This window comes from Semicossyphus pulcher, unplaced genomic scaffold (genome assembly GCF_022749685.1).
Source record: "Semicossyphus pulcher isolate SPU_LCO1_2020_fin unplaced genomic scaffold, fSemPul1.0.p SCAF_25, whole genome shotgun sequence".
NCBI lineage: Eukaryota > Metazoa > Chordata > Actinopteri > Labriformes > Labridae > Semicossyphus > Semicossyphus pulcher.
This window is the reverse complement of record NW_027211699.1, coordinates 1985251-2057339: the sequence shown is the minus strand read 5'-3', so window position 1 is coordinate 2057339 and position 72089 is coordinate 1985251. Positions and strand designations below refer to the sequence as shown.

Sequence of the window (72089 nt, the reverse complement as noted above, 5' to 3'; positions counted from 1 at the left end):
ACTGACTGTACGCTTCAGTCAAGAGACCAAAATCAGGGCCAAGAGGACAGTTGGTATTCACAAGGTGGTCAGAAACACAATTCAAAATGAATGACAGTGTTGCTCCTTAACCTTCAGAACTTCAACAAAAAACTGTTTTTGCAGGTTTTAAGATATTCACTGTTCGTTATATGTTAGAAAAGATTCAAGGCCTCACACCTGAACAGCTGGAGCAAGATGATGATTTCTGCTGAACATATGATAAATGAATTGATTTTTGTGTACTGTGTTAAGATGTATTTTGATCATTTAAATCAGTATCCTCTGTGTCTTATCCTCGGCATGATTGTGCATGTAGCCGCACTACTCAGACGTCCTCATGCAGAACTAAAGCAGAGAGTGTGGCTGAAATGTTTGAACTGTACTTTACCCGGCTGCAAAGTGTTTTGATTGCTGCTGTCCCGACCTGCTCGGCCCCTGACCGGCTCCTCACCTCCGTCCCCGGGGGGCATAATGACACTAATACCTGTAAGCGGCGCTCTGCCTTGATGCCAGCCCGGGAGGAGGCGGCGGGGGCTTGCGGCCTTTTAAACCAATTTCAAGCCCGTCAATTAAGCTGGTGATTTGTGTTGGACAGAAATCACTCTGCCACTTCAACAGCCCCCCTCCTCCTCTGCACACTGTTCCTCCTCTATCCCACAAACCTCGGGGGACTCAAAGAGCCATTGATTGGTTGAGCTGTTCGCCCCTCAGACGGATCAATAATCACTGTGTTCTCCCGGCGCTGTGCTGGAGGGGTGAGGCTGGGTAGACGCTCATTTGCCAGTTCCCATGGGAACGGCTCCGAGTCCCACCGGATATGGCGCTTTGAAGACCTCCTTGATTTTTTTTCTCAAAGTTTCTGTCTTAGAAGTTTTACTAAATCAACCTTTGAGGACAGTTAATATCGAGTCAAACGATAAACGCTTTAATTGGCAGCGAAATTGGAACAAAGGATTGTTGCCCGTGTTAGAGGCTATCTTGGTTATTATTGGTTCTCTTCCTTTAGACAGATGATAGCTGTGTGTATGTGTGTGTGTGTGTGTGTGTGTGTGTGTGTGTGTGTGTGTGTGTTTGAGTGTGTGTGTGCGCTACGGTAAAATAATGAATTTCTCTTGATTAAAAATTCTCTCCGAGAGAGAGTGCTGAAACCCTATTGATTTCCATTAAAAGTAATCAAACTTTTCATGGTGCTAGATGGGTGTGGGAATTTTCTTTCTTTTCATTGTGAAGAACTATTTGACTTGTGCTTTTTAAAATGACCACCAATCTACACAGAAGAGCTCGAATCTTCACATTCATCAATCAACGCCCTCCCGTGCCTCGCTCCAATATCACCTGTTAATAGCCTGAACCCTGAACTCGGGAAGTATTGGCAGCGTATCGCCGAAGCCATGAAAAGCTGGGAAAGTTTAGGGCTGTGTCTTCTGATTCATCAATCTCTAAACCAATAGCTCGGAGATGTCTCGAGCATGAATCTCGCCTCACTACCAGCCCTGAATCGTTTCAACCATCAATCTCCCCTCTATTAGACTTGCACTGTCTGCTCCATGGCCATGTCTTCGCTCTGGAGTTATGGGTTGAGGCGAGATGGGGGGAGGACTGGAGACGGATGATAGAGACATGCGGGGGAGGAGCAGAGCGAGCGGAGGTTAGAGCCGGCAGAGATATGCTTGGTATTTAGGCAGAGATGCATGAGGGATGGCTGCGTCTGTCACTCCCGTGCCCTCCTCGCTCCGCCCGGTGGTCCCTGCCGCTCTGTCCGCTCATGCCGGCGGATCATAAAGAGTCCTGCGCCGCCCTATGTTCAGGCCATAAAACCGAATTAAAATATTAAATCTGTCAGGCCCTGTCCTCGTAAATAAAGCCATATATTACTCCTCCATCTATTAAAGTGAAAAAGGGTCGAGGCATTTTACGAGGGGGAGAGGAGCGGGCCTATTTCAGGTCCGATCACAAAAAGCCACCTCATCACTGCCCCCACCTGTAGAAGGAGCTAATTATTCACTCCGCAGAGTGATGGAGGGTCAGGAGGGATCGATGGAGAGAGCGAGGATGGGCTGCAGATAGTTCAGGGACTATCTGACAGTTTTTTATCTCTATCAGAGGAAATGTAGAAAAAATGTTTGTGAAATCTGAAAGAAATACTTGGACGGCAGCAGCACATTTTATTCAAAAGCAATTCTTTTTACGTGAAGAAATATTCACTTTGCTGCTATCTGTCCTGACAGGTACAGCTGATGTCCAGTTAATGGAAGGTTTCACATTTTGTCAGGTCCTTCCAAAGAATCACTTTATCCTCTGCTGTACAGAAAGTGATGCAATAAAACTCAAACTTTTTCTGATTCAACCCCCTGTCAGAGGCCGAAAAACACCTTAAACCCCCCTTAAACAGCGAAAAGATTAAATTTTTATCAATCATATTTAATACCACAAAAACTACTAATAAAACGATTTTGAAATGTACAAAAGATCTGGTTAGCAACATACCCTTGCTAGCATAAAATTATTATCATGGCAACTTCAGGTCCTCTTATATCCTCCCCTTGATCATCCGAGCCCCCCTGCAGCAGCTCCATGTCCCCCCCACAGGGTAGACAACCCCCCGGTTTGAGAACCACTGGTTTTGAATAATAACATGAATAGTGATGCTGAAAAAAATCGTTAACTCAAACTGTCACATGTGCCTACTGTTAACAATAGCAATATGAACGTTTAAGAAACACAAGTAAATACTTGTCTAAATCCTTGTAAATGTGTTTCCTCTGCTTCCCTTTTTCTCTGTCTCCTAGATGGCACCAAAAAATGTATTTTAATACATTTAGTTTTTTTACAATATTAATTTTTCTAAGTGTGATAAAATGCTGCAAGTCTTGAAAAACAAAATAGCTTGGTGTTTTTTTCAGTTTTGGTGTCTTAGTCAAGAAGTCCATTTGCATTTGTTGAGAATCTTGAAATAAGGTCTGCTATTAATAGATAGAATTCAAGCTTAAGAGATTTTGTGTTTTGTTCTATGATGTAAAATGAGTCAGTAAAATCACCACTTGGGAATTTTGCATATCCTAAAACTGTTTGCTTTTTAATTTGATTATAACTTTTAGCTTTACTTTGACTTTAGCTGTTAGCTTTAACGTCATTTATAGCTATTAGCTTTAACTTTAATTATAGCTGATAGCTTTTAGCTACATAATTTATAGCTACACTGAACAAAAATATAAACGCAACACTTTTGTTTTTGCTCCCATTTTTCATGTCACCCACTGAGCATGTTTGGGATGCTCTGGATCGGCGTATACGACAGCATGTTCCAGTTCCTGCCAAAATCCAGCAGCTTGGCAGCCATTGAAGAGGAGTGAATCAACATTCCACAGACCACAATCAACAACCTGATCAACTCTATGCGAAGGAGATGTGTTGCACTGCGTGAGGCAAATGGTGGTCACACCAGATACTGTCTGGTTTTCTGACCCCCCCAGACCCCCCCAGACCCCCCCAATACAGTAAAACTGCACATTTTAGAGTGGCCTTTTATTGTGGCCAGCCTAAGGCACACCTGTGCAATAATCATGCTGTCTAATCAGCATCTTGATATGCCACACCTGTGAGGTGGATGGATTATCTTGGCAAAGGAGAAGTGCTCACTAAAACAGATTTAGACAAATTTGTGAACAATATTTGAGAGAAACAGGCCTTTTGTGTACATAAAAAACATCTCATATCTTTGAGTTCAGCTCTTGAAAAATGGGAGCAAAAACAAAAATGTTGCATTTATATTTTTTTTCAGTGTATTAGTGTTAACTTTAATCATAGCTGTCAGCTTAAACTTCATTTATAGCCATTAGCTTTAACTTTAATCATAGCTGTTAGCTTTTACGTCAGTATTAGGTGTTAGCTTTTTACTTTTGCTGATTGCATTAAAGCTGCAAGATCATAAAAGTGGTGGTAGTGTCTCAGTTCCGAACCAACGGAAAATTCCCATTGTGTTTTGGTCCAGGAATTCAGGGCAACGCTAACGTCCGTGTTGGCCTACAATAATATGTCATCCCTACAACACTATGGAGAAGACAACAGCAGACCCATAGCTATTCTCTTGATATGCCTCTGCTTTGTTAAATTGTAAATATACAACAGATAGTAGCATGTTAGCTAACAGACAGGTAGGGCTCAGATGGCACTTTATTTACATGAAGCTGGGTCATATACGTACCTGTATCTCTCACTGTCTCGTTATAATTATACAAATTCGCCCTGGTATTAGCTGATATGTAACTCCAGAATGTACTCGTGTTGTAGCTCAGAGCCCTCCTCCTGTATTTCTTCTTCTGTGGTAATTTATATAAATTCCTTCTGCCTTTTGCACGATTCCCCTGAGGGAGAGGTGGGTGCCATTTCTTTCGGGCTAATTTATTATCCCAATCCATCCCCTAATTCATCATATTCTGTAGCGTATTCTCTTATTTCCCACAACGTTATTATGTCTGTCAAAACCTGCTTATATATTGATTTAACTGAACTGGCAGTGAAAAATAGTTGTTTTATGAGTGATTGCTGGTCTCTTAACATCCCCTCTGCAGGTTTCTACTGTGCTCCTGCACAGCTTCAGTGGAGCTAAGCCTCACTGAGTTCTATCCACAGCTGACATGCCTCCCCTGGCGGTCCAGTCCAGTGGTCCCTGAGATCAGAGCCATTAGCATTAGCAAGCGGAAGGGATGTTGGGATGGACGTCCACCTGCTACTGGGCAGCTGCTTCTGCCCGCTCAGCTAATTGGCTGGCAGGTGGCCGGGAGGACACCAGTGAATCTCAGCCAGGAAGAAGAACAGTGAGGACATCAAGTCTGCCGGTATCCTGGACCGAAGATGAAAAGGCTTCTGCGGCATGAAAACAAGTCATGCACACACATTCACACACACATATACGTCCCTCATATACTCCCTAATACAAACAAGCTGTAACACACATACACACACTCTTTAACTTGTAAGGCTTGCAGCATTTGCTCGCAACACACAAATAAACACATGCACGTACACACACTCCTACTCTTTTTTTATTCTGTCTAACACACACGCATGCACTCGCACAGACACACACATTGACGCACAGTCTTTGAGCTTTGTAGAATAACCTTGGCAGCAGCATGGTGCCTGCTTCGCCAGTCTGGTAGATAGATGGTCCTCGACGCAGGCTGGCACAGGCTTTTCATTATGTTCACTAGCAATCCATAGGAACTGAGCTCTGGATTCCTTCCCTTTTACTTCCTTCTCATTTGTTTCATGCTTCCAGCTTGCTCTCCTGCACCACTCCTGCTGCTTTTCTGCATTGTCAGTGACCATCCTTTTCCCTTTATCTATTGTCTTTTAGTTGCAGTTTTGTTTTCGCCTCTCCTCTCCCTTCCTCTCCTCTCCCGGCTTAATTAGGATGTGGGGGAGCTGGTTGTCGGTTGAGTAAGCTCAGTATCAGATGATTAATTGCTGGAGGGGGGTACAGCAGCCCAGGGGCAGTATGGCCAGGGGAACACAAGGTTACAGGATGGTATAACCCTCTCTACTTTTCTTTCTGTCTCCTTGCGCTCCTCTTCTTCCCCCCTCTCTCTCCATCTCTGTCTCATTTACCGTCTCATTCTCTCCTTGTTGATCTGTTGTACAGCAAATTCCCCGCGTCTCCTTGTCTGACCTACGCATGTTGCCGGTGAGCGCCGGCCAGGGCCGCCTCGGAGTCGGAACATCGGCAGACATATGTGTGCTGTTAATTAAGATAAAAGGCCGAAGGCAGATGTATGGCAACTCCAAGCAGCTGTTCAGTCATCATTAGCTGCATGTATTCATTAACAAGCCGGATTTTATGCGTTTCTGCTGGTCAGAATGTTCCGTCTCACACTGTGATTTGCAGTAATTCTCCTCTTCAGTCTGTGTTTTGCTGGTCAGTGGTGCGCTGACCTTGGCTGCCAGCAGGTTGAGAGTGTCAGACTGTGGCTATGATTAGTTTGCAGATAGCGGACCTTGTCGTTCGGTCGGCCAGAGGGCAGAAAATCTATTACGTGATTGGTTGGTTGGAACAGAGCTGTGTAGCGGCAGCATCAAGCTGGAGCTAAGTCTAGACTCTAAATTTAGATTAATGAAAGACTCGCTGGCTAAGTTTGTAATTAATAGCAGCGACCTGCAGGGGCTGCTCGTAGAACTGAAACCTGAACAGAGCTAGACACCTCCCTGACCCACACACACCTCACACACTCAGTCACCCACAATGGAGACCTCATCTATTTTCTCCTAGTCTCTTTTTATTTATGGCTTGTTTTGACTTCACTGCTTCTCGCCAAATGTTGTCGGGCAGGCAGCGTGCGTTCGCTTTATTGTGCGGAGTCACAAAAACTCTTTCAGACCGTTCCTGCGAAGGGACAGCGGCCCACCTTGAACAAAGCGCACTCTGAGAGAAAACGCTGTATCAGCTCTTTGCGCGGAACTCATCTTCGACCATTTTGTTTGTACCTGAAAGCGCTTTTTCCGTCGCCATTCTCCGGCTGCGGCTGCATTCACGGCTGCATGACCCTTTTTTCTCATTCTCTTCCACCCATTTCTCTGTATTTTCACTTCCCCCCCCCTCCCCTCCCTCCGCCTGATGTCGACTTTCTCTCCCTCCATCATATCGAGCTGTCCGTCAGTGTGGGGCCGGGCGTCTCTCGGTCTTTGATGGATGGGGAACACGTAGGAGGAGCAGCCGTCCTTAATAGACACGGCGGATTGAAACGCTGGGGAAGTAAATGTTAAGGGCCTCATAAAACATCCACTTCCCCGCCCTCGTCCTATGCTGCCTTCCCCCACATCACCCACACACCTTCCTCCTTCAATCACCCTCCCCTACCTTCCTAAATCTCCACCCACACACCACAGATGACTTATCAGTCGCCTGCAAGAGTCTCTCTTTGTAACTGTGTCTTTCTCAAGACTCAGATGTCTTTATGCGGAGATATTTCAGCATTTGTATTTCACATCATGGATGCGATTCTCTGCATCCCTCCCTCGGAGTGGCAATGGTGATGGATGGAGTCACAGGACGACCTTTCACCCCAATCAGACGTCCGTGAGAGCCGTAGATCTGATAGTATGACACCTTCCAGCAGTGACATGTCACAGTGTGTATATACAGTGACCATGGCAGCCCTTTGCCCCTGACCCGGGGTAACCGCCAGCTCCTGCCAGGTTGTCGAGATGTAGGAGGGGGATTAAGAAGACATTGGTAAAGTTGATTTATTTCCTCACGCCCCAGGCAGAGACAAGGGAACCATGTTAAAGAGCCTCCATCAATAAGCCGGCGCTCCGGCTACCATGTTTGCGAGAGGCGGTAAGGTCAGCTTTTAAAGTTATGGCTGCAGGGTGATAGCTGTTACACTGAATAACTCAATTCCCCCCCAAGGTGGAAGGGTCAAGAGGAGTCAAGGACAGTATGGAGGCGGGGGCGGGTGGAAAGTGAATTTAGCAGGAGAAAGGAGGCTTGCTGTTTCATCTGGAGCATTGACCCTGGTCATAATTCCAATTGCCTGACTTGTTTGATGCAGAAAGAAATCCCTCAGTGTGAAAGGAATTGCCTTACCCCAGCAGCTCCGTTGTATGTGTGTGTGTGTGTGTGTGTGTGTGTGTGTGGGTGGAGGAGGGGCTCTGACCATGATTTAGATCTTCAAAAACAGACCCTGAATTGAAAATCTCACTGTAGAAAATACTCGAGGCAGTATTAAATGTCTGAAAAGACAAGCTGAAGCCAATACGAGGGCTGTGCAGATTCAGCCATTAATCATCATAATGCAGGAGGCATCCAGCAATGAATTGGAATCCCCTGGCCCATGCAACCTCAATAATCCCATTATTTAAACGCCAAAATAGGAGTTATAGTAGCATGCTAAAATCTTTAAGGTGAAGGTCGACACATTACAGCATAGTAAGGAAAAAGTCATCACCTCCCCTGTGTGCTGTAATTCCCAAATGGCCGTATTTCACAGCTAGTGTCACGACTTGTTTAGCGAGCTCTCCAGGTTGAGGTCATGTTTTGGACCCAGGGCGGACCAGCCAATGATGTCATGTTTAGTCAAAGTACGTAATAAAATCATGAGACGCAGAGGATTACAGGATGAATGTGCTGATTTAAGTCAAATACGTAACCCTGTCTTAGAGTGAGATTTGATCTGTTAGGCAGCAGAGCTGACGTTATGCTACAGGTAATGAGCAGGAAAATATGTGATGAATAGAGATATCCATCATTTAAATGAGCAGGGTGTCAGCACATTATAGAGAACACTCTGTGAGAGTAGAACAGTGAAACTCTTCAACCCAAGCTTTAAGTACTTGAGGTAATATGTGTTCAGGTGGAGACTAAGCATTCATCTTGAGGTAGTGATTTGTAGTCTGTAACCTTTGGCTGCAGTAGGCTACTTTGGTCATCGTCATCCCTGTACTTTCTAGCTTAAGCTTAGCTAAATTAGCTTAGCTAAAGCCAAATTCTTTTTGTGTCTTTGAGTCTTCTGAAGTACTACTACCACTGGGAGGTACCTTTACATACCTTTACATACGAGTGTGTACATTGTGTGCTCCTATTTTCTAGTGCAGTGCCACCAGTAGTACGTGTGTCAGTTTTCCATAGGTGCCCTCCTATCAAACAAACAGTACAACATTTACAGCTACTTCGATTATGTATCAAGTCACGTTACCGTGGTTTTTGACTATTTCTTAACTTAACCACATTAAAGACTTTAGTCAGCCTCAAGCTAAAGTTAGCAGCAGTCCGTCTTGCAGCCAACAAAGCCCCAATGAAGAGTGTCAGAGAGACACGGATGTTTAACATAAACAAAAAACAAGCTAACGCGGAGAAACAAGCTAACGGCAGCTTTGCTCACAGTCCCTCCTGCTGCTGTGAAGAGCATCAGAGAAACACAGATTTTTAACATTAACCAAAAAACAAGCTAACAAAGAGAAACAAGCGAATGGCAGCTTGGCTTACAGCTCCTACTGAAGGATACAGCTAGGATGAGTGTCACAGAGATATTGATTTTTAATGTGAAACTGCTTTATTCAATGTCACCCAGTGTTTGTAACTGTTACTGCGACTGTTTTGGAGAGAAGAGGATAATTTGGCCCCCAGTAAAAACATTGAATGCTGATCAAGGGTCATTTTAAGACGGTTAGTGGCCCATAGTTCACAGCCTATCATTATGTTGCTCCTGCATTGCACTGTGCACAACTAAGCAGCTAAAAAATAAAAGTGTAGAGATTTGACTCAGAAAATATGAGTCAACTAACGGGGTCTCACCAACTGATGTTTTGAACCTCCGACTTTTAGGAAGCAGCTGTATTACTGATTAAATTAATCATCAACAGTAACTGAAAAGCTGCATTGTACAGAATATTGTATATAAAAGAAGAGGACATAACTGCTGTGATGTCATCCACCCTAAAAATGTTAAGCCTTGAGCATTCTGACGGCCGCCATCTTGGATTTTTTCGTGAAATCCAATCCAAGTGACCACATGTGGACAGAGAGGGAGTATAGGTGAGGTAATGATTTATGAATCCAAACATACTCTGTTTTTTGTGTATTTTACTTTTTATTATGTAATTTGTAACTGATTTTAAAATGAACATCAAGCTGTATTGAAGCTTTTAAATCAACATTTGAGACCATAAACTCATTTAGTTAATGTTTACTGAGGGAATAAATAAAGTGATTTGTACGGTCATTTTCTCATAGACTCCTTAACAACCAAACTGCTTTTAACAACCATTGTAGTCGCCCCCTTCAGGCCATTATAGAGAATGCAGGTTTAAGTTACCATATCTTTTATACATTCTGTAGCTCGTTCGACCAACATGACTTTATATACTGTAAATGCTACTGTGTTCATATAGTGTGAGTATGCTAATTTAGTTTGCGTTCACAGTATCAGCTTCAGATGAGAATATGTAAATGTGGTGTTTATAGTGTGTTGCCTCATGCTAAGCGGCCAAATGATCTTTTAATGCAGATCTAAGTACAGTTTTACGTACATGAAACAGGATTGAAATACTTCTCTCACCTCTATTTTCAGATGACTCACAATGAAGGTGCTGCAAAGGTGCTATTTAGTTCTTGGCCCGCTTTAAGACATTCCAACGCTATATGTGAAATAATTAATCAACACCCGGCTGTGATCCTCTTTTAATTTGCTAAAATGTCAGACTGCGACTATAACTGCATGACCGTCCATTATCATTGAGAGGTCATATTAAAGTCCAGTCTTCCAATTACCTTCCTGCTATGAGCCCGCTCTCCATCGCAGCTTTCTCTTTTTAAAGATGCTGTAAACGGGGAAAGCAGAGCCATCGATCTCACTTCATTCAGGGCAATAAAAAAAGGAGCAGCGAGGAGTTTATTCAGACATTTTACAGAGGGAACATGTCCAGGCTTGTCCGTTTCATAAGGAGGAACTCTGAGAGCTTTTGTTGCCACGTCTTTGGAGGAAAACTCCTGAGGTCAACTCAGTGTTTGTCCATCAAATGCATTAAGAGTTCTTTGAGGGGAGCTTTACTTCCACGGCATTTATGCACATAGCATTTGCAGCGAGTGCAAAAATTCAGTAATAGTAATAGGAGCGAAAGTGCAAAATAAATCATCTCACTATTTGTTCATCCCCAAATAAGGGGGGAAATATGGCGAGGAAGAGGAGGCAAATGAAGACTGATGGAGGTGTTGTGTGCTCTCTGCAGCTGAGTCTGCACATCGACGGGTTTGTGATGAACTCATGCAGCACCGTTGATAACGAACACTCTCCCATGACAAGCCTGGGGTGGGAAAAGATCGCTCTGTTGGGGGGTGGTGTTTCTCTGTGAACAGCCCCAAACAGAGATAATGAGAGGAAACATGGCCGCCAACGATGTCTTTGCCTTATCAAGAAGCAGCCCTGCAGTACTCAGGACTGGACTGTCAGCAGAAACAAACCTGTGTGTGTGTGTGTGTGTGTGTGTGTGTGTGTGTGTGTGTGTTTATGTGTGTGCTGGGGCTACTTGGTTGGTAACTTAGGGGCAATAGAGGGAGCTCGAGGGACATGGATTGCTGCCAGGAGGCAGGCACTGAGGATGTGTTGGGAAAGATAGAAGCAACACCAGGGCCAAAAAATCCATCAGGCTGCACTTTTTGAAGGACAGTTTGCCAATGAGAGCCTCATCCCATCAGCCCCTGAGCTGATCCTCAGTCCGGCCTCAGCGGGAGGCGGCTCCTCCTCCGGAGATCACCCCGCTTCTGGTTGAAGGTTATAAAAAAAAAAAATTGACATGAGGCGAGAACAAGCCGGTGAGAGACAGTGATGGAGAGGTGGAAACGCTAACCTTTACCAGCTCTTGTTTCATGTCTCCCCCTCTCTCTTCTTTCTCACGTTTATCACCTGATAGAGCGCGTAGCTGAACACCTTTTCTCTCCTCTGAAGAGTTTGGCATAAACACTTCTCAGTTACATGAAAAGAGGAGAAACTGTAACATTTCACACCTCCCTCGCTCCCTCCTGGTTCACTCAAACACACACACACACGCAAACACGCGCAGATGCCGACACACTCCTCGCGCACATCCACACCTGATCGTCTTCTAAGGGAGTGAATAATTACTTTGCCAAAGGGCACAACTGTGATCCCTGGCTGGTATTTAAAGCCTCGTCACTGAATTTAAATTACCCCTCCCCTCCATCGCTTCCTTTAGTTAAGTGGAAATGTCCTCCTTTCGGGCTAATACAGAGATCACAGCCCTAATGTCTCCATCATGGCCTCCAGCTAATGCTGCCACGTTGCATGACACTGACGCCCAGCTTGATTTCCCGCATTGGCGTGTGACACGATCCAAACTTAATTCATTGTGTTACAAGTTGCACCAAAGCGTAAAAACCCTGAGCTGTTCCCACTTTCAAAGTCTTGTTTTCTCCGTGAAAGAGTGATTTATTTATTTAGAAGGAACATATTTTTCATGTGGAGGTAGGGGAGAGCCGGCTTTAAGGAGGAGTGTGTGAAATTCTGCCCTTCTAATTAGTTTTTCCAGTTATTCTTTTCCTCTTCCCACCATGTTGTAGCCCTGGGCCATCTGTGCTTTCTTTTGCAACAAGCTCTCACAGCCTCCACGTCCCCCCCCGCTGTTTCCTCAACCCCTTCACTGCACCATAATTTCCCTCCGTCGAGCATGTGTGCCCTGCGCTGTGTCCAGCCTGTGCAGAGACACGGTGACTGGCAGATAGAGGCTGTGCTGCCTCATCATGAAAGAAGCTGCGGGGGCTGAGCGGCTGATCCCGTATTTGTCTCTCATGATGCTGCGTGGCGGAGACTCGGCCCACCTGCGTGTCCACTCTACTGGGCAGAGAGACTATTAGGATGCTGGTGCATGAAACCACTTAAGTGTGTGTTTCTGCGTGTGTGTGGGCAGCAGGCGCATGTGTACATTTGCTTTTGCAGAATTGCGACCACAGTAAGAGCGTGACCGTGACAGACCCGACGCACAATCCAGAATATCAAAGAACCTGGAGTGTATTTGAATTCAGCGTGTGCAGCGAGGGGAGGTTTGGTAATAAATTGCATCTGGATGGAGTCGGTATCCAGGTAACAAAAGCTCTAATCCCTCTCTATAAGATCTGCATGTCTGTGTCCAACATGATGGAGAGTCAGATTGCAGACACATTGGGTTCTCCTTTTACAAACTGTAGAAGTTTTTATAGTAAAACATGTTTTTGACTGTCAGATTTTCATCCCTCTCAGGGTGAAAAACCCTCTAAAAACTACATTTGCACCATAATGAGACACCGAAATCTCTGAAACCCCAGACTAATGAAATTTTCAGATGGGTTAGCAGCCCGACCCCGCACACCTACTCAAAGAAAAAAAGATATCCGACGACACGTAAGTCGTTTAAATGAAGAAATAATCTACCAAAATAGATTACAACAGGAAGATAATCCTCATCGCAGGCTTTACAGATTGTGTTTGTCGCCGGAGAGAAACCTGCCTCATATTAGTTACAGATGACTGATGAAATCTGATTTTGTCTTCCTTCCTTAGTCTTTCGTTCTGTATCTCATCAAACCCGAATACGGCTCTAATCCTCAGTTGATGATTTCAAAGTGTGAAGAAATGAGAGCGCCGAGGTTGAAGCCTTCGACTTTGTCAACACTGTTAGCGAGGGGATGATGTTGCAGGCTGCAATATCCACCGCCAGAGCAGTACTACACTTGTACAAGAAAATGACACGTAATTATTGCTCTACAGGATAAAACCGCAAACTTTTCATTTAAAACAAAGTGTTAACAAAGAGTCTGTCTTTGCTCACTCTCCTTGTCTCTTGTTGTCGACTCTTCCCAGACACACGTTTTCATACCTCAAGGTTATTTTTCTGAGTGTCTATTTATCATTTTAAGCTTCACACGCCTTCTCCCGCCTCCTCGTGCCATGACTAGTTATTTTCTCAATTGACTATCGTCCAGCTTCCCATTACTCATACCGAAATGCCCTTTCCTCTCCGCGAAGTTCACACTCTCAAATTGTTTTCTTTTCCTGGACAACAAAAAAATACTTCATGTAAGTCCGTTATCGGTGATTGCACGCAGTTTTCAAACCTCCGTGCACGTGCTTGTGCGCCCACGTGCGCGTTTGACCCACTCTGCCACTCTCACAGATTTCACATTAACCTCAATCCGGCTCTTTTCCAAATTAGATTCCTATTCTTCTGTCTCCTTGTTGACTTATTTGCTTCCCTTTCATCATCTCCGGCAAGGTTATCCCCAGGCAGGAAGCACTTTTATGGGAACAAGGGGCATGAAGGAGGGGCTGGCTTCGCCTCCAGCCATGCCGTAATCGATCTTATTTAAAGGCATGTTGTGAGCTGAATGTTTGAACCCATCCCCTCGTTAACAGTTGTCTGGGATTTAATTAAGAAGTAGAATGAATTTAATGTCAGTTACATCCTTAAATGAACGGGGAGCGCGGAGACGAACAACAAAGAAAGCGAAGAGAGGGAGAGTTGGGGGAAGGAAAGAGAGAGGAGGCTAATTAGGGAATCGAGTTGTGTTCAAGCATCATTTCCAGTTGAAACATTTCCTTCCCCTCTCGCTTTCAACCCCATTTTCCTCCCTGCTTCTTTTTTTTCTCTTTCTCCTCCTTCTGTTTCTCTCTCTGCATGTATATCTGCCAGAGCCCTCGGCAAAAAAAGTGTCACATCTTTTCTTTGCCGTTGGCACTCGCAGTATGGGTATGCAAATAAGAGGGAAAAAGAGGCTTCAGCATTGTTGACACACTCCTTCCTACACAAAAAGCACAACCAGACATAAGACTGGAGTCGGTCGCTCTACTACTGAGGTGGTTTAAGTACTTCTTTGTGTACTTTATTGATTTTTAGAATGAAAACCACAGTAAATGCCATCATATCATCCATACAGTATATCATCCACATGACATAGAGAAAGGAAAACCATGAGGAACAGAAAGATAAAACAGACGACCTCCACTGCATGACCCACATTAAATACAACTTTATTCAGATCTGAGGACTCTTAGCTTTATATATATATGTATATTTATCTTTTTGACAGTCCAAGTTTGTTACTATTCTGTACTGAGGGGACCAGTGTTGTCTTGCAGTCTCTAAGGCCAAGTATCCACATGTCTGTTGGCACTGGATGGGTCCACAGTAAGGCTGCTGCTGCAACAACACCGTCCACAAGCAGCAACGTCTCTTAAACGTAGTCCAGCAGCCTTTCTTTGAGTCGCCCCGGAGAGGCGGAGAGGGTGGAGTCTCGGCGAGAGTATTGCTGTAAATCTGAGAGGATCAGTAAGGAGCAGGGTGAGGGACTTGTTCCAGACACGTAGCCCACCATGTGTCCTTGTTGTTTCTACATGAGTTCAGTGCTTGCCGCTCTCCGGACGCCCTGCTCGAGGGGGGAGAGGGGGTTTTGAGGTTACTGGGGCGTATCTGTGCCGGGCACTCCGTTGGCATGCTCTCGAGGAGATCTCATGTCCTCACAATCCCGGGGCTTATGTAAGATGCTTTGAACATGAGAGAGGAAAGTACCTAAACCAGCGCATCTTAAGACTGTGTGTGCACACGCATTTGTTTGATGGGATCTAGATAAAGAGAGAAATAGATAGATAGAGGAGGAGAGAGGGGAGTTTTCACTCCTTGGCATTAAGCTCACAGAGATTAGCCAGCTCAGATCAGCGCTGTGAGCAGGAGGGCGGGTGGGGCAGCGATGAGGAACTACCCGCAGTGGGGTTCAATGCCAGGGTAAGGGAGGTAGAGGAGGGCCAGTCAGCCGGGTCACACACGGGGAGAGGACAGCGGAGTGAAGACAAGCATATGGCTGAGTAACAGGTGGGCGTCTGGAGAGGAAAGGGGGCACAGGGAGGGTGGGGAAATGGATGAACCATAGAATGAAATGAGAAGTGGATACATCCTTTTACCTGCATGCTTTCTAATGGCCAGCAGGGGGAGACTCTACTGGCTGCAAAATGAGGTCGGATTGGATGAAACCGGATGGATAAATGAGCCAGCTTTTCGGTTAGATTTTTTTCCAATGAGTTTATTGTCTCATCGGCTACTTTCAAGTCTTCTTCTCAACAGAATGATGTTCATTTTGTAAATGACTGTCCCATTAAGAGTAAAATCAACCATGGCTTGTCCACCAGGAAAGAGATGTATTCACTGTGTGGTCCAAGAATGGTCACTTCTGGTTCCAAAAAACCAAGATGGCGTCGGGCAAAATGCAAAACTTGAGGCTTCAAAAGGGGCAATCACAGGCCACACCCACTTTCTTTATACTGTCAGTGGAATGGACAGACTAAGAGTCATCATATCATGCTGGATGATGTGCTTTTTACACCTGCAACCAGAAGTAAAAGATTGTCAGACAAGTGTCAGGCGTTTGCCAATCCAGCATCTATTTTGCATGCTCCACTGGGACTCTTTATGTTTGCTTTCAAATGCGTACTGCATAATCACTTAGTGTGATGTGACAGAAATCAGACAAGCTTTCTTAGAGTTTGCACCCTGATTGATGGCTGCCCCCTCCCCTGATTGTGAGACACTCACAGTAAGAGAGATACTTTTCAACAATGTAAGGAAGAATCACTCTATAAAACAATCACATGCCAGAGAACACAGACTGAGGTGTGACTCAGCCATATGAGCAGCCGGTATCGCTGCTGCGGCTGGTGCATCTGTCTGTCTCCTGCAGAATTGCTCGTGCACTGCTGGAGTTGATTTGGTGGCATACCGTGAGGAGCTACCCCCCTCTTTAAGAGTAAATTAAAAACTCAGAGTGATGATGTGCACATTTACCAGCCTTTGTTGCTATCTTTAGCCCGAGCAGTGAGCTCTCCCTCCTACTCCTGCTCTCACACAGAGCGGCGGAGACGTTGCATTTATGTCTGGCCTTCTGCTTCCCCCCACAGGAGGACGCTTTCATTCACCGTCCACCTGGGACAGCGCTGCTAGATCTCAGCTTTATCCCTCATATCACATCAAATTAGCATCAAGCTGTTTATCTGATCTGTTTAATGACTCTTCACACCTGTCTTGCGACTGTTCTTCGTTAATGAACTGAAAAGTCATTGTGTCCTTATAAGCAACATAGCGTTTCTCTCTGCACAAAGCCTACCTAATTCATAGCTCCATTGTGCGCTGCTTCTCACTGATATTGTTTGTGAGAGCAACATGAGATGGGCCAGCCAGTGGCCATTTATCTTAATGAGAGCAGTTAACTCTGGGCTGAGCTTTGGCCGCCGGCTCCACGCTTAAGAAACACACAACAATCCCTGTGAACGTCCTCTTATCCTCCCGCTGTCTTGATTTTTAGGAATACAATTCGCCCTCTCGTTGAAACCTTAATTAGTTCTAAAGAAGATTAAATTATATGTAATTATTATGATAATATTTTCATTTATTCAAGATAACGGGCCGCCGTTAGTGAACACGGTATTTGTCGGGAGAGAGCAATCTCCCTCACACAGTCAAAGTTATCAAGGCGTGAAATCAGGAATCCTGACGGCAACAAAATGTAATCTTTTTCATACAGAGGGGACAATAGAAGGAGCTGCATACTCTACATCTCCTTCTCCACTTTAATTAAAACAGCTCACTGAATCTCCCCCTCTCTCTCCCCCCCACCTCTCGCTCCCTCTCTCTCTCTCTCTCTTAAGTATGGAGGGCCAATTCTATCTCGATGCAGAATCTCGTTATTTCCCTCGCACTGAACTTGTCTTAAGCCCCGGCCCAGAATCTTCGTTGAGCGATTGCTTTTTCTCGCAAATTTTATTATTTTTTCTTCCCCCCTTTTCCCCCTTTTTTCATTGACATGGAGGTGACATACGCGTGAGGTATGGTGTGATTACATTTGGCAGGCTGCAAAATCCAACACTAGACACTGACACTGCAATGGAAGGATGCTTGCATGTGAGGATGTTGAAATGTGGCGAGAGAATGAAAAGGAAGAAGAAGAAGAAGAACTTTCTGGAATGGATTTAAAAGACGTCCTAAAAAGAGATGTCCCTAAATGATCGTTTGGCTGGTTACACTTTACATTCATCTGCTCTTTTTAGGAGTAAAAAACGGCGTTCCTTCGGGTACTTTTTAAACCGTTATCGTCTTTGCCTTCACAGCGTATGATGTTGAATACTGTATGATGTTTGTAATAAAGTCTGAATGTGTGTACAGCTCTCCAGTGAGTCCTATCAGAGCATTTAAATGCTGGAAATCCTGCCTTGTGACTTTGCAAAAGAGCAACACTGTAAAGGGTGATTAAAAGGACTTTCAGACACAAACAAATGACTGAGTGGAAGAGAGAAATAGCCGGCGAGAAAGTTGGCATTTAACAGGATTGAGGTAAGAATGTGCGTGTTGGCGCTTTTTGAATTTCACTACCAGTCCCAGTTAATGAATGCTGCAGTTACGCATTCCAAATGCCTCATTATCTGCATACTGTAGTTTTATTTTGCATATATGTTTTTACATCTTACAGAAGTCAGGCTACAGAGAGGTTTTTTTTAAGGTGTCTTGCCGCCACCGTGGCATTAAGGACAATTCACAGCCCTGGTTTCCTCCTCATATGTTGCAGTCACTCCCCTTTTTCTTCTCCCCTCCCACCTCTCCTCCCTCTCCACAAGCCCTCTACCCCGAGGGCAGATACGGCATCTCGTTGTGGTAGTTGTAGTCCGGGCAAACCTTCTGGACCAGGCGGTAGTCCGTACTGTAGAAGGAAATGTAGATACAGATGACCTTGAAAGGCTTGGAGCAGATCCAGGACACGTGGCTCTGGATCTGCTCCTGAAAGCAGGTCTTGGACGGGTCGTAGTTGCACAGCGAGGTGCGCTTGCTGCGATCCACCTTCTCATAGTCCACGCGGCAGTTGAAGATCTTTGAGTCCTTGGGGTAGACCACGCTCTGGCGCTCCAGATCGAACTCCACCGCCTTGACAGGTGGCACCAGGCTGACTGAGATGTTGCCCTGGCCTGTGGAATTGTGGCGGAAGTAGACGCTGAACGTACCGTTTCCATGGTCCACGATCTTCCCGGTGATCAGCAGGTTAAGCCTCACCGTCTTGATGTTGGAGTAGAAGTCTCCCCAGCCGAACATCTTCTTGAACTTGCCGGTCTTGACGATTGGCCGCCGTTTGACCCTGGAGCTGGAGGCGTCGGGTTTGAGCAGGTCGCTGCCCAACATCTCCCAGAACTCCTGTTTGGAAAACTCCTGCTTGGAGAAAGGGACTGGGGAGCGGTAGGGCAGCTCCAGGGAGGTGGCGTTGGCGGCTCTGCTCTTACTGTGAAGCATCCAGCGGCTCAGGGGTGAGAGGGGAGTCTGCCCGCTCAAGAGGCCCACCGTCTTGGAGGAGGAGTCGTCTGAAGAGCTCTTGGGGCTGGAGGAGTCTTCTTCTTGACCCAGGGCCACCTGCAGAGGAGGGGGAGGTGGGGAATCGAAGAAGAAAATAGAGAAAGAACGCAGGCAGATATTAGCAAGGTAGAAAGAAACGTGGACAGAAAAGAAATTAAAGGTCTAATCAATACTTAATTTACCATCCATACCTCTACTGGTAGGAACCATGACATTCTATCAATGTTATATATATAAATAAACGGCTGAAATTTTGCTGGTATTGCTATTATTACATTCTTTTGTTTACCTCTGCTGTGGGAGAAAACACTCCTTTATGTCTTCACACAGCCGATGTAATTCCCTAAGCTCACCAGTAATGGGCTCATATGCCTCCTTCGAGCTACTGCTGAAGCCAGAGGGATCAAAGAACAGATTCAAACAGAGAGTCCACGCCTAAACTGACTTCACATAAAGCGTGGTGTCTGCTGGGCAGTTTAATCAATATTTCTTAGGGTGGACAATTTTCTACAAAGGCTATAATCCTGTAAAACAATACAGCTATGTCATTAAGAAATGCTTTGTAGAGATGTCTCTCTGACAAGAGAGGTCAGAGGTTACATTTACACTTATAAAGAGTCTGGATGCCCTAAAAAGAGCATAATTCTTGCTATAAAACACCCATTTCTACTTTTTCCCTTTCAAAGAGTCTCATTTTTCCCCTGGAACAAAGTCAGAAAAGGTCACTTGAAGATCCTCTAACTGGAGAGGAATTTGTTCACATATAAAACCTTAGATGAGGAAACTTGAAGTAGAAAGTAGACGAAGCAATGTTCCCTGTTCAGAAGAGCAGGGTTTTGCTTCTGAGGCACTGCGGTAAGAGTACACGGGGAAGCAGTGGCTTTATGTGTGTGAATGAGAAGGCAAAGTAATGGGTAATTACTCATCGGTAATGATCTATTAACAGGTAGCTTCTGTCTAATGTGCCATGGACAGATCCAGCGATGTTACATCCTTTGGATTTTGACAGTCCAGAACACACACAGACACAGAGACAGCGTTTGTGAATTTAGAGTTGTTGTAAACGTGAACAATAAGTGATGCAAAGGCGGGATAACTATGTGTATGTGTGTGTATGTGCGCTCTACCCAGGGAGATTTACAACAATGCATTATGCATGCATTCCTGTCTGTGCTCTGATCCGTCTACTGTCTTGACTGCCAGGGCTTCCTTATACAGGCTTAGTCGGGATTATTAAGTCGGACTCATTTTTATTCCTTTTTATGCAGGTTTTTCAAGCTCGCTCAGATTTGTTCACTCGCTTGGCAGTCAGTCAGCGATATTGATTTTCTGTCCCTCTGAAAACGTGTATTTCCTTTCATAACAACGTGGATCGCATTTCAACTGCCTTGCGAAGGGTTTCCCGCTGAGGTGGTTGTGGTTTGGTGTTTGGACTCACATGACAGAGGTCAATTTCTTTCCTTAATCTGGACCTTTTACCATCTTCCCCTTGATGGTTCTGATTGCTTCTTTGAGAATCCCAAACTCATTTATATATCTTTGTCTTTCTGAGGGGGAAGCTGAGGCCCCGCAGGATGGCTTTAATGACAAATACAACATTCCCCATGGCTCCTACTGAAGGACTGGTTTATGTTTGATTTCTCCTCTTCATTGCGCTGGCGTCTGCTGGGCACAGAGGGCGGCACTCTGCTAGCTTAAGAACCCCTGCCGTGTCCTACAAAAGGCCCTTCGGGGTTCTTGAAAAGTATTTCACTCTTGTTTCCTATTTAACTGACCCTTCTTTTTAGGGTCCTGATCACTTCGCCAGCGATGCTACTTGTCTAAAGGGACTCACATACGGCACCATAATTCATATCTTAGTTAAAACATATTGCAGCTTTGTTGCAGCTTGGGCAAGGCATCCCTCTCTCTATTGCAGGGGCTTTTGTAGAGAGCCTGTGAGGCCAGGCTGCAGGAGGAGAAAGGAAATGAGTGTGTGAGATATTGTTAAACAGAGGATTTAAGTGTCTAGCGCTGCTGGAGGTGTCATACTCAGTGTGCAGCATCATTGTCAAAGACTAATGTTAAAATGAGAGAAAATTAAGAAATAACAGAGCCAGAGCTGTGATGGCTTCTGCAGTGAGAGAACACATACTGTGTGGTTATTCATGCAACCATGATGCCTTTAAATACAAGTGTGGTTTAATTTGTGCAGGTAAATGTTCTCTAGTCACTTTTTGCACACCATCTGGATATTTTTAAACACTGGGAGATTTGCACAACGATGCATTACTAAGGTCATAGAGGTCACGCATTACGCAGCAGAATGCAACATATTTTTCCTCATTAAATATTACAACCATCTCTACTTTTTCCGCTCCATTCTGAAAAACTGCAAACTGCTACAACTCTCTCGCCACTCTGCGTTTAACTAGGAGAGTATATGAGGTGTAAGATTGAACTATCAGCGAGCTTCCAGCTTTGACTTTTGCAATGTAAGCAAGTTGAAATACTGTAGAAGAAGTTCACTGTTGTCTTCATAATGCCAGAAGATTAATGCATTGCTTTGCTTAAGTGGGGATATTTCCACATTTTATCATGCATACCAAGATACTGTATTGTTAACAGCTGAGCAATTTAATGTCTGCTTTGGGTATTCGTGCCACTCACTTTCTTTCCTGTTTAAAATACAGTGCAAGAAGTCATCCTTTGATGATGCACCACATAAAATGTTTTTTTTCAGTCACCAGCGTTGAATTATTTTAATGAGTTTAAAAAATGTGTAACTGCAGTGTTTCTGGGGCTGCAGCAGGAATGTCAGGGGTATGCCGTTCACTGGGTCACACTAGAATATGCAACATCTACATAGTGTACAACAGTCTAATGCTGCTTTGCGAGGCCAGAACAAGTTGCTTAAGACTTAGTTTGTTTTGTTTCATGAAGCTTGGCAAGATGTATCCCAGCTTTAAGAACTGAAGGCAAAGTGTGGGCGACGGGCAATCAGGTCTTAGTGAGGGGGCGGAGGTTCAGGGTGATTTTGTCATTTGTCATGTGCGCTAAGTGAGTCAGTGAAACGGCTGGAGAGGATGGGAGGTGGCTGTGGGCTCCGTCGCTGTGGTAATTGTGAGTCATTCAGCCTCAGTGAGCACCGGGCCACAGGCCTCTCTCCCAGCAGGGAGCAAGGGGGGGGGGAGCGATCCGCACAAGCACTGCCGGCTCCACAGGCAGTAATCAGCCTGTTACAGTGACAGGTACACCGTTTTAACCCCTCGCCCCCTGGTGACTGAAGCACACTACGGCCATACTGTGGCACAGAGATCAGGGAGCCACTTCACTGAAACATGTGCCATTATTTCTCACAGAAGCAGGGGACGAGTAACAGACCAAAAAAGTAGGATAAATGTTCTCTTGCACTTTAGTTTGACACATTTAGACTTAACTCTCTGAGTAACTGAGATAACATTGGGCGAACAATATATTTTTACACAATAAAACATTTTCATTGTTGGTCAGACAAAACAAGTAATTTCAAAAACGTTGACACAAATGATCGTCACAAAAGTAGGGCCATGTGGGTTGTCTGTACATGCAGTTTATTACGACCCTTATTTACATTTGTAGTAAGGTGGAGACCTCTAGATGCTGGAGTTACGATGGGTCAAACAAACACACACTTTTCACTAAGTAGTCTGGTTTTCGTATCTGGTGTGTAGCTAAACCAAAAGTCAACTTTGAGTTCTTTATCAACTTTATTATTGTTAGGGCTGCACGGCGGTGCAGTGGTTAGCGCTGTCAGCTCACAGCTAGAAGGTTCTTGGTTCAAATCCCAGTTTGGAGGCCTTTCTGCGTGAAGTTTGCATGTTGTCACCGGGCATGCGCTGGTTCTCTCTAGGTACTCTGGGTTTCTCTCACAGTCCTAATACATGCTCATGAGTTTCTAATTCTAAATTTAATGTAAGCATGAATGTTTGTCTGTCTCTATGTGTCAGCCCTGTGATTGACTAGCGATCGGTCCAGGGTGTACCCGCCCCTTGCCCAGTGACAGCTGGGGTCGGCTCCAGCCCCCCGCGACCCTAAACAGAATGAGCGGTATAGAAGATGAATGGATGGATTATTATAAGATACTAAAGTCACATTAAGTATGTTACCTCATTTATGTACTTATTTTAACACAAAACAGTATTTTTTGGAAACTTAAAACAGCATTGTGCCTAAATCTAACCCACTTACGACTTTTCACAAGGTTTACACAAGGTTTGTCTGATACACTTGGCACTAGACGTTTTGACGTTCCTGTTGTTTAGGTATGAGGAAATGTTTCTTAGACACTAAGAAATTAGAATAAAAACAGTAATTAATTTATGAAGTGGTTATTATTGGAAAGGTTGGGTGTCTTTCCGCAAATAGCTCTGAAAACTGAGTTGGAACATTTAGTAAAGATGGAATATTGACATCTTTTTCAGAAGGAATATTTATTTTATCACTGTAAATTATGGATTAAAATGTGCCGACTTTACATTGCTGCCCCCAAGTTGTTCCAGGAGTTAATAAACTGCAATACAATAAGGACGGCAAATACAATTCATTGTTCCAGCCCTTATTGGGACCTCTTTAGTTGTTTTTTATTGCTACTCCTGTTTATTACTACGTCGTTTCTATTTTTATGGCTTCTATTAAGTCTTAACTTTACATCTATATGTATCCCAGCCGGCCCATTTGTAGGTCGAAAAATTTCAGTTAAAAATAAATTGGGTTAAAATGTGATGATTTAAGATGCTACATTCGACCACAGTTGTTTTTGCCGTCATTAGGGCTTGCTTTATTTTGAAATGTCAAAAGTCTCAAAGCTAATTAAGGTCTGTATGCATGTCTTTGGTTAGATGTGTGCATTTTTATGGCTGCATGAAATGCAGTAAAGTAATTGATTGATTGTTTGATTGACTGACAGGGAAGCAGCCTGCAGAGCCGCCCAGCGGGGCTGAAAGCATGTGCACGTCCTGGTGAGCTAACAAGTTCAATAAGCACTCCACTTCCTCTGACTGTTGAGTTGGAATCTTCATCTCTAATATGACATCAATTTTTAATTAAAGAACCCAGGCAGCTCAGATTTCTTAAGTGTTCGTCAATGCTTTATTCTTTCTTTTTTATTCTGTCTCCTCTCCCCGTCTCCAGATCTAATATGCTCACTGCAGGAGACTTCTCTGTTACATGATTAAAGTCTGAAAATGGCAGTGCCCTTATAACTAATTATTCTTCTGGCTGTGGATCCAGGAGGAGGTGAGGGAGAGAAAGGTAATTTCACAAGAAACAAGCCATTTGACTCTTAATGAATAATTTACTCCTGCTTCGAGGGGGTCACCTGAGCTCAGATCTACAGTGGGCGAACAAACTCAGGACAATGAATCTTTTTATTCTAAACTCTTATTTTACAATCTATCTTTTATTTCTGCATCCTCGTCCTTCTTCTAGCTCATTTTTGACAGGCTCAGCTGTGTGGTCCCAGTGGACTCGGGCTCATTCTGTATGCTCAGAGAGAAGCCGGGCTCTGAATTGGCTATCAAATTTTTACATTATAAGATATTGACAAGTTGGCGGTGAAGGGAGGGCGGAGAGGGGGAGGCAGGGGACGGTTTCTCGACGGCGAGAGCCGGGAGAAGAGCAAGGGCCGATGAGATGGAGCTGATTAAAGGGCTTCTGCTGTATTCACACCTGTCTGGTAAAAAGTGGAGGACTCTCCATCGTATCATGGAGGTTCAAATGAATAGAGTCTGATCAATGGCTGCTCCATTCTTTCTGCTGCAGAGGCTTAAATGCACTCATTTCTGAACTGTTGCTTTAAATCCTCAACAAAAAGACCAAAAATGCTTTCTTGTTCCTAAATAAGAAATTAAGCAAGACAGTTTCAGTAGCCGTAAAAGATAATGAATTAGTGACTCTAAATCCAGATGTGGTTGCACCCAGAATGCTTTGAGGCTCAATCACGTCAGCGACATTTACAGGCAGGCCAGATGTGTCTTCATTTGTATGGGGACCACGAACGTATCCCTGATTGCTTTGAAGCTCCGTCTAACATCACAGGTTGCATGCAGAGTACAAAGCTTCCAAACACACCGGCATCTGCCACACAGCTCGGACAGCAGTGAAAACTGTCACAGCAAGCTGCTTCTCTTTGCTGAACTTTTTTTTCCCTGTTCAGCAGCAGTCTCCAACAGAGAAAACCCAATGTGAGCGCGGAAGTGAAATCTGATCACAAGTGCTTACTTGTGAAACATTCGACACGCTTCCTGGCAAAAAGTGTGAACCACAGTCCAACTCAACTGGATGAGAACGACAGCAGAGAAACTGCTTTGTTTAGACAAGTTCTGATAAGTCACCTCAAAAAGTCAGGTAGATAATATCGTCCCTCTCCAGAGATTTATTCAAATGACACTTATTAAATTCCAGAAGCAAAGGATGAGGGTAGGATTTACACAGCGGCCATTTTTCTCTAACGTAACGCTTAGGGTAGAAGGCTCAAATGCTAATGCTGTAATGCTCATATAAATAAAGAGAAGACACATTGTTTTCATTTCACCACTTCTCGATTGAGCAGTATCTTAAAAAACAATGCATATCCGGCCATATTATTAGTTAGTACATCAGATTTGATAAGCAATTAGCTACAGTCAAACAAACGGCTAACGTTAGCATTCAGCGACTTACTTGATCATTTTTTTGTTAGCTAGAAAGTGGCTGAAAGCTAATTATACTGTGTAGTAGTGCTCTATGATACAATAGGAAAGGTGCATATTCCTTGATAACAGCTAAGGTCAGCATTCAGCGACTTACTTGATCATTTTTGTGTTAGCTCGAAGGTGGCTTAAAGCTAATTTTACTGTTTAGTAGTGCTATGTGACAATAGGAAAGGTGCACATTCCTTGATAACAGCTAACATTAGCATTCAGCGACTTACAGATTTTACTATTAGTTAGAAAGTGGCTGAAAGCAAATTTTACTGTTTGGTAGTGCTAATAGGAAAGGCACCAATTCCTTCATAATGGCTAACGTTAGCATTCAGCGACTTACTAGATAATTCTTTTGTTAACTAGAAAGTGACTGGAAGCTAATATTATGCCTACTGTTCAGTAGTGCAATAGGAAAGGCACCATTTCCTTGATAACAGCTAACATTAGCATTTAGCGACTTACTAGATAATTTTACTGTTAGCTAGAAAGCTAATTTTACGGTTTGATGGTGCTATATGATAGAATAGGAAAGTCATCAATTTGTAGCGTATGTCATTTTGTGTAATGTAATAAGGAAACACTTAAATACTAGCATGTGCTAATGACTTGCTAAAGGGCTATCAAATATGTTGTTTTTAGGTTGAAATATGGCCTGATGTCAATGTCTTTTCAGTTGCTCATTAATCAAAGAAGCAGTAAAATGTAAGGATTGTCAGAGAGCCTACCTTTTTAACAACTTAAAACCTGGAATACAGTAGGCTAGTACGACATCATAACAGCTTGTGAGCTCAGAGGAAAATGGTTTAAATAGGGTGAATGTTTATTCCTTTTAGTCAACCTTTCTATGACTTTAACCGTGTAGCTCAAGTTACTTAAACCTAACCGGACATTAACTCTAAAAGCAGCATTGAGAAAATTCTCGTGTCACTGTCGAAAGACTTGTGTCAGTTTTTAATGAACTGACAAAAAAATCCATGTTGTACCGTAGGTCATCAAACTTTTCGCAAATTGAAAACACTTCAGATCTTAACAGGGTCACTGTGCACTGGGGCGTAAATAATCGCATGACTGCTCAAACTGACATTTCGTGCAGAAATAAAGGTTGCAATAATTGCCAGTCATTGCTGTCCTATATTCTACAGCACTGCATTCTCAATCCAATACAGAAATCACTGCACTCTGCTCAAAAAAATGTTCCCATTATCCATTCCTTTAAACGCTCTTCTTTCAAGCCCAGCCAAACTCCCTGATCCTTGTGGCTTTGCAGCTCTTTAATTGGAATCCCCCTGTAAGGACCCTCAGCGTGCCTCGCACGGACATGTGCACCACTCTGACCCTGAAAATCACTGTAGCGTCACCGGACAGCACGCTGGTGAACTGCACACTCCATGTTCATTCACGCAGAACAGACTGTTTACAGATTGTGAGAGAATTGAGAATATAAATGGGGTTTTGCTCCGGCGTTGTATCCAGCGGCTGCAGTCTCACCAGGATGAGGTCAGCGTGAATCCCAGCGCCTGCAGCAACAGAAAAGCCTCATTGACAGCCTGGTGTTCCCGCCTTTTAATAAACCCACGTCCCCTGCTCCCACATCGCTTATTTCTTATATTGTTTGGATGCCTACAGATCTATAAACGATGAACATTTCTTTCTATATTGACACTTTCCATAACATTTTCACACTGCAGTAGAACAACTTTGACTATTGTCAGCTCCTGCAGAAGCTCTGTGAAATTAAAACGTCTGTTATGGATTTTTCCCATCCTTAGTTATTCCTCTGTGTGAAAGTCAAGCGCATCTTTATCTGGATCCCCCGGGAGTTACACCCACTCATTCCACCCGAGGCTACGAGTCATTTTTCTTTAAGCTGTGCTCTGTAATCCACCCTTCACTATCCGAAACCAGCAGACAAACCTACATATATTCTTCCAGGATTTGCTCCGTCTCCCCGAGAGCAGTGCCACAATAAATTGTGCTGCGTTTGGAGCAGACAGCGTACTCTGTCTCAGGACAGCTCGGCGCTTCAATATGAAGGGCTGTCAGTGTGTCAGGGAGCATGCTTTCTCTCTGTCTGTCTCTCTCTGTCTGTGGGGCTGCTGGGAGCCCGAGAGGGGAGGAGGGGAGGTGAAGGGAGGGAGATGTGAGAGACAAGGGGGGGGGGGTCCCCGGTTGAGGTGAACCTCTGGGGTCATTCTCGCTGTGGTCGTGCATAACTCAAGCTGTTTTACAGCGCAGGCAGGAAGCAGCAGAGGTTGTCTGTTATAACACAGACAGCGCTGCTCAACCGCTGCCGCTTCAGGGTCATGTGTTGTGTTTGTGTTTGCTCATTGCTGGACTTTGAATTTTAACAATACAATAGTAGCAATCATGTTTAAAGTAGGCCTTCAAAACATGGAAAATATCATTTTATTGTGACAGATATAATGAGAGGTAGGAATGAATCACTATGTATTTATTTTTCACGTTTGTTTGGGTCTGAACCAAACAAGCACGTCGACTTGCTTCTGAGAACACGAGTTGTGATCTCAGGCAGCTCTGCGGCACTAAAGTACTTCATTATGAATCTGTTTGGTCACTCACTTGACCTTTTGGCTATTTCTTTGCCTGTGAAAAGCACTTTGTGTTTGAAATATGCTATACATGCTATAATAAAGCTGCTCGGCCTTGCCTTTATCACAAAATTTCAGCTTCTGTGATCTGTATATCGCACTTATTGCACAGTGCAATTGCACAATTATCCCTAGTCCAGCACAATAGGATTAAAGAGGGGGTATTATGCCGTTTCACATTTAAGACACATATATATAGTTACAATGTTGGATGTCCAGACTAAACGTGGCTGACGTTTAAAATCTGTAGGTTAATGTATGTTGGAGTAATCAGGCTTCTCAGCTCAGTCTGCAGGCTGCTGTGAACGGCAGGTTACACACAGTTTTTTCTACACGCTGCACTTTGTGACGTCACAGCAGGCTTCGAAGAGTTGGCCAATCAGAAGAAAGTGGGCTTGTGAGGGTGGAGTTTCTTAAAGGGACATAGCTGACTGAGTCGTTTCAGGCAGAGGCTGTATGAGGGCCTGCACAGAGCACCAGTGTGAGAAAAATGAGGAGTTTTTTTAACCGTAAATTACGCTCAGCTAATCCACAGGTATCACAGAGTGAAATATGAAGATTGAAATTAGCATAATACCCCCCCTTAAACAAAAGGGAAGCAGCAGGCCAATTGTGTTGCTTCATGGCAGGAGGATCAAATTTAAAGAGAGATTAAAAGATGACAACAATCCTGCACGTTTGTGTGCGAACCAGTTACTTTCATCAGTGCAGAGTTTTAGGAAATTTTCAAAGGTTAATTGATGTATTGATTTTTTTTCTTGATTAATTGAGTAATTAAGTCTTGTCTATAGAATCTTTCATATTCAATTTGCTCATTTTCTGCAACTGATGAGTCTCAAACCTCCCAACATATGACATTTCCTGTTTCCTGTTTTAGCCTTATTTTGACAAGTAGGAACAAACAAATGTTTTGTGCTTTAAAATGATCTGTTGATCAACTCATTGTTGGCTGACCGCCAGGGTCAGCCCTACATACGGGTCTGTATGTAACTGACTGACTGACTGATGTCCTTGTAACACATTGCTCACTAAAGCGTACATTGACCTGACGCAGTCAATCACAATCTAGGTTTTGACCTGGTCTTGTTTAATAACCAATCACTGCATCAGTGCGGCCTCTGCATCATCCGTCCATCCGTTATCTATCCTGCTTATCCTGTTCAGGTTCGCAGGAGGGCTGTAGCCTATCTCAGCTGTCATTGGGCGAGAGGCAGGGTACATCCTGAACTGATCGCCAGTCAATCAAAGGGCTGACACTTGTAGACAGACAAGTTTTCACACTCACACCTACGGGCAATTTTAGAGTCACCAATGAACCGAACGAGCATGTCTATAAGCTGTGGAAGGACGCCGGAGTACCTGGAGGAAACACACTCATGCAGAATCTACGCAGAAAGGCCCACTATGTCCGAACCAGGATTCGAACAAGGAACCTTCTAGCTGTGAGGCGACAGCACTAACTGCCCGCCTCTGCATCACACACAAGATAAAGTTATGATAAATATCTGTGCTCACTGAATGTGCATTGCACTTTTGACACCTGATTAAAACAACAAATTAACTGATTTTCTCTCGCAATCTATCCCATCAATTATACTCTTAGTTACCCAAATAAATTGAAATGTGTTTTTTTAATACTGAAGGACAGTTTATCCAGTTAATTTAGACATCTAGATTAGTTTATTGAGTCTCAGATTTGATGCGTTTTAAACATAGAACAAGGGAAGTGTGTGTTATTGAACAACCCTCGACCCTCCTCACATTCACCCGTTATGATTCTTCATGCACTCACAGGGTGGGAGAGATGTCACCCGCACAATAAACCGCTCTGTCTGCTTTTCAAACCCTTCCCCTTCTGATGGAAATTCCGACAATTATGAATGACTTTTGTGTTTCCTGCGCGCGTGTGGGATGTGAGGAGGGGACTGGAAGCTTACGAGCTCTGACATGCTGATTGCAACGACGATGGCAAAGAGGAAGACTCCAGAGAGAGAGAGCGAGGACGCCAAAAAAAGAAAAAAAAATTAGTATTCAGTCGGCGGCTGCTGTCTCACATTTGCGTCTGCGTGCAATATATGCTGTATGAGACAGGGATGGGGTTTTTTTTGTCTGTTTGCTTTCTCAGGATTGAAGGTGGTGTTTCTGCTCAGCCGGGGGATGTATGTGGCTGGACAAGGTCGGCGACCCCGCGAGGAGGACAGGAATCTAGGAAACATGAATGTAAGGCTCAGTGACAGGCCCGAACAGAGAGAGAGGATGTGGTTAGAATTATTCTCTGACTCTGAGCTTCAGCGTAAGAATATTTGTTTTTAATTGACGTGCCGAGTTAAATAAGTGCGTCTCTCCTCGCTGAGAGCAAAGTCAAATGAAGGGTGACGGTGAAAGTTTAGAAGCTGTAACTTATCTTTCAACGCCAGGTTTTCTTTATATTGTCAATTATCTTCATGCACAGAAGACGGTGTCGCACACAAACCGACGAATTCGTCTGAATCTCCTCACAGAATTCAATCAGCAAAACAGCGATATTCCGCACAGAGCTGCAGAGGTGAAATTCAGCCATCAAGCGCGGTGGCCTGTGTCTGCATCTGCACCGAGAACAATCACAGGGAGAATAAAACCAGCCTTTTTTCTTTTTTTCTCCTGAAGGCTACCTGAGGCTCGTCCCTTCTGGAAAATTCTGGAGTGAAAGAGCAGCCGCGGATGAGCCGAGCTCCACGTGAAGGTTAGAGGACGTGCAAGGCCGGAAAACTGCACAAAAGACGCTCTCTTTGTAGGCGTGTGTTTCGTGCAGACAGTTATGTCTCCTGTTTGAGGCAACGCTTTAGCCAGACATGTTGATGAAGAGCAAACATTTAGTCGGAGGTAAAGTGGGATGATTTGGAGTAATTGCAGGGGGGAGAAAGTGCAGTTCACTGGAGCAGATAAGTTCAACGCTGTGCTCGTTCACCGTCTGGTCTCTGGGATCTACATTGTCAGTCCTGTGCTGCTGCTGTAATTATGTGTGGATTAGACGCATTTTCTTGGATGTTTTTGTACAATCCTCCCTGACTGTCAATGAAGATGTTTAACTTCCTTCTTTTTTTTTTATCAGCTTTATCTTTACCTCACTCATTGCCTCTTCTTTCACACTCCTCTGCACCTGCTCAACGTGTCACCTTCTGTAGGCAGCTGCCTCCCCCTCTGCATGCAGCGCGAGCTCAGTTCACATGGCAAATGTTAAGCGGTTACTTTCATGATGCAACTGAATGCACTGATCGATTATTGGATTGACAGAAAGATTGATCGTCAAGTAATCGTTTCGTATGCAGAACTGCCACAAATTTGATGGTTCCGGCCTCTTAAATGTGACAGACGTGTTTCTGATCGATAAACCGTGAGCATAAAGAGCTGATTAATAACTACTCACATCTGATCGCTGGCACGAAAGCACAATGAAAGGACACAACCCTGAAACTATCCTGCTAAATCCTCCGCAGATCTTCCCTTTCATAAATGCATATTAGACTCCGAGTTCAGTGAAACAAATCCAGCTCGCACAGATGAAAAATATCTGCAAACCGCCGCCAGAAATAAACATAATTTCTCAAGCAGTCAATTATACAATTGAGCTGCTTTATATTATTCATAAGCCTCCATTCGAATAAGAATAATTAACATCTGAAACACATCATTCATCACACAAACAACAGCCAGAGTGACACCTTGTGCTAACAGTCGACTGTATCAGGAGTCATTTGGAAAAGGCCCCTCGAGACCCGCCGCCGCTATTACAACCCAAATCATCCAGATTGGATTTTAATGCATAGTAAGCTTATACGATTATTAATCACAGCTCTGTTTCCGAATAAAAAAGTTACTCCATTTATTAATTGCTGTATAATTTATCAATGTCACGGGGGCTAATGAATTACCCAGAATCTCCTGCTGAGGGACGTCATGTACGTTTTTTCAGACACGCTCGGTCTGGAGAGGGAGAGAAAACCCCAATTAATTTCATTATCATTAGGCACAGGCCCTTTGTGTTACAATAGGCGGCCGCCCTGCAGCACACAAACTGCTCCCAGACAACACAAGAGTGCGTGTTAAGCCTATTATCCCACACTCTTGTATCTAGTTATACAACGGCTGAAAAGGCGCTCATCCCCTCCATATTTTAAGTCAGCGTGTGGTCTCTTCCTTCCTGCTGAAACGGCTCCGTCTCAGCCAAACACATCCGCGTGTGTGTTTAGTCTTCCCCTCTCTAAAGGGCCATTACTTCACCCTGAGCACCTGAATAATACCCTAATATGAAAAGCACAAGGTCGTCCTTGAAGGGACGTCCACACAATCGGGTGCATCAAACAAGCACTCAACCTCACTTGAACATTTCCTCCGACTGTACTTGTGTTTTTTTTTATTTGGAGCCGGGCCCCTGTGAGACTCAGCCCAGGGCTTTCCGAGCGAGAGGATGTTCCACTTTTTCCTCCTGTGAATCAAACGCTGATTTCTCATTAGAGGCTGCTTTTTAATAAAACTGCAGGCAAACATGAAAGAGGAGCGGCTGATCCAAATTTGATTGTAAGGTTATGTAATACTGGAAGTGTTCATTAAGACTACAGGAACGTCAACATCTGGTGTTACAGGTCAGAGAGGGGCCTGAGGACGGAGCCAGGATTGAGTTAGTAAGTTTTTAAGAGTCACTTTTTTTATTATGTCAATTAGAGGGCAAAGAAGACTTATTCTGGTGCACTCAGCTCAAGGTTATTACGTCACATACTGTACACAATCTGTATTTGATCACATATGACGACAAAGGTGAGTCCTTTAATAAAGACCCGCCAAAATAAAAGCATTTTTCTGCAGATCTTTGACAAGAAAACTGTCCTATAAGTGCTGAACTGTATACGACCATAACCCTACAACCTGATGGTGCAAGTGTTGCAAACGAATTTCACAATAAAAGCTTGTATAAGTTGTCTGTGCTGCTGCATGTAATGCAGGCAGGCTGACACAAGCTTTGATATTCATTGCACACATATTAAAGTGGTTAATGCGGTGACATTTATTTCTTAAATGCTTTTAAAAGTGCTTCTAAAATGCACTTTTTATTCCTCCTTGCCTCCTCTTATCGGCTGACAGAAAGATTCGCCTACGTGTACTTTATTCATTGTATGCGACTTTAACGTTTTTCAGGTGATAACTCAGACATGCAGTTACATCCTTTAAAGTGTAGTAGAATGAATGACGTTAAAACACTGATGCGGCTCCAAAATACGCACGCAGCAGGGAGCACCGGTGATGGACAGCGGCGGCTCCGCGCGCTCAGCACGCTGCCAGCACGAGTGTCCGCTGGGGATAGTGATACTACAACTTGCCGTACCTAAGCCGAGCAGGGTCAAAGTGAATGTTATCGACTCAAGTATTCTAAATTAGGGTCGAAATAACACAGACATCAGCATAAATGCTTTCGGAAGCGGCGAAGAGAGCACAGCAGGCGAGAATTATCTCTGCATCTCTGAGAGGAGCAGAAACGACCCGCATGCATGTGGTGAATTATCATTCGGACCAGCATCATTGAAGCTATCAGGTGTCGTGTCTGCGTGTTTGTCCACGCATTCACTTATAATTGCGTGTTTGGAAGTTTTTGGTGCAGATGAGGTGCAGACACCGTATCATCCCGCGTGGCGCAGGTATACGAGGTGTTGCATGGATGACAAAAGGTCATGCGGAGAGAGGATGAATGATGATTAAAGTGTGACTTTTTGCCAATTCATAATCTTTTCTTACCAAACAAGCGGTTCCGTTGAGGAGGAGCAGGATGAAGCCGCGGTTGGGACGCATCATTCCGGCGCGTAAAAGCCACAGCTCCCCCTCCCAAGCAAAAACACAAAACTAAAAAAAAAACTCCTGCACACTGGCTTCTCCTCCTTCAGGAAGATGCTCTCCCTCCGACTCCGGATCCCTCTCGGCTGACGCACGGTCCCATGTCCAAGACAGGCTGAGCTGCACCTTCCAAAAAAAAGAGAAAACCTCCTGGAAACCCCCTTTTTTTTTTGTCTTTTCTTGAGCCAATCCCGGGTTTGAGTCAGATTAGTTGTGGTAGGAGAAATCCATGAATATGCAGCAGGCTGTTAACATCCATGCAAACAAAATGAAGGGATCCCAGCTTGGAGAGAAAGAAGTGAGGAGTGTGTAGATCATATCTAGAGTGGAGATCCTGAGCTGCAGCCTCCTGCACACACTGAGCGATGCTGAGACTGGCAAGAGCGAACACACACGTTTTAACAGTTTCTACTCTCTCTCCCTCTTGGTGTGTGTGTGCATCTCTTTTCTCTCTCTCTCCCCTTTTCTCCCTCCTCCCTTATCCCTACAGTATCTCTCTCCACCTATCCAGCGTCTCCCTCTTCCTCACCACTTTCCCTCACCCCTTCAATCTAAATCCCTTCAAATTAAAAGCAATTTAAATAGATTACAACTACCACAGTAAAACACCTGCTCCAGTGCGAGTGCCTCTGTTTGCAGTTTCCGATCCCTCTCGACAAGATTTCTGACATTCTGTCCCACCAATCCGCAGACAACAGTTTGGGCATTTCTCATCACCAAGCCTGTCATTAAGTGTAATCATCACCGTGGGTGGGAGGAAATCATTGATTCGGAAAGTCTGGGTCTGCTTTCGCATCCAGCTTGTCACAACAAACAAGAAACCCTCTGTCATATTGTTGCCGAGGAATCCTGATCCTCCCGCGGGCTGCTTGTCCAGCTCGTGAGGAGTATTGAGCCGGCGACCGTCTCCTCAGCTGGGTGTGATTAATAAAGACCCCCTCCCCCTCAATAGCACACAGTTCATTAGGAGCAGGTTAATGGACTGAGATGCAAGATAAGGCCACGTAGGCTCCCCTGGCTCCATTCCTGCTTAATTAGACTCATAGACGAGCTTTTCCCCCTCCCTTTCTATCTGACATCTTTATCTTCCTGTCACCAGGTCAGGACCCTCTCCATCAGCCTTATTTAGTCTTTGGATCAAGCTATTTGAAACCTCTTGATCTGCACCTGCTTACAAAGCATGCGCTGTTATCTGATTGCTGCTGGTGCAAAAGGGTTAATTGATCCTAGTTCGTGGGGGTTAATTGGCTCGACAGGAGTAACGCTGAGGGATCTGACCCCATGAAGGGTGAAAGGTCAGGGCCTCTGAGGGGTCACAAGGAGGCCTGTCAATCCAGCATGACTCAGACATGAAAGAGTTTGGGTTCAGGGAAGTCTCAGGCTGTGCGCGCACATACAGATCCCCTCCTCATTACGATGCAGGAGATGCTGATGAAAGATGGGAATGAGCTCATCGACTCTCTCTCTCCCTCGCTTTGGTTTTTATTAGATTATTTCAGACTCTAAACGTGTCTCTGTATAATTCCAGCCAGCCTCTTCAGTTGCCCAGGGTATCAGGGAGCTCTCTCTGGGAGAGGAAACAGCAAACCCATAAAGGGAGATCCGCTCCCCGGCCCACAATCTGAAGAAAACAGCAACCATAACAAAACGCCTTTTAAACCGGAGCACGTTCATTCATACACACACACATACACTCACTCCTGCACATAATTACAGGGCCGTAACTCAGTCTGTGTGCTCTCTGGGGAACAGCGAGACAAGCGACTGCTATTTTTTACTCACTTGAAAAAAAAACAAAAAAAAAAGTGAGGCTGTGTGGATGCTGAGATACCCATCATTTGACACCCAGGATCGACTTATCTTAATGTCGTTTCACAGGCGACTCACATCAGCGTGACAAATAGGAATCCGTGTTTGTGTATTTCCCTTTTTATTCCGCTCTCCTGCCAAACTCCAACAATTGTGCTCAATCATTGCATTGCTTGACACGTAATCCTATTTCACAGTATAATTCAGTTTGAATGAGGAGCTGCAGGCAGCAGACAGCCCTGTGAGATGTCAGAGGCCGGGACTGCGCGGCGTATACGCGAGCATGGGCTGCCCTCTAGTGTCTTTGGGCTCTTCTGCAGCTGCAGCGTGGAGGTGAGGCTTCAGTAGAGTGGGAAATACAAGGTGATGGAGGTTAATCAAGGTATTTATGGTAAGTAGTGTTATATTTAATAGTTTTGTTTTTAAGATATCTGCCCATGAGCTACATAGGAAGTGGATTTACACTGTAAAACATTTACGTTTCAAACTTTTCAGCTGCATCTCTTTCCAGAGAAAGTCTAAGGTGTCAACACTGTCCAGTTTCAGGATCTGCCTCTAAGGACTGTCCCACTGTGAAACTGCAACTGCTTTACCGCGCTTTGGTCGACCTTCTGAGTCGCGTTATGTCGAAAACAACACAACAAGTGGTCCTGCTGGAAGACTGGATGGAGGAGGCCTTTAAAAAGAAAGAGGTTTTGCCGGCCACTCATTCTGCAGGGTCCTCAGGGGGCTTGAGATTAAGGGACTTGCTTCTCCGATGACGTGGAAAAGAAGTCAAGACTGTGGCTCAAGCGGGGTGATCCGTGGACGACACAAACTGGGGCGTGATCAACCCCGGCTGGGTCGCCTGGGAGAGGGTGTCTGACGTTGAAAGACCCCAAACACATCACTGATGACGTGTCCAAGCTTGCATCTGTAAGTGTATGTAGAAACCAAACACTCACATTAATCAAGTGGTCAATCCTGCTGACTTTGTACAAGGAAATTACCCACAATGCAAAGTGCTGTTATATGAGAGTGGTGTGGAAGACGGTGTTCCAAAAAGTTAAGAAGGGGGAATTTTTCTTCTCTGAGTCAACTTTCTTTACTCTTACATCAAATGTATTAAGAAGGAAAGCATTCAAGTTATTTAAAGTAGTAACCTTGAAGATCTCAGTTTCGTTGTCTTTGGCAGCACCTATGGTGATAAACGGTAATTGCGGGAGCACACTTCCCAGATATCCAGACAGTGTTGCATGTGTGACGTCCACGGTTGGCTCCCTTTGTTTTTTTGGGGGGGGGCTTTTTATGCCTTTATTTAAGCCAGAGGACAGTGGATGGTGGCAGAGGGGGGAAGAGAGAGTGGGGATGACATGCCGCAGGGGGCCAAGGGCAGGAGTTGAACCTGTAGACTGCGTTATTTCGACAAAGACTGTAGCCTCTGTATATGGTCACTGATTCAACCGCTGAGCCACCCGGGTGGCTCCCTTTGTAAAGGTTGTAACTCTTGATTTTCCTCGCTGATGGTCGCTTTCCTTTTTAGACTGTTTGCCTTCATCTGAGCATCCAATTTGTTTAATTTTCTTTGGATTTTCACTTATTGTTGAAGTTGTATCTGTAGTCATCGATCTTTTCTTTCTTTGTTCAGCCATAGTAGATTACTGTTTACTCGCAACACTTGCAGAGACCGGAAAAGCAGCCGCTTAGCTCCGCCTACCCTCTCTGGCAGACCAACCACTGCTGGGTGATGGAAAATGCGTCACTAACTGGGCACTGCTTGTGATTGTTTTCCGTGAATGTCGCCACAGACACCCAGTCTGTAATACTGCAAATGCAAAGGCTTTCATCAGTGGGCCATAGGCTCAATCACCATTGTGTTACCTCATTCGCCAATAGATAGTGCTGAACAGACTTTTATTTACATGAAAATCTTCGAGATTATCACTTTAACTACAGAGATTCTGCCTCAAACTTTTATGCTCACAAACGTGTGAACAAATCAGTGATAAAAACCCTCACACAGTACCAATGCTGATGATGTGTTTGATGAAAGTATGTGAGGATTTATTGCTAAGAGTTTAGTCGGACATTGAAACTGGACCTATTTGTTCGGTAAAAAGTAGTTCCAACAGAAATGATTCATAGGATTATAGACAGTAACCAAAACATTGTTTCTGTAAAGTCACTTGGTTTGGATTTTTTAAAAGTGTTATTTTTTCTTCTTTGTGTTTGATTCGACTTTATTGTAATTCAGTTGTGGCAGAAATATCACCGTCTAGTTTCTCAAAACTATCAGTAAGTGAGAGAAACATTTTGATTTAAGGTGTACTGCCCCTTTAAATGCCCCAAACGATCACATTTCATGTTCCCATGTAATCATAAATTCCTAATCATGACTTTGTTTGCTTTTTTTCTCATGTTGAGATTATATTTGTATTGGCAAAATGACCTCACAGTGCCACTCCAGATGTGATACAGATGTGTGTGTTGAACTGCAAACACATGTATCCAGATGTGATTACAGAGTGAGCAATGACTCTGTAGTCCACCAGACACTAGGGGGTGCTGCTATCAAAGGAAAGCCCTTCGAGCCATCTTCTGGCTCCTCTGGATATCAATAAGCTTCAATGAAACATAAGAAAACAAAATCTGACAACATTTTAGAGGTTCTTTCGTTCAATTTTAAAAGAGCTATTTAGTTGAACGGAAATACATCTGTCTATGGTTAACGACATACAGATACGTTTTCTCAATTCAGTCGGACGTACTGCATCATGTGTGTTGAAAAAGTAGAATTTAAAGTAAAAGAGGGAAAAATATATAGTCAATAAATGTCAGCGAACATCAGCAGTTACTTTTTCACTCATTCACTGCCTTAATCTTCAGAGATAAAATATACAACACACTTCAAGGCAACAATGCCCTGATTGAATCTCCGCGAGCTTTCCTGCGACAGAGCTGTCAGTCATCGTGTCCTTTGCTAATCAACGTCTTCCTTGAAAAGAGCACAGGGCCCATTAAAACGCCGGGTCAGGAGGGAAGCAGGAGTGATGACAGACGCTGGCACGAGAAACATGGCGGACCGAGGGATGAAGGGAGGTTTAAATGTGGATTGAGGGATGAAAAGAGGTCGGGATGGATCAAATCTCCAGCTCTGAGGAGGTCTACACACTCAGGATCCATTAATCCTGCACAGATCCCCCTTTTCTTTTGGTTTCATTTCCTGCTTAGTCCTTAAGAACAGGAGAGTCGAAGTTTTCCTTTTAGTTTGCCACGCAGATTTTCTCCTACAGAATGTAATAAGCATGTTTTCTCTCACTTTAAACATGAAGTTTAATATTCTCCTAGCTTTGCTTCGACCTCTTAAATGTACCACAGAAGGTTAATTAAGTTGCAGAAGGGCAGGGATGCACATTATGGACTCCCTGCTTTATAATTTTGCTTCTCATTTCCTCATTGAAAAGGAGTTGATTACTTCCAGACCCAGACGAAGAAGAGGCTCAGACACAGAGGCCTGTCACATCCAAATGTTCCTTTTTCTGCAAAGCTCTCGGTTTGGATTCAGTGAAGGATTGTTGGCAGTCTGTCGCTCCAACACTTTGGAGTGAAGTTCACGGCTTGTGAGGAATTTGGTGCAAAGATTTGTTGTCGTTTCTGCTCTTCATGTACGTGCCACGTGGCGACATTTCCACTGTTCCAACACTTTAATTTATGAAATACTACTTGTAAACATGCAGATTATAGCCATAGTAGCATGCTAAGGTTAGCATAGTTGGTACTGCGTTCCATTTGAACAGGGATCTTTCAATTTCAAATGGAAAGCAGCATTAATTAACCAAGTTTCCAGTTGGATCTTTAAACTGAAACGCAGCCAGAAGAGCCTCACCAAACCCTGTCCTATATTAGCTGTTATTGCTAACGGCGGCTAACCAAGCTACTTCCCCAAATCTGTGGAATACTGGTTTCCAAATTATTGGAACACGGTCACCTCTGGACTTCCTAGTTTCCATGTCACACTTCCAAGGTAAATGGAACTCAGCATGAAGCCAGCAGCCACAAACTTCCCGGCGTTAGCAGATGGGTTGCACAATAATAGTTCTAAAAGAGCAGCTCTAAGTGTCCGCTGGCTCCATGAAGAGGTCAGAAAGAACATTGTTTGAAGATTAAAGCAGCGAGAAATAACAGGAACAAATCCAAAGGAGTAATTTTTTATTTAGCTAATTTGTCTTTTGACAAACGTTTGTGAAGTTGAGCCAGTCTGACAAAGTTTGTAGTCTCAGACCAGTCAACACAGTCTGGTCTGAATATAAACCATAGATTTTTGTCGTGGTTAGGGTCTAAGACAGACAGACTTTCTGTCTTCTCTACTTGTCATGGGTCCACTGGCATTGCTGTAGACTTTAAATCTGGTTGTCTTTATTTTTAGTGTCAGAATTGATTCACATAAATCTTCAAATTTAATTTCATTACACTTCGTTGTCAGCGATGTTTACAGAAAGTTGCCCCTGTCTAGAGAAAGACAGACTGACAGAAGTTCGATGTGAGAAGTGGTACAGTAGACCGACGCTTACATTGGATGACACCTAATCTCTGCATTAATCCAGGAGCAGATAAATCCTCGTCTGTTCATGTTCCTCTGCTCTGCCGCTGCCCCGTCCACCGCTCATGTTTTGGTCCAGGCTTGTCTGAAGGTGTTAGCGACTCAGAGCTGCGTTGCTGTTTGTTTGGGTTTTGACAACCTGGGAGGTGAAAGTGACTCACTCTTCACACCAGTGGGTTTCAGCTTTGGCACTTTCCCTCTGCGTCGCCTGTTGACCTCCCTCTAACACTAAAAATAAATATCACAGGGAGCCCAGCGAGCCAATTCAACACTTCCCACTGCGAGGCATGACGGGGTCCGTTCAAACTCCCTCTAGTGTCTATCGTATGACACGGTTTAACCCAATCTGGCTTTTTATGTAACCTTTGACCTTAACCAGCCAGTTGGTCCGCTCATAAACATTTCCTGGACTGTTAGTGGAGCCATGGATCACGGCGGAGTGCCTCAGGGCCTCAGCCTGAATACATTTAGGTTTGTCAGAAGCCCTTCCATAGGAAATCTATTAACACTGGGGTTTACTTAATCGCCGTGAGTGATGGCCATCACTGTTGGTTAGGCAATGGAGAGAAAAGAAGCTGTGGCTCGAGGTCATGCTCCAGAGTTCCCTAATGAAGGGGCCTTTTGGTGGTTTGGCCTGTTTAGCGAATCCATCACCTCCAAAGAATGAGATTAAAGGAGAGTATGAGCAATATTTAGAGCTATGGCCGATTCACTTGTAAGTCTGGGCTTTGTTTTCCTCAGTCGTCCTGCTCTGCTGTCACTGGACGCAGTAAGATAGCTTTAAATCAAAGTTTTATGGAGTGAAATAAAGACTTTTTACAGTTGGAAGTGGAATATCTCTAATCAATCAGTTTTAATTTATATAGCGCCAAATTACCTCCTATCAGCTCCTGCTGCCACTTTGTAATCTCTATTTACTGTAGACAGGGACGTGGATTTTAGGGATGGCAAGTGACCAATCACGTATCAGCAGGCTGCGGCGTGTGCAGGAAAAACAGTCCATGTGGAGAACGAAAGCAGGCGGAACGTAATGCGTCGTAATGACATCCCGGCTCCCATCAGTGCCATATGACGACGATTTAGCTTCTTATTAATCTGCATGCTAACAGCTAACAATCTGCTCTAGATCTAAAATTCAACTTGTGATAAATTCCCTTGATGCTGTGTCACGAAAGCTGTTCAGAGTTCCCGACTTCCTGAAATGCATCAGAAATTATAGATCCGACCTCTGTTCAACAAACGAGCATTTTAAAAGTTGTTTTCTTCTCCTCTTGACGACAGACCTGACAAAGCTTCATTCTTTGTACAAATCTGCATCATATTGAAATTTCAGCAAACTTAAGACCTGTTCATTCTTTTTCTGTAAACGTTGCAGCACGCGGGAAAGGAAGTCTATTATCGTTGGATCCGAGATTGGCAGCTTCCTGGCTTGTAGTCCCACCTTCTGGTCGCCGATTGGTCACAGGCTGCTCCGCTCTCGTACCCTATTAGCTGGCAGGAAAGTCATCAGACAGAGAGCTCCACAGGTGCAGGTAATCACACTAAACACTAATCAATGTGCAGGCAGGAAGTAAATATGTTTGGTTAAAACACACAAACATTTCAAAATAAAACAAACCAGTTCAACCTAAACTAAAACAAGAATAAAATCACACATTAGCCGCCATAAACCAGAGTGAAATAGTGCGAATAAAATCATGCAAACTACATACACATAAAAATACTTAAAAGATAGATATAAAGCTTATACTACCGCCGCGCGACACAAGCACTCGGCCACAGTGGCAAGGAAAAACTGTAGGTGACCAGCCATCTGTCACAACTGTTCAGTGGATCACCATATTTGGAATATGCAATAAAGTAAAAGTCCATGTTTTTAAGAACTTTAGAAAAGTTCTTCAAACCCACACTCTACCTTTGATTATAACCAACTGCTTTTCACACTCTAAAAACACAAAGAAAAGGTCATCATTAAAACTCATCACATAAAGCAGATCTTTCATCTCACCTTTTTAATGGGTCATCCATCACATGCATAATTATAACTCAGAGAACAGAAGAGGCTTTGTTATGGTCATCGTATCTTCTCTTTTGTTGTCCGCACTGATAACGAAGAGGCCTGCAATATGTCACAACCTATATATAATATAAGAGCTTCTTTTAAAGGTAGTGTAGGCGAGGCAGGTTCTTCCATATGGCCAGTATGACTGTATCATGTGGTCCGGATGTGGCCTCCTCAAGTTACACTGTTTTAGATTAAAGAGGAGCCACTATCAGCTGGGATGCTCTGAACATCACACACACAGGGAAGGTCAACAGGCGGGGCTGCTGGGAAGGTGTCCGACTTCAAGGCCTTTGCGTCACCAGCCATTGTGAGGTGGGCCGGACCCTGTCGGGGGGTTGCCACAGAGGGAAAACAGCAGGGTGCCCTCAGGGAAACCAAAGGACAGGGACCCTTTGAAGTGGTCGCAGCTCTGTGGCTGGGCGACCCTCCCAGAACCCCATCCCACTTCCACGCATCACATATGGACACCTCGGAGAACTACCCCTGGGAGCACTGTGGCTCCCAGAGCCGGGCGGTGTAACCCGAGAGCGGCTGTAGCAGCCTGTCAGACCACTGATGGAGTCTTCCCATTGGTCCAAACAGGAAGCGAGCGTGACCCCATGAAGCCCTGGGGTCAAATACGTCTCTTAGAATGGTGACAATTGGATTAGTGTCTTATGCAGGCCAGACGGTCATGGGACCCCATAAACACAGACACGTTCTCACAGGTAGAACCGGCCTGGGAGCACTTACACTTGTACTTGCAACATTGTGGACATACATCTTATTTTGCTGCCTGGCCCTGAGGCACTAAGGCAAACTGCAGGTTTCCTCCAGAGGAGGCAAAAGAACATTCTTTAATAAAGCAGAAGTACAGATACTTCCCTGGGAAAAGAGGACGCACTGATTCAGCTTCTGTATGAATAGGTTAAAATAAAGTAGCACCAACTTCTTTTTGTTTTAGTCATATTAAGTTTCTTGTGTATAATATGTACTGATGGATATGCCAGGGAGGGGGTGCACGGTGGTGCAGTGGTTGGCACTGTCGGTTCGGACAAAGTGGGCCTTACAGTTTGGAGTTTGCATGTTCTTCCCGTGTATGCGTGGGTTCCCCCGGGTTCCTCCCACAGTCAAGGAAGACATGCTCGTTAGGTTAATTGGTGTGTGAGGGTGTTTGAGCGTGAAAGGTTGTCTGTTTCTATACGATTGACTGGCGATCAGCAGGGGCGGATCAGAGGGGTGGCCAGGGGTGGCCTGGACCCCCCTTGAAATCTGATTGGCCACCTCAGGTGCCACCCCAAAATCCTTAACTATGATTTGCTGTTTGCCTTGTCAGAGGCAGGACGTTAAAATAAACTATTTGGGCTGCATTGCAACTGGTTGCTAGTAGCTTTCTGTGCATGTCAAAGGGGTGCATTTCTTTTTGTTAGTACTTTAAATTGTTACATTGGACATACATGTTATTTTTGAGTCCTTACAGAATTTGGCTTAAAAGATTTATATGTTGCCACTCTGTTGTCTAGGCGGGCATTCTTTATGCCACCCCTGCATAAGTCAGTGCCCCAGTTGGGCCACCCCAGTCGAAAAAGTCTGGATTCGCCCCTGGCAATCAGTGCAGTGTGTACACCACCTCTTACCCAATGACGGCTGAGATTGGCTTCAGCTCCATGGCAACCCTGGATAATCCGAGATAAGCGGTATAAGATCATGGATGGATATGCCAAGGAATTGTCTCATCAATTTGTCATTATCCAATCAATTTAGGTTGAAATCAGTCTGAATGTTGCGGAAGCAGCGTGCAACAATACAAAATTATTAGTTATTCCTATCAAATGCAATACATTTCAAGTTTGAGCCTGTTTTGAAGAAGTAGAAAGTACAGATATTTTCGTTCAAATGTAGGATGTAAACGTAGGAGGGAAAAGAAAATAGCTGTTAAAAATACTAAAGTAAAGTACAGATAACTGAAACCTCGACTTAAGAGCAGTCACAAAGTATTTGTACTTCCAGCCTCTGGTTTCCCCCTGTTATATGCAAGCGTCAGCAGTGAGACTCATCAAGCGCATGATGTCACCATTTCATTTTTGTTTTATGATAGGTGATCAATAATTGAAAGTGTGCTTGTCTGTTTTCAATGGATGAGTCATACAAGCTGCCATGCCACCCTTTCTATCTTTAGCCCTGCATTTATTTTCTCGCTCAGTTTTTTATGTGAATAAACTAACAGAAGACACAAACTTCCTCTTAAGGGAGACACATGGTGAATGCAAAGTTTTATAGCTCTGCGCCCTGCCACCCTTCCTCCTCCGCTTTCTTCTACTTTCTTTGCTCCCTTGCTCCTGCTCTTTTCTCGCTGTCCTTCCCCGCTCTCTTGAGTAGATGAGGGCATGCCACCATCACTTTTACAGATTTAAAAAAAGATGATTAGACAGATTTAATGCCACTGGAGCCAGTTTGGTTGTCTGGTCAAAGCATTTTGTGTCTACGGGTGCATTTTATATGCATACGTGCACGTCGTTTGTGCGTGCATGAGTGTATACTGTAAATACATGTGTGTGAGTGTGTGTGTGTGGTCATATAAGTGCATGTAAGCATGTGGCTGGCTCAGGGGAGCAGTGGTGCATACACAACCATCAGTCAGAGCCCAGAGCCAGCCCTGCTTTAATGGCTGCCATAATTAAAAAAGCTTTTAGAGGAGGCTGTGCCACTAAAGGGGGCAAGGTGGGGGTGGCGCTTGGCTGGTTGGAGATGCAAAGTGAATAGTGCAGGACAGCGGCCTGCCAAAAAGGACAGGCTTGTTTTGCATAAGTATGCTGCAGAAATAGGCAGACATTTTAATCTTATTTGGACTGTGTGTTAAACTTCAATCATTCAGAGTTGTTTTCAGAATCATGATGAACCTGTACCTGTGGGTTCGCCTTATTTCTCTGATAATGCTGTTGAAATATTAAGACTACACTGTGAATGCTGAAAACAGGTGTCATGTAGGCTGTAAGAGTAAAGTTGTGGGCAGGAGAGCTGGTGCTGAAACTTACTTAAAAGCTTCTTAAAGCTGAGGAGAGCAGAGGTTTCAGGTCATTATTCTTTTTGAATAAAGAATAAAGTAGCTAAATCTTGGCGTAGCAAAAAAAGTAGCTAAATCTTGGAGTAGCTAATCCTTTGAGTAGCTAAAAAAGTATCTTAATCTTAGAGTAGCCAAAAAAGTAGCTGAATCCCAGAGTAACTACTCGTGGAGTAGCTAAATAGTGGAGTAGCTAAAAAAAGAGTAGCTAAAAAATTAGCTTAAAAAATAGCTAAATCTTGAAGTAGCAAAAACTCCCTGTTGTAGCTAAACCTTTGAGTAGCTAAAAAGTAGCTACATCCTGGAGCAGCCAAAAAAAAAAGTAGATAGAAACGTAGCTGAAAAGGTAGCTAAGTTTTGGAGTAGCTAAAAAGTAGCTAAAAAAGGTAGCTAAAATGTATCTAAAAAGTTTATTAAAAAAAGCAGCCAAAAAAGTAGCAAAAAGTAGCTAGAAAAGTAGTTAGAAGGTAGCTAAATCTTGGAGTAGCTAAAAAAGAAGCGAAATCCCCAAGAGTAAGAAAAGAGTATCTAAAACCTAACTAAAAAAAGTAAAAAAAGAAAAAAAGAAAAGTAGCTACATTTTGGAGAAGCTAAAAAAACAGCAAAGTCTTGGAGTAGCTAAAAAACAGTAGCTACAAAGTAGCTTAAAAAGTAGCTAAATCTTGGAGTAGCAAAAAAAGTAGCTAAATCCCAGAGAGTAAGAAAAGAGTAAAAAAAAGTGGCTAAAAAAGTCTGGGAGTAGCCAAAATGAAGAATAGTATACATACAGTATATATGCAAATCTGCAATTTCAAAAAAGTTTTCTTTTGGAACCACTGATTTCATTAATAAAACTCAATGTGTTTTATTAAACTATCACTTTACAACAGAAATGGAACTGTAGTTCTCAGATGAACGCAGTATATAAAGAGGTACAATATAATGCAGCATAAAATTGAAATACTCAAGTAAATACCTTCAAAAGAGAACTGAACTGAGTACGAGAGAAAACACATTTCATTTCACAGCTGGTAATGTACAGAAAAAGAAAATATAGACAGCTGTCTTTTATCAGTCGTGCTTATAGTGCTAGTTCTATATCATAAAGCGCCTGTGGAGAGTCAGGAAATTCATGCTGATGTAAAGATGAAGAAGGAAATGCTTCAGCCTGTCTGCATCTCAAACTACGACCTCAACAAATGTACGAGGTAATCATGCAGAAGATGTTACCTAGAGGTCACTTAGTGGAAAACTTTAATTTGAGCTTTATTAACCAAAAGATTCTACTACTGTATTCCTACATCATGTGATAAAACCACTGCTGGACCATTCTTGTCGCCATTAGCTGCTTTGTTTACACATCTAGAAAACATTTATTTTGCTGGCAAAGCTCTGTAATGTAAACACATGAACCAGGATGGAAGCAATTACACGTCTCAGACCTGCCCCTGGTGACTACAGTGTAAGACTCTGGAAAGCATAAATATTCAGAAGAGCCGGGGAGAGAGGCCGGATTAGATAAAAGTATAAATGGGATTCAGGAGTTTCTATACGTTTGAGTCATGATTGGGGAAATGCATGTAGTTATGTTCAGCTGCAGTTCGGTATACTGCATTACTTTACTGGCTCCAGCTAGGAAATTCAAGTTAGCCAATTTTGTCTATTCTTTATCAAAACCAGATTGGTGTATGAGATAGTGTTGCATTGGTAAACGATGTTTTCACACAGTTCAGCTTATACTGTAATCCAGTGTGTAGGCGTCAAAATAGGGTTCGCCGTGTGGTTGTGATTAGCGGGGTCCTTAAACCCCCTCCCAGGTTGTGAAAACATTTGAAAACACTTTTCATTTCCTTAGCTTGAACTGGAGAACATCTTGATTCTCACACTGCTTCTCTCTCTCACACACACACACAGGACTCTCTCGTCCTTATGAAGGTAAATGATCCCTCTCTCTCTCTCACTGAAGTCCAGTGGAGCAGACCTGCTTTAGCATGTCCTCTGGGGTCAAATAGAGGAGGCCTGAGCCTGGTGCGTACAACTACTGTGCCCTCACAGTTTATCTCCACTGAACCTATTGAATGTCACCGAGGAGGGGAAACATCCCTCTGTTTACTGGTGCACCCGGAGGTAACAGCAGCAACATGGGGGAGAAGGTGTGAGTTCTGGGTTCAGGCGCAGGACAGAGCTAAAGAAAGGTTGAGGTCAAAGGTCTGCATGCTAAACTGTTTTGACCTCCAAACTGAGCCTTCACTCGTACTTATTTACATCAAACTGCAGCTGAAAGGCTTGTAAGTCTACCCATGATGCAATTCTGCACTCTGGTATTCAAATTACGAATGTCTCCAAAGTTCTCCAAAAGGCCTAATACTTTAAATCGTTCTCATTTTTTGGTTGCAATCCCACTGCAACAGCTGTCATGTCGCATTGCTTGCTGCCAATTAGCACATCATTTCAAATCATATATATGTATTAAATTTGTGCAGTTTTCCTGTAGTTTCTTTAAATGCTTAAATTGCTGGTTGTATAACTACGTTAAATCCCTTGATTGCCAAATGTTCCAAAGTTTTTTGGCTCTGTCCTCGTATGTGCGGCTGAAATGACCCTTAAGTCCCTTCGGGGATCATTAAAGTTTAATTGGAACCGATGTTGAGCAGTGTTTTACATTAAGTTGATGGGGTGTACGGGTGAAGAAGAGCCCCCCTGTCTTGCTGAGTGGGTGGAGGTTGAGGTTTAGGTGTTTAGTACTTGGGGCAGACCCAGCCTCCTGTCCTCACACCAAGGTGGGGGCAGCGGGGGTTACTGAACTTGTTCTTATGTTCAGGAAGAGAACAGGCAGGGGTGCAGGATCTGAGCAATTACACTATTTGGGTTACAGGGGAGCTATTTATTTGCGCGGTTTGACATGTTTCTGTCGACTGGGGGAGCTGTGTGGTATGGAAAACCGATAGCGCTGAAGTGTATTTATTTATTCTGCAGGCGAAGCAGCAAAACAGAACATGGCTGGGGAGAGAAAGTGGAAATTAGAAAGTCAGAAAGTACACAGAGAGAGAAAGAGACAACTTAGTGAGTGTTTTCAAAGAGCCAGGCCTCTAAGTTTTTATCCCAGCATGCTGCGCTCTGAGTCCTGTGGAGTTGTGTGTGGTAGAGAGGACACGTCTTTCATCTGCCTGCACGACTTTTGGACCACAACACGGTGCTGGCTACGGACCAACGGTGAGATGAGTTATGTTTTACTCTGTGGTTCAGTACACAAACATAAAAACAGACTTCAAATCTCATCATGTCCAATATTTTGATTGCTCCACAGGCAGAGCCCCGAGGTCCTTTTGCTACACCTGTCCAGCTTTCCATTCTTACTTAACACAAGCGGATTAAAGTTTAAGATCGACCACTAGAAAATTCTTCACAACTGATGAATACAGTAGGTCCTTAATTTAAAAAAATCTCTAGACAAAAGCAGACTTCCGATATCTAGCTACGACTGTCGATATTGGAATAAAAAATAAGGCATTCCCTAGGGTCTCCTTCTAGTTGAACATGCTTTTCGATGGGAAGGAGCAGTGGCTCTACTCCGAGCTCCCTCCGGATGTCTGAGCTCTTTACCCCATCTTTATGGCCAGAGTCCAGCCACCCTGTGGAGGAAACTCATTTTGGCTTCTTGTCTCTGTGATCTCATTCTTTCAGCCACTACCCAAATGACTCATAACCAAAGGTAAGGGTTGGAAAGTAGATTCACAGGTGAATCGAATACTTTGCCTGCCAGGACAGCTCCCTGCTCACCAGGACAATTCAGTGCAATGCCAACCCCTCTGTCAATCTCATGATCCATTTTTCAGCGTCTCAAGGCAAATCTCATCCGAATCTGGCTTCCTGTCACTGAGGAGCTCCTTGATGACCTCAGGGACCTCTGCCAAGGATATAAGAGAGGCAACCACTGAATTTTTGTACTGTGCTTCTTTATCAAAGGAGGCGTTGACTGGATTCAGGAGTTCCTGAAAGTGCTCTTTCTAATGTTCGACACAATCCTCAGTCAGGGTCAGCAGTTCTTCTGACTGAGCTAAGCCCTGCTGTTAGGAGGGTCTAACAGTTTGCCAGAACTCCATTAAGGCCATCCAGAAGTCCTTTTCCATAGCCTCCCCTAACTTCTCCAAAACCTGGGTTTTTCCTTCCACAGCCACTGAAGCAACAGCCCTCCTGGCCACCTTTTGCCCATGAGCTGCTTTGTGGGACCCTTGGGCTTTCCAAACCCAAAATGCCTCGTTCTTTAGCCTGACAGCTTCCTTCAATGCCAGTGTCCTCCAGAGGGTTCTTAGGTTGACGCCACGACAGGCAGCTGCTTCCACAATGGAAGCTTTAAAAATGGACTCTGCACACATATGATGGAAAGATATTTTGCTAGTAGTAGCATCTATAAGAATAGACTTGACATCCAAGCTGAAAAACCATGTTCTTCAGGGTCACTATATCAAGCAATGGCACCAGTACTGGAGGTTCAGTAGATGCTTAGCGCGACACACTGATAAACCCATTCCTTACACTTTCTTCCCTGTATTGCAAACTAAAATTAATACAACACCCTATAAACTCTCCACACAGAGTATCATTCCTTTCCAGCCCCAATAAGACTTCCCTTCCAATAAAGTTTTGGTTTTCGAATTATTTGTGGCAGGAAGTCAAGAAGTGAAGAATCAAAACATTAAAGTGGAACAGCAGTGAGTGAGTGCGCAGTCCAAGAAAAGCTGGCCGCCACAGTGTAAAATGTTCTGCCCCTCATGGGAAACATACATCAGCAGGCCATTGGCAGTCTACTGGCAGACCATCACGGGTGCTGGGGAAGTTCAAACAGCTTTTGAGAGAGTTGAACATCACTGCCACTTGTAGCTGCTGATTTGCAAGATGGCCCAGTGTACAGTATTAAACATCATGTTGTTGACTTAAGAGTTAGCACAACAACCTCAAACAGTCTTAACTTGTCTCCACCATTGTGTTGGGGTTTACAAGCATATATGTGTGTTCTCACTCAATGCACATATTCCCCACGCTTCCAACCGCAACAAGAAACAACCAGAAAAATGAAAGCAAAAATAATCAAATACAGGAAAACGTCTCACGAATTTACCAGTCATCACCTTTCTCTATATAACTTCTTCTTCTCCTCCTTTATTTGACTCTTAAACACACTCCCGCACACACACACACAATTCTGCCAAAGTGCTAATGCTGACCATGTGTATTTCTGGTAGTTATTTAACCCTCAAATGCCTGTGCCTTTATTACACCATGCCCAGTTCTTTCATGATAAAATTTACGTAATCAAAGTATTTGTTTCTAAAACATGTTCTGATTGGATTCGATGTTTAATTTCCCGTTTGGCCTCGTGATGGTTGCAATGAATAAATAGAGGCACATTAATGAAGAGGTTTGTTTTTAATAACTTGCTTAATGAGACCGCAATACATACACGGTTTAATTCAAAGTGCCATTTTCTTTGATTTTGGAGGTTTTGATGATGGCAATGAAGCACCTGAGGCCACCAATGATGAGGATTTTGTCTTTGTGTTACTGATGAGTGCAGTTACTTAAAAGCAGAACTGGAACATAATAACGACTAAGCTAGCTAATACATCATGAGCACTGATTTGGACAACTGTTGTCCTCGGAGTAGCGGTCCAAAGACTGATGAGCGAACCATATATTTCCCTCAACTGCCTTGACCTTGAACTTATTGGGGGCCAAAATGCCAACTACAGAAGCCACAAGATTTTACAAACGTCATTGTTTCCTTGAAATCTTTGGCCTTAGCTGAGTAAAGAGAGAAAATAAGGGGATGTCACTTCAAAACAATGATGGATGCCCTAAGGTCTGGTTTGTCTAGATACACAACCACTTCAGATGGCACATGTGCAGCCGTATTGCAATGATCACAAACAATTAATTGTTAACTGACAGTATTTTGGTAAAAGTTTCTCAATTGGGAAAGTTAATATGAGGCCCTAATCTGTTCTGTAAGCACTGGGTGCTAAAGACCAGGGTTACATCAGACAGTTTGAAGGGTTAAGCTCCAGACTTGTGCCCTTGAACTGTACGCATAGATGTGTAAACATCCAGCGCTCCCACAGCTACAGAGGATATGGAATCAATACAGCAAAGAGCCGATATTATTCTCCAATATTATGAGCTCTCCATATTCATAAGTCAAACTATTTATAGTATTTTCTGTGGTCGGTAGAGGGTCAGGCCTCTCATGGTGGGAACGGCGGGCTGCGCTGCATTCCATGGCGCGTCAGGCATGAAAGTGGCTTGAAGGATTGCGGCATTAAACATGAAGACTGCATCCAGATCCTGCGGAGATGCCCTCCTGGTGGCTTTCAACACTAGATTACAAGTGGATTACCTGCTGAGAAACATGGCCAGCTGTGTCAGTCTGGAGTTATTGATTCTCCTTCTGCTCACTCTGAAGAAGGAGAACCTGAGTTTGAGGAGCAGCAGAGGGCTTCCCCTCTTGTGTTTTGCTAATTTTAGCCTGTGTGCGTGGAGCTGCTGATTAATGAAGCTCCTTTTGGTGACTAATGAAAAGTCATATGTGACTAACAGTCTGATGGGAGACGAAGTTGTTGTCGAGGCACTTTGTCACCCTCAGTCTCATCCGGTGCTTCTGATGCTGATACTGATTCACAAGTATGATTGATTATTCCTCCTTGTTGAAATCAACCTCAGCCTGGTTGCGTTTAAAGAATATGAAGTGGCTGAAGAGTCAGTGTTTGATTGCATTCGGTGCACGGGAAGGTTATCGCTTTAGGCCGGCATTATCTCAACATAATTCTTCTGCTCTGGCAGGAGATGAGTCACACCGACCCGAGTACACAGGCTTCTGTCGTGACCTAGTCCAATCTTTCTCATCGTCATTATATTTATTCTTTCTTCTTTTTGATTCTGGCGATCACTCTGTTGTGCACTTTGTCGGCTACAGCGTGTAACACATGCTGAGAAGTGTTTTGTGTGCATCTTTCAAATCTAGACTCATTATTGTCAACAGTCTGACATTTTTAGGAGGCTTTAGGACTAACACTTGATTTACATTAGTGATTTTTTCACATTATTTCTTAACATTTCAGGCCCAAACAACCAGCTAGCTAGCTTGGTTTTCAAGCATCTGTTGGGTTTAACACCACTTATCTTCATTTTAGCTGGCACCTATATATAAAACCTTATTTATATTTATAGTGTCTGAGCTCCTATCGACACAGATCTCATGCTTTGTGATGAAAAAGTAGCATTCACTCTTTTTCATCTTCTCATCTGGACCATGTGGGATTATACCAAGATTGCATCCTGAGGCAGTGAGCACACAGGGATTTCTATTCGCCATCAGTGTCATCACACATGGCAACACCTCAGTTTTCACATACAGCTGTGAGTGATGATGAGAAGCATCACTTTATTTAATATGTCTGCGAGGCCAGTGTTCAGGCTGCTGATTCTGACGCTGTCATTAGCCAAATCCCCTTCTTCACCCAATGACTTTGACGTGCGTTACTGGTAAATGGACTGTTCTTATACAGCGCTTTTCTAGTCTTTGCGACCACTCAAAGCTGCTTTTACACTACATATCACATTCACCCATTCACACACACATTCATACACTGATGGCAGAGGCTGCTATGTAAAGTGCCCAACTGTCAATCAGTTATCACATTCATACCCGTTGGCTATGCCAATTTGGGGTTCAGTGTCTTGCCCAAGGACACTTCGGCATGTAGCCTGAGGGAGCTGGGAATCGAACCTCCGACATTCTGATTTGAAAGACAACCAACCAAGTAATCAATAAAGTTTGAAAAAAACCCCCACAAAATCACAAGCATGGATGTTGACAGCCTATTTGTTGGCACTTACTGACTTTGTTCCCTCCTGTCTTGATCGTTGCTTGTGTTGTACTAACTCTCAGATGTACGTTGCTTTGGACAAAAGTGTCTGCTAAATGAAATTTTAACATTGTAACAGCTGCAAACACATTGTAAACACTGTAACACATGCCGGAGGTCGGCTTTTTTTCTAATTATTTAATGGCTCATCTTGTTTCCAGGCAACCTGTGATGTCATTTTTATGCAGTTCTCAGACCCTCTAGGACTCACGCACTGCGTCACTACCGTCTGCGAGGGTTCAGTGCGGAGGCTACAGGGTGGAGATTAGGATTGGGCCACTGTCTCACTTGTCGAGCTCACGACAGTGTAAACACTTTGTTGTTCCAGATCTTCATTTATCATCCCTTCCCGACTCGGATTGTAGACTATTTATGCGGGGGTTAATTCAAGTATTAATTACTGAATCTTGTTATCTTGAGTTCAAAAGTTAATCATGTTATCTCAAGAAAACACAGGGACGATTTATCAAGATAACGAGAGACTTTATCAGGAGAAAATGACAGCAGCAGGCTAATGAATGTTATCTGTAGAGGAAAGACACAAAGACCTTTGTAAACTACTTTCTGATGCATTGATCAGCTTAAATCAGATCAACTTTTTAGGGTCTTGTGATAATAGGTTGAATATTCTGTAAGATACCAAGAAAACAAAATGATTAGCTCGTGATTTTAAGGTTTGTTCTCTACATTTGGGTCCACTTACGTTTAAAAAAATTAAAGATGCATTGTCAGTTTGCATGTATGCGTCTTTTTTACTCCGTTGTGTAAGTCTATATCTGCATCAGACGTAGTTACACACTGGAGTAACTCAGATTTCTACAGCTAATTGGGTAGTTTGAATAAAAGCCACTGATATGTGACGTCTGACCGGGTCAGAGCCGATCCTCTGTTTACATCCGTTAATGAATCACTTAAATGTTGTCACTCTATTAGCACAAACAGTCAACATGTGACGGATGAGCTGAACGAACGGCGGCATGTCGGATCAGGAGAAACCAGATGTGAGGTGAAGCTTTATTTACAGACTGAGCAGCACCTACTCTCTTCACCTCCTGCAGGCAGAGGGGAACATTTTCATCGAGGTGATACATCACTGGTGAGACTTCCCCTGCTTTCTTATCTCATGTTATACGGGTCGAGGCCTCTGCCCCGCTCTGGCAGCCTCGGCGCCCTGCTCCATGATGGATCGCGCAGGGGTGCTGTGATTGTGATCCACTAGAAACACACGCTGCTCTGATACAAACCGCCTGCTTCCTGCCTTGCACGGCGGCGAGGCTCAGAGATGTGATTAGCCATGTTCTGTAACACAATCTCAGGCATTTTATTGCAAATGCAAATAGGAATGGCCCTGAGCTTTAAATGTATCAATGTCACATCTGGGGAGGGTTTTTGAAACTCTGAAAGCAAATAAGGCTGCGAGAGTGCAATTCGGCTACAAGTGAAGCCCTGTTCCGCTGAGGTTGTTGTCGTTTATTTTCACGCCTAATTCTCGTTCGATGCACTTTCGCTCGGCTATTTGTTTTTCCATCGCTTGTAATCGGTTAACACGACCTTGACTCCAGCAGGTTAGGAGGTGTCGGGGGTATGTGAGCATGGGTGGCCTCAGAAGCAGCAGGAGAGCAGTTAGATTAACAACTTGGGTGGATTTGTTTATGAACGACAGCGAGTTTCTCTCTTGGCTCTGTGAGGACACAGAGGCCCTAATTTGTCTGGTTAATGCTGCTAAATCCGCTTCTGGAGATCGTCCGAGGGTCTGTCTGCCGCCCCGCAGTAATGCCTTCCAGGCTGCTGTCAGAGGGAGGATAAAATTATTTTTATTAATCTGTTTTTAAAGGCTCACAAGGTTGTGCCGTTGAGGGCTATCAGAGTGAAGGATGATCAGGACGAGACAATAGGTTTAGCGTGCGCATTAGAGCCACTAATGGTCCTCTCTGTCTCACACACACACACACACACGTGCATAAACACAACATGCTCATAACGCTGAGAGGGAAAGTCACATGCACAACAGCTCGCACATTTCTCACAGCAGACTGAAACATTATCTGTCAGCGATTCATCACAAATGATAAAAGTGACAAAAAAAAAAGCGACCATTTTTATTTCATGCCTTTGTTTAGGAGAGAGCAGCCAGTTTCCATTACTGTCTTCTGTTTCTGCTTAAAGTGAGCTCGGCCGGCGTCCAAGAGCCAACAGAACGTGAAAAAAGAGAGGGAAAATTCCCCGGCTGGCTGCACCATCTATTATGCTGCTGTTTGACTAATCGAAGCGTAATTCTGTCTTTATAATCCATATAATAGGCTCACTTTGGGTCTAAATACCTGATGCTAAACAACACTAGAGATCTGCTCGGGATGGCTGTAATTGTCTGTTTACTACGGTTGCCCTCATCATGGAGCCTAGCTTGAACGTCTGAAAATGGCGAGCCCGCAACGATCACGGGCTGGCCTCTTGCGCTCTCAGCAGGCCCCCAGGACCAGGCCAAAAACATTGCGCCTCCGAAGCGCCGCGTGTTAAAACGTACCGTAGAGAAAATCGTACGGTGGTTCTTTAAGCGGTCGCTTCAAAGAGATTGTCAGCAGAGTGTGTGAGTGTCTTACTGAAAAACGGAACAAAGGTACGCCCGCTAACAGAGCTGTCATCCAGCTGTTTCAAGACCGCTCTATTAATAATCCTCACTTTGATAATTAAAGGGCCAGTTCGCCGATTTTTTAACCTCAGTCCTATCATGCTATCATGGGGAGCAAATGTCATTATGGTAGAACAAAAATGCAATTTGGCTCTGTGCCTTTGGAGGATGCTATCCGCTTCTCCAATGGGCCCTGGAAAACATCCACCAGACTACGAGCTCGCTAAACTACACTTCCTCAATCTAGGACGCCCGCCTCCGATGTCATGTCTCGTTCAAAATCGTCAGGTTTGAAATGTAGACTGAAGAGCTGAAGATTTTTTAGACGATCCACTGGTATATTTTCGTTGTTTTTCTGTACCGCTCTGAGCCATTGCCTGCAGCGAAAACGGTAGTATTTCACTCCAGCGTCTCTCGCTGGGCCGTTCCTTCAGAGGGAGGGGTGCAATGCACGCTGGGTGTTGTAGTAATGTGGAAGGGGCGAAACCACGAGCTGTTTGTACAACTTTCTCCACAGCTATGGCACCAATTTCAAATATTATTGCTTCATTTGATCGATTACAGAGAACACCAGCTTTGACTGACAGTGGCTTTTTCCAGGGGCGAACTGCTCCATTAAATGATTTATTGAAATTTTTAAAGCCATTTTATTTAAATGTGACAATTTAATCTAAAAGATATAGAAAACGTGATTTTATTTAAAAAATAAAATAAAAATATTTTCTTTATAAAAACAAATTTAATGTTTGAAGAAGAAATTAGTCTTGAAAAGGGCGTCGTCTCACAATCGGACCAACACGGTAATACGTTTTATGACTTTAGCGCTCCATTGTTTAATGTCTCTGTGCTGACTGAAACACACTGCTGTCAGGGCTCCGGCTGGATCAGCAGCATCATGACTCGGGCAGCTGCTTGATGAACGTGCTTACAAAGAGAACTGCTGCTGATCACTAATGACTGCTTATTATCTAAATTTAAACTACTGTATATCATCCTCCCGGCGTCTTACGCAGCACAATCATCATGTTTCTCGGCTGTTCCGCGTGCTGAACAACATACCTTGCACATTTTTTTTGGGGAGGGGTGAAATGATCAAAGGATGTTTCTGATTTGCTCCCAGCTGTCTCATCTGATCCTCTCATGCTTTCACTTTTTCCTCGCAGGAAGTGATTTACTGTCAAACACATTCCAGCAGCCAACCCCAACTCCATACGCTGACTTATCCCAACAGACCCGGCGCTTTTATTTCTCCCCCCATTCTCTTGCCGTCTTTCTTCTTCTGCCATCGTAGCTTCGACCTCATCTCTTCATCAGGGTGTCTGTGATCACATCTCAAGCAAAGATCTGGGTTTTATCTGTTCTGGCCTCTGTGGCTCCGGATGATTTGTTATTCTCTGGTGGGTTTTGTGCCCATGCTTCGGCTGATTTTATGATGTTTATTTGTTCTTCTTTATTGAGCGTTTGACGTAGATTGCAGTGTTTGGATGTTGGGGAAATTATGCCTCTCACAAAATGTCAATTTCAATTTTCACAGTGGTCATTTTTAAAGTGTTTTTCTGCTGCGTTCTTAACAATTGATTAGCAGAAATCAGAGAAAAATTTTCCCTTGTGGTCGAAAGTTTCTCTCTTCTCTCAGTTACTTCCTCGTCCACATATCCCCCCCCGTCCTCGCTGTTACTCTGATTCCCTCCTCTTCTTCCTCCTCTTCCCTCCCGTCCCTGCATCCGAGCCGGAAACATCCTGCTCGTGGCTCCACACTGACAAAGACACAGCTGGTCTGGGCCTGCATGTGGGCCGGCTGCAGCAGCTTTATTTACGCCTCTCTCCTGGTTAGGCAGCCGAGCGCTGGAGCAGATGGCTGCAGTGTTCAATTGGACTCGGCCATTGTGCCCCTCGTAATTGGTACTTGGAACCAAGTGCCTCATTAATTATGCAAAAGGGGCTGTTTTTAATGCATAGTGAGTCGGTCTTAGTGAAGTGTAATACTAATCAAGTGAGTGCTTTGCTGCATTATGCATCGGAGGATTTGATTTATTTTTATTGTGGGCTTCTAAACGGATGGTTGGGGGTCTGAATGGACGGAGGTAAGAGGGGAAATATGGATGAGTAGCTTTGTTACTTATCAGCCATCCTCATGATGTCATGAGTTTTTGAATAGTTAATAAACATTACAAGTTGCAAAGACGTAGAGCAGAAAACTTTTGTCCAGTCTAGAAAACAGATGTATGTATGTAAATATGAAATGCCTGCAGCAGGCGTTGGGTGCACAAGGGGAAACACGCTGCAACGGCCCAAAAGATTTGTATTAGAAGAAAGAGCTGCAAATTCCAAAAGCACGTACTAAAGTCCAAATGAATTACAGCAACAGAAACGTGCTGCAAATTAAAGACTGTTGCAAAAACCCAAAACATATGCCTTAACAGCAAACGTGCTGCAAATACAGCGATAATGCAGGCCAAAAACACAACAGAAAAACGCTGCAAATCCAGTCATCACAACAAGTGCTCCAGGACTTTAAGGGGCGTTAAATCGAACAGCTTTTTTTTCCAACCACAGAGAAAGAGAGATCAGGCACTGAATTTACTAACTTTTTAGCCTCGTCCCATCCAGGGGCTGCATCTTTCGGAGGACGTATTTGAAGGCCGATTTGAAGGCACACACAGCAGCGCATCGAAGGCTGTCACATTTCGAAGGCTCACTCAGATGCGGCTCACAAATGCGTCCTCCTTATCCCGGGCCACAAAGGATCTATCGGGTGCATCCTTCGCGGCCCAACATATCCAGAGATTCTTTGCACGCTAATTCAAACGAGATGTACACTTTCAAACGTATTTTTGGTTTCATCTCAATCGTATAGCTAGCGTTATACATGTTTAAAAAAGCTAATGGGGCCTTGAAACAAATTATCTTTAAAATAATAGGTTACACGACGTTAGTCCTGATAGCTAGTTAGCTCGCTAGCTACCTGTTGCTTCGGACAGGAGCCGTGTTTGGTGACGCAAGGTTAAGGGCGGGAATAGCTGGCGAGGCAGACAGGAAATCCTCCATAGACCAGACTGTCTAATTTCAGTTCAGCCTTAGCGGTCTGCGCAGGCAACCGCCGCTCCTGCAGCAGAGTTTTTCTGAGGCTGTGGCCTCACCGACTACTGTGCAACTGCAACTCTTTTAGTTGTACGCCCAACACAAATTCAGTCAGTAGTTTTGGGGATTCTTGATCATATTTTATGCAGAAATAGTTTCTGATGAACAGGTTAAAGTCACCGCAGCTGCTAGGTGTAGCTGCTGGTAGCTAGGTAGCCCAGTTAGCCAGGCAACAGCTAACTCTGCCTGCTATGAGAACCCAGGTGGTGTTGGTTTTAACTACACCAAGCTAGCACAAGAGCTTTAGACTGCCAGGAGTTCAAAGTGGTCAGGCCAAGGGGGGAATGCCGGAGGAGTTTGAAGATGGAGTAACGTTAGCATTAGTTACAGTATGGAGATACGCAGCGGCTCTGATCTGGAATCTGCCAGCGGGAATGCTGAACTTATATTGGGCATCAGGGGGATGCAGTTTCAGGAATGTTCTTCTGTTGTTCCTAAAGTTTCATGGAAGTGTGAAGTTTTGAAGCTTGCATGTGCGTCATTAAACGAAAATCCACATTTGGAGACGAGGATTCTTATCTCACACAGGAAGTGCAAAAACAGGGGCAGTTTCAGTGGATTGGGAACACGTCTCCACAAAACTGATGCTAAATATAGAATTGAGTGAGCAAAAACTAAAGTGAAAGATGTGTTGTTGTGTGAATGTGACCAGGATTTGTTGGAAAACAGCAGGTAAGTCGACTTAACCCTCCTAGCGTGGGCTAAGTAAAGCAAATGAAGGTCAAACATACATGAGCAGTTCAGGAAGGCAAACCCTGCCTTCTTTTTCAACTTAAATACACAGTCTTGCATCGTTACCCACAGCCATTTTCCTATACAATACATCTGCTGCTTGTCACAACAGCCGGCCGTCCAGTTACAACATGTGTGTTTGATATGGCTGATCGGTTCGGTTGGTATGTAAACGGTTGTTGCTGGTGGTTTGAGGGGGCAGGACCGCAATACAGACCGCTGCTGCTCGAGACGGAAACATAACACCCCCGGCCTGCGGATTCACTCGGCTGGAGCTACCGGGACTGTGCAGCGCTGGGTGCTTCTCTCCCGAGGTTCGGCTGGTAACTCTGTGTTAATCTGTTGTAATTAGAAATATCCATCTGGGCTTTAGCGAGCCGGCCGAGTGAGCCGTACACATGTTCAAGCATGAAATCCTCCGCATCAGGAGAACACGGCTGTGCAGTATGTGGTGGCATGTTGGGGATAAATTCATTAAGGGATATTCTTCAAAGCCATCAAGGTTGTTTCCATTTTAACAATCATATTCCAGGCAGTACAATATAAATCCTAAACACACTTAAAGTAAAAGCTGCTATCTGATTACTTAAAATCCTCTCAGACGCCTCGATGCATCATGTAGCTCTCACGTCGACTTCAATTAATGAATAAAACATCCTAACTGCATAATCCATCATATTATATTAACATATACATGTAACTGTAACACTGTAATATTATACTGTATTGATTCCCTCTGAAACTGAAATGTGTACGTGCCTCACTGTATGTATGTGGATGAAAGGCTGAGCTTGTATATTTTTCTACTGTACATTTTATGTGTGTGTGTGGAGCGGATCATTGGAGCGTGACCTTGTTAAGGTGTGTGCCAGCGCTCACCTCGTGTGTTTAATGTAACATATGAAGCCCAATTAGATCATTGCAGGCGCCAAATGTGAGAGGCGTGTGTTTAATACAGGGAAGGAAAGAAACAGGGTTAGCTTAAAAGACTGAGGGGCAAATTCACAGAAGGAGCGTGCGGCTTTTGCAGATGCTAAACCTGCATAAATAAGACGTTAAAAAAAATGGCGGGAAGTTCTCAAAGCACCAACAAAGAAGGAAATAGCGTCTTAACTCTTGTTGCTTTTTGCATGTGTTTAAAGTGATAGTTTGGGATTTTGGACACCAAGTTGTATGAAATACTTGCTAGTAGGGTAATGGATGCAAAGCTATTAGCTTACTCGCCGAGTCCCGTGTTCGGAGTTCTGTCCAGTTCCGAATGTAGAATACGATTTCATTTACTGCACAGTTCTTTTGGCACTATTTTCTCTCTTGACAGTATATTAAATCCTAGGATGATGATTTTGTGTTGAAAACTGATCACCATTGCCTGCGTGTTGTTTTTGTAGGGTAAAACTCTTTGGTTTTATGACCCTGGCATCTCGCCAGAACTACTTATTCTAAGTTTGGAACCGGACAGAACTCCGACCACGGGACTCGGTGAGTAAGTCAATAGCTTTGCATCGGCTACACTACTAGTAAGTATTTCATACAACTTGGTGTCCAAAAATCCGAACTATCCCTTTAAATAAGACAAAAATACAATGTTTTTTAAAGCTTTTTTACAAATTAGTTCACATGACACCAGCGCTAAAAGCACTACCCAGTTAGTTAAATTATAATCGTTTTCAAAGAGTCAAGGTAACTTATGCATGTTTATGAAGGGTGAAATGCCTGAATTGCAAACATGAAGGCAGTGATTGTAACCAGACAATGATTGGATTTACCTTTCGTTGTCCTGCATATGTGTTCTCAGACCGAAACCTCCATTTAAATTTGCCTTATGCAATCAGAACAAGAACAATTACCCTAACAAGACCGTAGTTTGGGGCGTATTTGTGCTGCTAGCACAATAACTTTATTAAATCTGACTTTGAGACGGGGCAGATAACGATAGGAACTGATACAAGTGGTGCTATCAACAGCTGCAGTCCTTTGTGAATAACCCAATGCGTGCCTTTCCGTAAATGCTACTTATGTAAATGTTTTATTAGTGGGTGGATGTTTTGTTTCATGTGGACGCAAGTGACACAATACAGTCCTACCGATTGTGTACCTAGTCCACTAAACAACATGTGGCTGTAACACATCCTTGTATGCTGCTATGTGTCAGAAAAAGCAAGCTAGTCAATATGGATGCAAACAATGCAGGATTTTTGTTATTTTTAACCGTCTTTGCAAATGTTTTATGGGGAAGGAAATGAAGTAAACACATTTGTAGATCTGAGTGAAAAGTAAAACTGAAAGTAAACTGACTTCAGTTTGTTTACAAGAGTCCACAGTCCACAGGGCAGAGGCCATGTGCTCGAGAGTTCACACGAACTCAATATAAGGGTTCAGCAGTCTGAATTTCCCAGATAAACCTTCAGCCTTTTTTTTTTTTAACATTTGCGCTGCTCTCCCTCCTCTGCAGCTCAGCAAGGAAACTGTCAAGGGAAACAGTTTCTTCTTAAGGAAGTTTAGCTTCGTTAGACACTTTGCTTTGGCTAGATTAAACCTCGGAGAGCATTAATATCAAGTATTTTGAACAGAAGGAGCGCTGTGGATTTATTTCCCAATCACAACAGAAGAAGCACATTAGAAGGATATCACTTAGTGGTCCGTATATTATTACTGCAACTAAAACTGTTGAAATGTCATAATGTTTACGGGCCCGTCTCTGTAGTTTAAAGCCCAAGCCAGGGGCGTAGAGCTAAATTCTAGGGCCTATACACAGGCATCCTATATGGGCCCCTCTCAGCATCAAAGGTGATTCCTTCTAGTATCTCTGTGGGCCCTTCTCATCTTCTTAATTCTTCAATTAAGTCATAATAAATCAAACTAAAGGCACATGAAATTAGCCGCAAGGCCTCACCCCTCTGTCCTTTATAGGGGTTTCAATTAAAATACACACTTCTGCAGCCTGTACCATAACACAAAAAGGTCGACTACAACATTGCCCTTATTACAAGGAAGCCAACATATATCCTTCTTTTACACTTGCTTATTCACTTTACTAAATGGCATTGATAACACAGGTAATTAATTTACATGAGATTACTCCAGGATGCAAGAAATGACAGAAAGAAAACACTCTTCAGGAAAGAAAAACCCTCCACTTGGTATGACCCTGTGATGTCAGCAATGACCTCACCAACACCAGAAGAGTCAGGAAATGATCGGCCGGCAGCTCCCTAGTAAAAGTCCTGCATGGTGGGTTTGAACAAAGGAACACACAGAGCTAAGTATGAACAAAAGAACAAACAATTCAAATCATCAACTGAATAAAACTATGCATGTGCGTTTGCTTAAGGTTACTCAAGCACTTTGATGTGAACTGTAACATGTTGCTAGCACAAACAAACCACAGTGCAATGACACAACAGCAATGGTAAACTAGCAAAATGAACACGTGTATAAAAATGATGTTGTGTGATATGTAACATGAACATTTTAAAGGACAAGTGGTGAGTTTAAAGCCCAAAGTTGTTACACTAACAGGAAGTAGGTCCATCAGGGAGCCTCCTACAGCACTGAGAGCTCAGGCAGAGCAGCCAGTAGAAATGATTAATACAATATGTTTTTGTTGAATGATTGAGGTTATAACATAAAGTGTGTGTACAGTAATCAGTAAGGATAAAATACCATCTTTTCTAATGAACTTTGACCTCTCCAGTAGCAGCAGGGCGCCTGCACAAGCTATAAACTATTTCTGGAGATAAACATTTTGCAGTGTCCATTAAATAAATAAATGTGCCCATCCTTTATCATGCAGAGTTTATGTATCATAAAAACATTCACTGCCTCATTTACATTTTTTAATGTTTACATAATGTTATTTCTCGATTGCCGCCCGCATTCATCCTCTCTCCTTCAATGGACCAGCATTTGCATGACAACAGAGAGGTGGAAACCCCAGCGTCTGCCTGCAGCTCTCCCTTCAGTTGTCCTGTCTCTCTGTGTGATTGCAGGCGGTGACTCATCCGTGTGTCTGCCATGATCTCCACTCACACAGGACTCATGCGGGGATGATTACAGCTGTGGACCAGGTATGATCACGTCCTCATTGTACAGAATTCTAACTTTTCGGTCGCTGTGACAAAGATAGAAAGATGAGACGTTGGTGTCATGGCTGTGAATGAACCCGCCTATCTTCCTCTTTGTCCCCTGTGGGCTGACTAACTGCTTCACCTGGTCCCAGTCTGTGTAATAGCAGTTTTGTCATTTTAAGTCCGATGAAATACAAAAGTCTCTAATGATGATTACTATAATTGCCGCCCAATTTGTCTGCCCCCACCTCCCCTATCACCCCCAAAGCATCCCCCTCCTCACCCCCCATCTCAATCAGCCATCAGCAGACTCTCCCTGGGTTTTCTCATGCAATTACGCAGAGCAGTGTGTTATTGGTTGCCATGGTGATCTAAGATAAACATCAAAGTGTGTGACACTGAGTGGCTTATTGATTTAAGAGATCTCGGCCTTGCTCTCATAATGCGCCCACGTTTGACCTTTGACCTGTCTTTATGTTCAGACTGTGGTCGTGATTGTGGCTCTTAAGCATCACCGTGCATCATCCTTCCGCCCCCTCAGTTCACAGTCTCCCACCTCAGACCTCGGCGACATGAAACACAGTCCCAGTGGCCGCAGACGGTGCTGACATGTGAAATATTGTGCGCATGAGGAGGAGATTTTGGCAGATGTTTGAAAATTCACAGCTCAGGTTGAAGGATTTATCTTTCAGCTCCTTCCTGCTTCTTTTTACTGGTTTGATCATATGTGTTTACATGGAACCTTTCAAAATAAAAGTTATAAAGTGCTCCCCAGTTTAAACCTGTTTATTATGACTTGGGGGTTACTTTTGTAGTGGTGGCCATTATTGCTGAGTAGCTATCAACTCACATTTCTCAAAAACCCAGTCTCGTGACATCGCTGCAACAAGGCTCGTCAGAAGCAGCAAAGCTTTCAGACTGGTTGTAAACGAACCAGAAGTTTATCAAGATTATCTGAACCACTTTAGCTGCAGCAAAAACACACATGTAAGGGCACCTAAGATAGAAAAAGGAGCATGATTCCGAAGAAAAAAAGTCTGACGGGTCATAGTTAAATAAAGGAATCGCTCTGTGTACAGTCATGGACATTAACAATGGACAGTTTGCCAAATGATTTTACTCTTTGCATGTTTTTCTTTCAAATAAGGTTTGTGTTGATTTAGTCATTTTGCTTTTTTTCCCAGGTGCCTGCAATGAATTTGGTGAGTACAATGCTTTAATTATTTTTTTTACAACAGTTTGTTCTGACCAAGCTATCTGATTGGACAAGAGGCATTCCATGAGTGCTGATATAGAGAACAACATCACTGGGACTTTTCAGTCTGCGTATCACGCCGCCTCAGCCTGTTGTTTTTTAATACACTGTGTATGTTTACATTGATCAGGCTGGTACCTCTGAATCACACAGCAGACTCTTCTTTCACTGGTTGATGAAAAATTAAAACATACAGACAAACTGTATCTACAAACCTGTAGACACAGAGTGCAGCAGAATGTTTGGGTTGCTTGGCAACAAAAGTCCAGTTTCGCTTAAGTTGAGGAACTAGTTGAATTGGTGGAGCAAACAATCTGTTGTTGATTGTTACTTTTTAATACTATTTGCCGCTTGTTTAACTGTTGTATAATATCACACTCGAGGCCGTGATGTTATACTGAATATCATCACGGCTGTGATTATCTGCGGAATTCGGCTGTCACTACAGCATCACTCCCTCTCAGGTCCGACTTCAGCACTCGGTTCTTTTCAGCCAAACAGGAACGTTCGGCAGACATAGGTTATATGGTATTTACATTTTTTAAGTACAGAATATTAACAGGCAGTGTAGTCAGAGTTTAAGTTCAAGTGATTTAAAGTTCCCATTAAATAAAAATAAAATGGTACAACATGGACATGGATCGCACTTAATGGTATTTAGAGTTGATGACTCATCCTGCACTTTGGAGCTTTCACTAACTTTACATTCAATACAACACTTTTTTCCCTACAATTTTTATGTCTCTCCCCCCACGCTGCACAGACCCACTAGGTGGGTAGGAGCTGTCACTGTCATTGTGTTTGAATGTTCTTATAATGAGCATGATTGGCCTCTTTAAACACCAGTCAATATCCACATGAAGTCCCTCCCTCGCTTCCTGTCTTTAAAGAGGGGGTTTTATGCTGCTTCACATTTTTAGACATACACTGTATATAATGTTACAATGTTGGATGTCCAGACTAAATGTGGGTGAAGTTTCAAATCTGTAGTAAAAGTATGTTGGAGTAATCCGCAGGCTTCTCATCTCAGTCTGCAGGCTGCTGTGAACGACAGTTTTTTCTACGCGCTGCACTTTGTGACCTCAGCAGGCTTTGGAGAGATCTGGCCAATCAGAAGAAAGTGGGCTTGTAGGGGCGGGGTTTCTTAAAGGGACAGAGCTGACTGAGTCGCTTCAGGCGGAGGCTGTATGAGGGCCTGCACAGAGCACCAGTGTTTTTAGAAATTTTTAACTGTAAATGATGCTAAGCTACTCTGAAATATGAAGCTTAACGTTAGCATAATACCCCCCCCCCCCCTTTAAAGGAAGTAAATGTCTCCCTACCCGAAAAATAGACAAGACAGAGAAAAATTGTACGATCATCTAGTAAACATCATTTACCACGTCCAAGAGGCCTACTGCTGTATGGACAAAGACATCTACAGTGAACAGTGCATGACCCCTGAATGTTCCTGTGTTATGCGTACAGTAACTGATGTGTCAGCCTTTAATCTACAGAATACAACCACAGCCCTGCTCTTGTTTGCCACAGTGAAAAATCCCCCTCTGCAGTCCAGATTTCCCTGACAACCCGATGTCTTCATGCTGTATCTATCTTTCTCTCTCACGCTGTCACCGCGCCTTTTCATCACTTTGTGTTTGCGATCACCACCTCTCCGCGGCGGCCTGGTGTGGTTTCAGCCCCCAGACATCCTCCCGGGGAGCGAGAGAACACGTCTTGTCATGTGATTTCCCGGGCCGTGTCTGGAGGCAGCGTGGGCGTTGGCAGGGGGAAGGAAGAAGAAAAAAAAAAGGGTGAGACTGGGTTAACTCATGCAACCCGTGGGTCGGCTGTGGTTTCAGGCTTTGTGAACGGTGGTTATTAAATTGGCTGCTTCGACCGACTTTTTTCACACTTGTCTGCCAAACACCATCAACTCATGCCTGACCTCCACTCCCTCTCTGCTCCCTCTCTCTTTACCTTTTACTCTGATGGCGGGGAAACAGGACCTTTAGTGTAATTATCCTGACTGAATCTCCCTCATTAGACTCCTGCGGTGGAGCCCATAAACAGCTGCAGTGTGTAGCCCCCAGTGAGCCACACAGTATTCACCCTGGACTCCTCACCCACGCATAACTCACAAAAAACACATCACATAGCTATTAGAGAAAAACCTTCCACCATGCAGTTATGAGCACAGGTTTGTTAAAGAATGCTTTAACATCAGATTCAGCCACGATTTCATTATTACACACTGGCATTTTATGTCTTCAACAACCACTGCCAATCTACTCTATCATACTTGCTTTATCGTCTACACTACCACTGCCAGAAGGCATTGAGATGCACCACTAAACCCTCATGTATGTGTTCCTGTAGTGGCGTTGATTTACGGTTTGTTTACTTCAGATCCCGCAGCAGCTTGTGCCGGGTCACCTGCAGGCTTACTCCGCGAGTCTAATCGAACTCCGCCTTTGTTCAAAGCTCCCTCAGGTTTGCTGCATCCCTCATTTTCATAATCACTAGACATTTTGATCGCGGAGAGTCAGTTTGTTCGAACCATAAGTGCAACAGACTGAATCCATTAATAAAAAGTCAATGAGCACAGTCAATAAGGCAATTTAGCCAAATACATGAATCAACAATAGCCTATTAAAGCCTTTGCCAGTAAGTGGGTCCAAGGGGGATGGCGTTCTGCTGCACGCTAAGAAAAAACTAATGTAATTATGATCAGAATAATGCCTGGTATTGACCGGTGTAAAAGGCCATGAGGTGCACGGGTGGGGCTGCTCTGGGGATGACCCCTTCCCACTTCATGATTGATTGGGTGTGTCGGAGCAATTCCAGCCCAAATGACTCAGGGCGGGCCTGTGTGCAGAGCTGTGTCCAGGCTGGGCTCGCATTATTAACTTACCCAGGAAGAGGGCACCGTAAATAGCCTGCAGTGGAGCCTCGCTGGGGGACACTGCAGGAATAAAGAGGGGAAAAGCAGCCCCGCTAAACTCAATTTGTAATCTAATCCAGGGTGCTGCCATCGATCGAGATGTGCTCCTGCAATAGCAGCCAACCTGCAGCTGGGCGATGGATTAGAGCACGTACCAACTTATCATCCTCACTCCACTGCTGCCCTCTGTTTCCCTGATTGTCATGAAATTGTCTCAATGAGCTGGCTTTACTTCATTTATTTGTTTGTCTGGATCCAAACACATTATATTCATCCTGCGGCATGGGAAACTGGCCCAAATTTCAAAGGCTGATTCTCCAGAGGTCTTCAGCATCAATAAAGCTAGAACACTACAAGCAAAAATACAGAATAGTTGATGGGAACTCAAACAAGAGGGCTACAAAGTTTCCATAATATAATATATAGAGTAATACAGAACATTTTTAAAACCTTCAATCAATGAAGGATATTTAAAACATTACATCAGCTTTGTTACAGAAAAGTAGATCTGTTCACTTAACATTAGCGGTAACTAGCTAGCAGATAGTTTTGGTTTGTTCCCCCAATTTTTAAGATATCTATCTCTGTCATTTTGGCCACCACCCTTTTGCAGTATAAGGGTGAATTGACTGCCTTTTATGGAGCTCAATGTGTTACAAAACTAGGTATAATCTTGGAAAATATGTTGTAAGGAATGAATCACTGCAGCGTCACGCTAACAACAACAGTCACTTCAGTGTAGACAACTTATACGACTCTTATTCGTTACTGATATCATTTTGGACGTAGCTGTAACAGTTAAACACTGTGGTCCAACCTTTCTGATGTTTTTGTTGTGCCTATTTTATATACTCTTTGCTAGCATTTTTGACTAAACTAAATCCAAGACATCTCTACGCAAGTCAAGCTAGCTTAAACAAGATCTTCATCACTGAAGCATTACCAACATGACCTAAACTAACTGACCAGCTGTAATACTTTTAAACCACAGGTACTGATTACAAAATTACAGCCGAGTGTTGGTGTATTAAGTAAAGCTAACATTAAAAACTGTGAAAAAGAGTGTTAGCTAGCCGGCCTGAATCCTCAAAATGTAACATTAACCTAGCTTACACTAGCCTAGCTGATCATCCCTTTTAAAACGCTGAATCCAGAGCTGTCACTATTTGCAGATAGAAATTTAATGCTTCTCCATTCTTTGTCATCACCTGGCTGGCAACCCCATACACAACAGGACGTTACCATTTTGTCTTTGCCCCCATTTGTATTAAATTGCAGGCTATGTATTGGATGCAAGATCTTATCAACAATGTGATTTGTTCTATTGAACAACAGTCTAATTTTATAGTGACATCACTGGATTATCTTGAGCAACCAGGGCACTGCTTCTTTATAAACAAGTGAGCGATAATGTTGTCCTTTTTTTCTAATATCAGTGTTCGTTTTCTTTGTAAACATGATGGTTGAGCTCTCGTTGACCTCCGGGCCTTTGGACTGAGGTTAAGTGTGGTCCTTTTGTCAGCTGTATAATACCATGTCATGGCGGGGAGGCGCTCCCCATTCACCACCTCTGCGTTTGATCTGAGCTCTGCGTTTGAGAGACGATACCTGTGTTAACTACCAGCTGTCAGCCGGCACCGGTAGCTCGCTCCACACCGGGGAGCAGATTTACATCAGTCATGGATAAAGTGCTGCAGCTCCACTCCCATCGACACCTTCTGCTGCTCCACATGTGAATTCCAGAAAAGCAGAGTGCATTGTTGCAAATGAACGTGGGAGGCAGACGTGATGGATGCCCCTGTCCTGTCAGACGGGTGGTACCGACAACTCCCTGTTAAATAAACTTTATGTCTTGCCGCTCTGGACTTGACAGCATTAGCACACCATTTGTGACAAACCCAAGCTCTGTGTATGCAGGGTAAGATAAACTATACATGAGCCTGATTAGACCATTCAAACACACTTTGGTTGAACTGTTTGCCATATGGAGCAATGAAAGGCTTTTACATTTATATGTTCTGCTACGGTTGTAAGGGTGCGAGGCGAGAGGCAGCGTTTCTGTTAAGTGATACGCAGAATTCCCTGAAAGAATTTTTATTAGTTGCGTGTTTTGCTTGCAAAATCCAATATAATGCTTTGAGTACACTGTGGTTACTTCTCGTTTTATTATGGCACAGTTTAATCAGCTACTTAGATTTATTTTCGACTTGTAAATTCCTCAAAAGGGTTAACATTTTTATTCAGAAGGTGATATGTTATTGGATGACTCAATGGAAGCAATGACCCCTCATTGAAAGCAAATCCTACCAGTTTGAACGCACCATAAGGGACGTCTTTACCTCCCCCCGTGATCTCTCTCTTCTGCGCGTCTCCCTGCATGCAGTCCGTGTTCTTCATCCAGGAATACTGTACATGACTTTCAGGCTTTTATCGGTTCCATGTGTTTCACGCTCGGTCTGGGGCTGGGAGGAGGATGAATTGATCCCTAAAGAAACAGCCTGCTTCAATTCTCCGCATCGGTTTAGCCAATCAGCACCCCTGCTGCTCCCACTCGCTCTCATGATAGCCTCACCAGAGTTTCAGCAACATCTCCTGGAATGCAACACAAGCACACAAACACACTGTCCACTCCTTCATCTCGCAAAGCTTCAACTCAACCATCAACCGATGCGCTAACAGGAAACAGTCTCAGGATGTGAAAGGTCAGTTTGTCTCAATCAAACTATCACACGGCGGATGATTTGCAACCTACTTATTAGGTTCTCCACGTTCTCTCGAGTGTCATATAAGCTCCTCAGTCCCAAGATCTTAACTCTACAGAGGACACCTCACAAGGACTGTGTGTCCTTCACTGTGGTCTTGGCTGTATTTATGGAAAAAGGCCAAAAAGCCAATGAATCCCCGCACCACTGTGATGATGTCACTCTGACCTTTGCCCTGGATGTAAATCTCCTTTTTATGATTATAGTGAGCTTCAGGAGTCACCCAGATGAGTAAGGCATAGGGGGAAGTGTCGTTTTAGAGATTGCTTTGAGTCTTTGGAGGTCATTTATAGTGAGGCGGTGATTTCTTCCAAAATTGAAAAATCTCATCAGGGGTTTCACTTCAGCCTTTCACGCACACACCCTCTTTTTTACGCACACTTTGCTCGCGCCACCGCTGTATTCCCAGTCAACTTTCTCCCTTTGTGGCGTGATTTATGCGCCGGCTAATCTGTCGCAATCACAACCTGGGAAAGACGTTTTCAGCACCATCGCACGCTGTCAAGGGCAAGGGTTGTGATTTAGGGCGTGTGGATCTGCTGCCGCTGTGAGGGGAGGAAGAGGTTTCGAGCGGAGCCCGGTTCGCTCGGATATGGGTCAGCGCAGAATGTGAAGGCCCTGCAGGAAGTGGAACGTTTTTTATGGTTTATTTTCCTACCTTTTTTGGAGGGCGGAGGGGTGCGGGTCCGCAGGTTTCAATTGAACACGATGGATCAAACATCTTGGAAAATAAACACACGCTCACAGAGACGCACAGTTTGTCATTCTCTTTATTGCACGTAGAGTTATTCACTCCATCAGCCGTGCACATGTGTGTAACTCCACACACACACACGAGCAGAGTCAATTACCAGCGCTGCTCGGCATGCAGCAACACTCCAGCTCCCCTGACACTGACTTTACTCTAAACAAACAGCCAGATGAAAGCTCAGGTCCACGTCACAGTTAGCTCTACACTAATGAGCTGACCAAAGGTAATGGATTGATCATTACTGCAACTTAAGTGAGTCTTGCCGGGTTTCTCTAACTTCATCCATGTCTGGCTGTCAGCCTCAATGAGAGTTTAAGGAGGCCGTCCGAGCTACAGGGTGAAAATGAGGGAATTACAAGGCAGTTAAGACTA

General features: G+C 43.9%; 1 protein-coding gene across 1 annotated transcript; it reads right to left on the bottom strand.

The window, feature by feature from the left end:
- Positions 1–14372: 14372 nt before the first annotated feature.
- Positions 14373–34373, bottom strand: LOC138604461 (neurexophilin-1). Its single transcript, XM_069676398.1, has 2 exons — positions 33968–34373; positions 14373–18945 (listed from the first exon to the last, which is right to left on the bottom strand). The coding sequence occupies exons 1-2, from the start codon at positions 34022–34024 to the stop codon at positions 18169–18171; spliced, it is 834 nt and encodes a 277-aa protein (XP_069532499.1). The 5' UTR covers positions 34025–34373; the 3' UTR covers positions 14373–18168.
- Positions 34374–72089: the final 37716 nt, after the last annotated feature.

Coding starts and splice junctions, on each gene's coding strand:
- LOC138604461 (XM_069676398.1), bottom strand. CDS start 34,024: ATGATGCGTCCCAACCGCGGCTTCATCCTGCTCCTCCTCAACGGAACC. Junction 18,946..33,967: donor TCAACGGAACCGCTTGTTTG/GTAAGAAAAGAT, acceptor CCTCCTCTGCAG/GTGGCCCTGGGTCAAGAAGA.